The following is a 62,316-nucleotide window of genomic DNA, read 5'->3' as shown; positions in this document are numbered from 1 at the left end:
CAGTGCTCTAATCCAGTGCTGCCCAGAGTGAAGCGGTACCTGTTTCCCTGAGATGGGGCTTTTTTCTGGAAAACCATAACTCTGGTCTTGTCCAGATTGACTGCCAGGGCCCATTTCTGACAGTACTGCTCTAGCAGCGCCAGGTTCTGCTGAAGCCCCTGCTCTGTGGGCGACAGCAGCACCAGGTCGTCTGCGTAGAGCAGGAACTTGATCTCTGTGTCATGGAGAGTTAGGCTGCGGGCGTCAGACTGCTCCAACACTGTGGCCAACTCGATGATGTAGATGTTGAACAGTGTTGGACTCAGACTGCAGACCTGTCTCACTCCCCGCCCCTGAGTGAAGAACTCTGTTCTTGAGTTGCCAATTTGAACTCCGCATTTGTTTTCAGAATACATTGATTTAATGATGTCATAAACTTTACCCCCTACACCACTCTGTAGAAGTTTATAAAATAATCCCTTGTGCCAGATTGAGTCAAATGCCTTTCTAAAGTCTACAAAACAGGCAAATATTTTTCCTTTATTGTTTTGGGTATATTTATTTATGAGGGTGTGTAGAGTGTAAATATGATCGGTTGTGCGGTGTTTTGGTAGGAAGCCAATCTGACTCTTATTCAGGACACTGTGCTTGGTAAGGAAGGCCAGTATCTGGGCGTTGATGATACTGCAGAACACCTTCCCCAGGTTACTGCTCACACAGCTGCCCCAGTAGTTATTGGGGTCTAATTTGTCTCCACTTTTAAAAATCGGGGTGATCAATCCTTGATTCCCGACCTCAGGGAAACACCCGGCTCTCAGCACCAGGTTAAAGAGTTTGAGCAGAGCCTCCTGCAGCTGCGGGCTGCTGTGCTTCAGCATCTCAGGGCTGATGCTGTCGGGGCCGCTGGCTTTCCTGGGTTTGAGGATTTTGAGTTGATGTTTTAGTTCCTGTATTGTAAATGGGTTATCTAAGGGATTTTGGTTATTCTTAATGATTTCTTCCAATTTATTTAGGTTTTTTAATATTTTAACCTGTTCTGGCTTTGGATTGTTTTCAACATTTTGGTAAAGTTTTTCAAAGTGTGTTTTCCAGATTTCTCCATTTTGAATTGGTATTTCATTTTTTGTTTTTGGGGTATTTATTCTGCCCATATAGTGGTCTTTTTTCTTACTGAGGAGTTGCTTGTAGTGCCGCAGGGCCTGGCAGTAGCTGAGGCGAGCCTCCTGGTTGTCGGGCTCTCTGTGTTTAGTGTTGGAGAGATGTCTCAGGTGTTTCCTAGAAGTTTCACACTCCTGGTCACACCACTGTTCTTTTTTTCTTTTAGACGATTTCATATTTTGGTTTTTAATTGTTTTAATGTTTGATTTTAAAGCCAGTCTCTCAAATATTTCATTCAGTGTTTTGGTGGCTGAGTTTATTCCGTTTTGGTTTATTTGATAGTGTGAGGATTGATATCTGTCTAACATGTTTTCAATCTCATCACTATTCAGGGCTCTTGTGTAGTTCTCTGTGCTGGGCTCTGACCATCTCTAACTGGGTGGCAGGGAGACCAGTTTTGTGGGAAGTTTGGCTCTGACTTGTGGCTGCGCTGATCTTTTTAGGTAAAGTGTTATTTGGCTGTGGTCTGATAGTGGAGATTGTTGTCTGACTATAAACGCATTGTTGGCTTGTGGGTCCAGGTCAGTTATGGCATAGTCCACCACACTGCTGCCCAGAGCCGAGCAGTATGTGAATCTCCCCAGAGAGTACCCCCTGGTCCTGCCATTGATGATATATAGACCCAGGCTTTTACATAGGCGCACTACCTGCTTCCTGCTCTTGTTTACCACGCTGTCGTGGCTGTGTCAGTGTGGAGGTGTGTGTGTGGCACAGCGGGGAGTCTCCGAACAGGTGTGTGTTCCCCTCTGTATTGATGTAGTCCATCTCTCTGCCAGTCCTGGCATTGAGATCGCCACACAGCAGTACAGAGCCCAGGGTCTGGAAGTGGCAGATTTCGTTTTGAAGCTCATGAAAGCCTTCCTCATTATAGTAGGGGGAGTCTGCGGGTGGCATATAAATTGCACATAGGTATATATCTGTGTTATTTTGTAGGATGTCTTTTCTGATTTTCATCCACAGGTGTGTGTCTCCTCTCTGTACTGGGCATAGGGCTGCTCGGAGCTCCTCCCTGTACCACACGATAATCCCCCACGAGGCCCTGCCACACCTGACTTTGGGTTTTTTATAGGAGGGCACAATCAGCTCCCTGTATCCATTGTATCCATCCAGTGTATAGACATATCTGCACAGCACCAAGTCTCTACAAGAATGAAAACATCTGAACTATTTACAGTGTTGATCAGTTCAGGGCCTGTGCTCTTCATTCCAAAAGTTGAGGAGCGTAAACCCTGCATATTCCAACTGCTTATTTTAAAGGACATGTTCATATATTTTATTATACTTGTCTCTTCTACATAAGAAAGTTTAATTTGTGGTCTACAACTGATATTATATTACTATTAATAATTATATATGGATATACATAATAATCACTCAAAGATTTTATCTTTGCATCAAAATATCAGAATAATTAAATCACATTTTTTCTTACTCTCCATCTCCACAACCATATATATGTGTGTTGAGGCTCAGTTAACTCAGCAGTGTGGTACAGATGACACTGAGGAGTTGCCTTATCTGGGCCAGCTGGGCAGCATCGGGCCTCCAGGCTCTGGAAGCCGCTGCTGCGTGGCTGTGTGGCTGTGCTGGTCCCCGGCTGTCCGCTCTGCTGTGCTGGACGGGCCCTCTGGGGATGGGGGGGTGGGGAATGGGGCCGCGGGGTCTCAGGGGCTGGGGCTGGGGTGGAGCCGGTGGCTGGGGATGTGGCCGGGGGCTGGGGGGTTTGCTCCTGGTCTCGAGGTGGGGGTGTGTGGGGTTTCGGCCCAGGGTTGTGTCCTTGAGGACCTTTGAGATGATCCTCACACCCGTCTTGTTGAGGTGGACGTGGTCATACAGGTGATGTGGCTGGATGTCTCAGTGGTGTGCCAGGTGGACGTTGGGGAGGAGGGCACATCTTCGGGACACTTCTGCGTTGATGGCCTGGATGATGTGCAGGGGCACGTCTGTGCGGGGCAGCAGTGTGGAGATGGAAATTTTGGCAGTTGGGAATTCCTCTGTGGCTTTCGTTGCTACCTGTCTCAGGGCTGAGGCCACATCGCCCCTGCGGGCACTCAGGTCGTTAGTGCCGGTGTGGATGAGGATGTGTTTGACTTGGCAAAGCCTCCTCTTGGAGAGCAGCTCCAGGGCTCTCTGTGCTGTGGAGCACCAAAGCTTTTTCACTTTTCGCCCAGGGAAGAGGCGCCTCTCAACCAGGAACTTCCCATTGGATTCGCTCAGAATGACCACCTCTGCGTTGACCTGCCACTCCGGGTTTGCGTCGGGAGTGGTGGGGGCAGCGGGTGTGTTTTGGGGGAGTGGCGTTTCAGGGGGTTGTGTATTAGTGGCAGGTCTGGTGATAGTGGGTGTGTCAGGAGTGGTGGGGAGTGTGGGTGGATCAGTGGGTGCGTCAGGGGTTGGAGGTGTTGTGGGGTCAGTGCAGTGCAGTCTCTGTGCTCCAGTGATGTGTAGCTCCTCTCTTAGCTCCTCCAGCTGGCTCTGCAGGCTCCTTAGCTGGCTGTGCTGGGGTGTCCTGGTCAGCTCCTCCCTCGCTCTGCGCAGCTCCGTCCTCAGGGTTTGGCTCTGCTCCTCCAGGTCTCTCACTGCTGCTCTCAGCTCATGGATCTCAGCCTTGTGCTGCATCTTTAGTCTGTGCATCTCATCCCGGAGCTGATCGCACAAGGAGGTCTGGGCCAGGGTGCTCAAGGTCTGCTCCCTGAACTCCGCAAACTCCAGCTCCAGCACTGATAGGCATTCCTTTAGTGTTTTAATGTTGCTGGAGAGTTTTGGGGAGACAGGGGGGCAGTCTGTGGGAGATGGGGCACTGTCTGGCTCCGTGTGGCTGGGGGCAGACTGCAGGGTGGCCGGCTCTGGCTCTTGTTTCTCTACCTCAGTCTGCTGCTTTGAGGTGTGGAAGCCGAGAGCTAATTGGTCCAGGCTGCTCTCGCTGCCCTGCACCATGATGGTCCCGTTGTGGTATACATTAAAAGTGAGCATCACACTGTCTGTGTCTTTCTCTACCAGCACTGAGATCTGCCTGCCTCTGCTAATGCCCCTCTTGTTGTTATTGGGGTATGTCTGGCACAGGGTTTTGTGAAAGGCGGTGTAGAACAGTAGATTGTTCTTGACCCTGTTTTCTCCTTTACCGGTGTAGTCTAGAATGAGGGTCTCAGGAGATGCTCTCATCACAGCTTGTTTGTAGTCCTTCTTAGCCTGTGCAGAGCGAATGTCTTCAGGGTATCGGATTTCAAAAGGCAGCTCTGCAGTCAGACTGCTGTTCGATAGATTTCTATCAGTCTCAGTGGCAGTTGGGCTCTCTCCTACTGTCACTCTATTCAAATCGGAGCTCTGCATTTTCATTGGCTGAGTCAACTACTGAGAATGCTTATTTATTTTATTAATACATATTTTTTTGTTTAATTATTTGTCTCTTACCTCCAATTCTTGTCTTCAGCTTTTCTTTTCTGACTTTTCTTCCTGAACTGTCTCTCTGCTTTCTTCTTTTTGTGTTTCTCTTAAAATTATTATTTTTTGAATACTTTTTCTTCTGAATTTCTATTCCATGTCTTCTGTGTATGTTTATAGTGCTATATATTCATTTGTAAATCACAAATTAAATCCGCTTATGTATAAAAACAAATGTTTTTTAGGAGCTCATATTCCTCTCTCTCTCTCTCTCTCTCTCTCTCTCTCTCTCTCTCTCTCTCTCTCTCTCTCTCTCTTCTCTCTCTCCCTCTCAATTCAATTCATTTGTATTGTCAAAGCAATTGGACATACATACATATACATACATACATACATACATACATACATACATACATACATCTACACGGAAAATAAATAATAGAATTATGAATCACAATAAGATGTAATGAAGTACAGAAAATTAAAATGTAAAAAAATGTGATCTTTAATACATACAAATAAAGAAAATAGGTTTACTATTTCCAGATTCCTTTTTTGAAATACAATGACATGCATAACAAACAAGTATTTACATTATATTTACAGCCGGTGCTCGTGTGTCACTGTGTCCCTCAGGCTGTGGTAGGTGCTGACATATTGGGCAGCCAGGGTGGCTGTGTGTCCCTCCCCCAGGAGGACTGGTGTTTTTCTTTTTTCTCAGTTTTGTCACAGGTTGGGTGGGCATCCATTATGTTGTTACAGAATTTGTCCCTTATTTTGGGCTAAAGCTTTCCGTGGAGGGGAACGTGGATCAGTTTGTACCATTTTTGGGAGAATCTGCCTTGTTGGGGCGGAGCTGTGACCAGGTGAACAGCAGATCGGGCATAGGTGGGCATGTGGGCAGAGGAGTTGGAAGGCCGGTCAAGCAAATAAGCTTGCTAAGGTACGCAGCAGCAGCAAGCATCCCCCACATCCAGCCAGCCAGCCAGTCTGGCTGGCAGTGACTGAGTGGTTGTCAGACGGCAAGCAACGGAATGTACGTGCTCTGTGATGTCATAGCAGTCAGCTGAGAGAGGCTCGTGATGTCATCGCTGAGCTGGCTGGCTGGCTGGCTCTGTGTGTGTGTGTGTATGTCTGTGTGTGTGTGTGTGTGTCTGTTTGTCTGTTTTTCAGTCTGTCTGTCTCTCTCTCTCTCTCTCTCTCTCTCTCTCTCTCTCCCTCTCAATTCAATTCATTTCTATTGTCAAAGCAATTGGACATACATACATTCATACATACATATATATATATATATATATATATATATATATATATATATATATATATATATACATACATACATGCATACATGCTAGAAAGTCATTACTATGTTGTCTTAAAGGCTAACTAAGCAGAACATATATCATTATAGAACAGAGTCCATAGGTCTACACATGGTTTTAGGGAACAGGCACGTAGGTCATACCGTTTGACATTGTTTCCAAGGTTCTCATCGTAAATAACAAACAGAAATCAAACTAGCTTCTGGCCTGACCTTCTAGCTTGACTCTATCTTTCCGCCTTATATACTTGGTGAATAATTGAGGAAGTAGCACCAAGTGACCACATTAGGCTGCCTGAGGGTTTCTGGGGAGTGTAGTTGTCTAGGGTCGGTTTTCTTCCCTAGAGTGCAGACCTTGCAGCAGACCTGGCCTGACATGTCTGCCATGTATGACCCTGCCCCTTGGTTTGTCCCACATCCTCCCCCCCAGCTGCGACCCCATAGGTCGAGCGACAGCCGCAAAAAAGCATGCACCCGGGACAGCCCATCAACATTCCCCATGGCCTTCCCTGGCCTGTGCTGCAGGGTGAAATGAAAATGTTGGAGACTCAAAAACCACCTCATCACACGGGCATTCCTGTCTTTCGAACGATGCATCCAAGTGAGGGGGGCATGGTCAGTGATCAGGGTGAAGTGCCTGCCCAACAAATAGTATCGAAGACTGTCCAAAGCCCACTTCACTGCCAAACATTCTTCTTCAACTACCAAATAATTTATTTCATTGGATTCCAACTTTCTGCTAAGGAACAACACCGGGTGTTCATGATCACCCATTCTTTGGGACAAAACCACTCCGATCCCCACCTCAGAGGCGTCCGTCTGGACTATAAATTCTTTCTGAAAGTCAGGTACCATTAAAACGGGGTTGCGGCAGAGCGCCTCCTGTAGGCTCCGGAAAGCCCGGTTTGCTGTATCACCCCATCTAACCATATTGGGTTCTGTAGCCTTAGTCATATCAGTCAGAGGGGCCGCTAAGGTAGCATAGTTGGGAATAAACCTCCGGTAATACCCAGTTAACCCTAAAAATGCCCTAACCTGCTTTTTATTGACAGGCCTAGGCCAAGAGTTTATGGCTTCAACCTTGGATATTTGGGGTTTCACCATACCCCTCCCTACTGTATAGCCCAAGTATTTGGCCTCTTCCAACCCCAAATTGCATTTGGTTGGATTAGCCATCAGGCCTGCTGCATGTATTGAATCCAATACCGCTTGGAGCTGAGACAAATGTGATTCCCAATCTGGACTGTGAATGACCACATCATCTAAATATGCTGCCGCATACGTCCTGTGTGGTCTAAGTATGTGGTCCATCAACCTTTGAAAGGTGGCAGGAGCACCATGCAGGCCAAAGGGCATCACTGTGTAGTGAAACAGACCATCTGGGGTTGCAAAGGCTGTTTTTTCTTTGGCACCCGGGGTCAAGGGAATCTGCCAGTAGCCCTTGGCTAAGTCAATAGTTGAAATATAGCGAGCATTCCCAATATTCTCTAACAATTCATCTACTTGGGGCATTGGGTATGCATCAAACTTTGAAATTTCATTAACCTTTCTAAAATCATTACAGAATCTCCAGGAGCCATCAGGTTTGGAAACCATGACTATAGGGCTGGACCACTCACTGTGGGATTCTTCAATAACCCCTGCCTCCAGCATTTCCTTAACCTCATTTCTAATAGTGTTCCTGCGAGCTTCTGGTACCCTGTAAGGCCTCATATTTACCTTCTTTCCTGGGAGAGACACAATGTTGTGAGAGACTAAATGGGTACGCCCCGGTATGCCTGAGAAAACTTCCCTATTACGTATTATCAAGTCGTTCACCTCCTTCAACTGGTCAGGTGACAAGGCAGCTGCAATATTCACCTTCGGTGTCCCTAGTGGCTGAGGGGGGTAAGTCAACATCAACACTTCCCTGTCCTTCCAGGCTTTTATTAAGTTGACATGATATATTTGTTCTGGGGGTCGGCGGCCGGGTTGCTGAACCTTATAGTTCACTTCCCGTATTCGCTCTATAATCTCATAAGGTCCCATCCACGTAGCCAGAAATTTACATTCTACAGTGGGAACCAACACCAACACCCTATCACCAGGCTGGAACACCCTCAGTGTAGCCTGACGATTATAGGCGAATTGTTGGTGTTCCTGTGCCTGCCTTAGGTGCTCTCTCACAATGGGAGTGACTGTGGCTATTCTCTCTTGCATAGCATTGATGTGCTCGACTACACTCCGGAAAGGAGTGGACTCGTGTTCCCACGTTTCACGGGCTATGTCTAATATCCCCCTGGGGTGCCTCCCATATAACAGTTCAAAAGGCGAAAAGCCCAGGGAAGCCTGTGGGACTTCCCTAATGGCAGACATCAAGTAGGGCAGCATGAATTCCCAATTTTTCCCATCCTTATCGATTACCTTTCTTAGCATGGACTTCAGGGTCCTATTAAATCTCTCAACCAACCCATCTGTTTGTGGGTGGTAGACTGATGTTCTCAACTGCTTAACCTGCAACAATTTACACAGATCGGTCATAACCTTAGACATAAAGGGTGTGCCCTGATCTGTTAATATCTCCCTCGGTATCCCCACCCTACTACACATCAACATTAGCTCTTTTGCAATACCTTTTGAAGCCATGGTCCGCAGTGGAATGGCTTCTGGGTACCTGGTGGCATAATCCAAAATAACCAGTATATACTGATGCCCTCTGGCTGATTTCGGGAGAGGTCCCACCACATCCATAGCTATCCTAGCAAAGGGGGTCTCTATGATGGGCAAAGGGACCAGTGGGCTTCTGAAGGCTGGTTTAGGAGCATGTAGTTGACATTCAGGACATGAGCTACAATGTTCTGTCACGTCTGCATGTACGCCTGGCCAGTAAAACCTCCTCAGGAGTCTATCCTTGGTTTTGTCCATCCCCAGATGTCCCCCCAGGATATGCCCATGTGCCAGACTGAGAACTGTTCGTCTGAATGGGGTGGGAACTAGCAATTGCTCCACAATGTCCACCCCTATCTTATTTACACGGTACAATAGGTCATTTTTTACCATAAAATAAGGATAAGCTGTTGGCGGGTCTGCAGTAGTCATAGGGGTCCCATTTACTACCTTCACATTTTCTTTAGCATAGTGTAGAGTGAGATCTCGCACCTGTGCGCTGCCAAAATCAGTGGGGAGTCCCTCTAACACTGACACTTCTACATTGTCAGCTTCAGGGGTCTCTATGAATGGATTCTCACCCACCCTGCTAGTGCTGGGTTCCTCACCCTCCATAGGGTCATCTACGTCACTACATTCCACCCCTATGTTTTCAGTTTAATTTTCCCCAACCAAAACCTTCACTGTCGACTCAACTGGAACCAGGTCTAGTTTTAGCTCTAGTTGTGGGATCGAGGCAACTTCTGGCTTACAGTTTTCAGTGTGCATTTCCAATTTACTATGTTTTCTATCTAGTTTTCCAAAATTAGGAAAATATCGTCCCAGTATCACATCATATGGCATGTTGGGTACCACACCGACTTCGTAATCTAGTTTCCCGGCCTCTGTCTGTATGTTTACAAGGGCTGTGGGATAGGGGCGTGTGTCACCATGTGTGCATGTGATACTGAGCTCCTGATGTCTATCCAGCTTGTTGGTCGCTACTAATTTTTCTGTGACCAGTGTAACCATACTGCCAGAGTCGAGTAGAGCAGCCACTTCTTTCTCATCGACTATCACTGTACACATGTGTTTTGGATTAGGTACTCCGCCTATGAAAACATCCGTCCCAACAGGGCAGGCATAAAATACCGGTTTCTCTTTCCCCATATCACACACATTACATTGCATTGGTTCCTCTCTACCTGGGCAGTGGGCCGCAATATGTCCTACTTTGTCACAATTGTAGCAGACAATTGGTTGTGATGGTGACCCCCTATAACCCTTAGTCTCGGCTTTAGGCCCCACCTTTGCCCCCCCCAGTCTTGCTCTTTTCTTCCAGTCCAGCGCGTCATGTTTCCCAGAGTACTTTGGAACCATCTTACCCGGTCCGCTGGTTCGTCATGGCCTGGGGAACGAGTTTTTAACCTCCGGTACATGCTCTGCTGCTCCGGCTGTATAGAACCGCTCTACAATGGCCACCAAGGTGTCAGCGGACAGCACCTCATTCTGGCCAACCCAGCGTCGAACGTCCTTGGGCAAACAGCGTTGGTAGTTGTCAAGGACTATGGCCTCCACCACCTCGGCTGATGAATGGACCTCTGGCTGTAGCCATTTCCTGGCCAGATGGATCAGATCAAACATCTGCGTTCGGATTGGTTGTCCTGGTTGGTAGGCCCACTGCTGAAACCGATGTGCCCTCACTGCGGTGGTCACGCCCAATCGGGTCATTATCTCCGCTTTCAATTTATCATAGTCCTGGGCGTCCTTCAGCTCCAGATCAAAGTACGCTTTCTGTGCATCCCCTGCCAGATAAGGTGCCACAAGCCCTGCCCAGGAATCTTTTGGCCATCCCTCTCTCTGCTGTCCTCTCAAAGGTCATAAGGAAGGCCTCAACATCGTCCTGTTTTGTCATTTTCTGCAGAAAGTGATTGGTGCGGGGAGTGGAATGGGTTGCAGCCCCCTGTGGCCCAATCCTGGTTGCAAGTGCTTCAACACTCTCTTTCAGCTCTTTAGTCACCTTTTCCTGCTCTTCTCTAAACATTTTATTTGTATCATGCTGGACCTGTAGTGCTTCCTGATGCATCCGCATAGCATCCTGGTGAGCCACCTGCTGCACCCTGGTCGCTTCCTGTTGGGCTATTACAGCCTGTAGTTTTTTTTTTTTTGGATAAAAAAATTCACTCAGCCAGTCTGGGTTTCATGAGGTGCTGCCCGCATTCTACACCAAATGTGACAAAACGCCTTGGCTGTACACATGTGCGGGTCTTCTCTGTGATCTTCTTAGGAGTAAAAACCAGTCATGACCCAGGGAGGAGGTTGCAAATACAGGGCTGTGCCTGTATGTTTACTTCAAACAAAACAAATCTGAAAACAAAACCTAACTCACACTGGAGTTGTAACTAATCTTACATAATCATTCTATTTTAAACAAAGTCTGGAATAAATAAGTCTTGGCTTTCTCCTTATGAGCTACCTCTGTTTTCCAGATAACTCACCCTATTGTCTCTCACTTCTCTCTCTCTCAGGCCCGCCTTATATACCTGGTGAATAATTGAGGAAGTAACACCAAGTGACCACATTAGGTGCTAGAATGGCTGCCTGAGGGTTTCTGGGGAGTGTAGTTGCCTAGGGTCGGTATTCTACCCTAGAGTACACACCTTGCAGCAGACCTGGCCTGACATATCTGCCATGTATGACCCTGCCCCTTGGTTTGTCACAATACATACATACATACATATACACGGAAAATAAATAATAGAATTATGAATCACAATAAGATGTAATGAAGTACAGAAAAAGAAAATGTAATAAAATGTGATCTTTAATACATACAAATAAAGAAAATAGGTATACCATTTCCAGATTCCTTTTTTGAAATACAATGACATGCATTACAAACGAGTATTTACATTATATTTACAGCCGGTGCTCGTGTGTCACTGTGTCCCTCAGGCTGTGGTTGGCGCTGACATATTGGGCAGAATGTGTCCCTTATTTTGGGCTAAAGCTTTCTGTGGAGGGGAACGTGGATCATTTTGTACCATTTTTGGGAGGATCTGCCTTGTTGGGGCAGAGCTGTGATCCAGGTGAACAGCAGATCGGGCATAGGTGGGCATGTGGGCAGAGGAGTAGGAAGGCCGGTCAAGCAAATAAGCTTGCTAAGGTACACAGCAGCAGCAAGCAGCCCCCACATCCAGCCAGCCAGCCAGTCTGGCTAGCAGTGACTGAGTGGTTGACAGACGGCAAGCAACGGAATGTTCATGCTCTGTGATGTCATAGCAGTCAGCTGAGAGAGGCTTGTGATGTCATCGCTGAGCTGGCTGGCTGGCTGGCTGGCTGGCTGTGTGTGTGTCTGTGTGTGTGTGTGTGTGTGTGTGTGTGTCTGTTTGTGTTTGTCAGTCTGTCTGTCTGTCTGTCTCTCTCTCTCTCTCTCTCTCTCTCTCTCTCTCTCTCTCTCTCTCCCTCTCAATTCAATTCATTTGTATTGTCAAAGCAATTGGACATACATACATACATACATACATGCTAGAAAATCATTACTATGTTATCTTAAAGGCTAACTAAGCAGAACATATTTCATTATAGAACAGAGTTCATAGATCTACACATGGTTTTAAGGAACAGGCACGTAGGTCATACCGTTTGACATTGTCTCCAAGGTTCTCATCGTAAATAACAAACAGAAATCAAACTACCTTATGGCCTCCTGACCTTCTAGCTTGACCTTATCTTTCTTAAGTATACAAGAGAGAAAAACAGGTTTGAGAAAATCATTTCTAACTTTCCTTCCATACAATAATACATACATACATACATACGGAAAATAAATAATAGAATTATGAATCTCAATATAATGTAATGAAGTACAGAAAAAGAAAATGTAATAAAATGTGATCTTTAATACATTCAAATAAAGAAAATAGGTTTACTATTTCCAGATTCCTTTTTGAAATACAATGACATGCATTACAAACGAGGCTTAGGTGGGCATTTGGGCATAGGAGTAGGAAGGCCGGTCAGGCAAATTAGCTTGCTAAGATACGCAGCAGCAGCAAGCAGCCCCCCTATCCAGCCAGCCAGCCAGTCTGGCTGGCAGTGACTGAGTGGTTGACAGACGGCAAGCAACGGAATGTACGTGCTCTGTGATGTCATAGCAGTCAGCTGAGAGAGGCTCGTGATGTCATGGCTGAGCTGGCTGGCTGTCTGGCTGGCTGGCTCTGTGTGTGTGTGTGTGTGTGTGTGTGTGTGTGTGTGTGTGTGTGTGCGTGTGTCTGTCTGTCTGTCTGTCAATTCATTTCAATTCAATTCAAAGGTGCTTTATTGGCATGATCTATCACAATATTGCCAAAGCAGATACAAATGTTCTATCAATCAAGACAAAACATTGCAATACAAGATTCAGTGGAACAAATATAGTACACATTGAAATAAAATTAAGTAGGATATAAACCATATTTGTTGTTTGTATCAAAATTTGTGTCATGACATCAGAAAAATCACTGTTTTTATTTTGTTTTGCAAATGGAGTGCCACAGGCTGGTGTCTACACACTGTCTCGCAGGCTGTGGCAGGTGGATACATATTGCGCTGCTAAGAAGGCAGTGCGCTCCTCCTCTCCCAGCAGGACGGGGAGTTTGCAGCAATCGGGGATCATGCTGAACTCAGGGATATGCATTTTTAATATTTTAAAGTATGTCTCCCTGATTTTTGTGTATTTAGGGCAGGACAGCAGGAAATGCGCCTGTGTTTCGACCTCCCCTAGGTCACACTGGCTGCACAGCCGCTCTTCTCTGGCAACCCAGAATTTTCTGTAGCGGCCTTTTTCAATGGCGAGGCTGTGGTCACTGAGCCTGTATTTAGTTAGATTTTGTCTCTCTTTTATATTTTGGATTTTTAAGTATTCAGCCAATGTAATGTTTCTATTCAGGGCCCGGTAGCATTCCAATTTGTTTTGTAATTCTAATTCGTGTCTCTAATCTTTTGTGTATTTGCTTTTCAGGTACATGTCAATTTTCCCAATTGTAGTTGTTTTGGTCATTGTGTGTTCGGGCTCTGTGAGCCTCAGAGCCGTGGGGGCGTTTCTGTGTACGTGTAAGATGTTTTTATTAAATTCTAGGTGGAATATTTCCATGGGGCTTTTGTCCCAATTGCTGTTATTGAGGTTCATGAGGGGACCCCACACTTCGCTCCCATATAGCAGGATTGGTTGGATGATGGAGTTTAATATTTTAATCCAAATAGTTATTGGTATTGTTGTTTTCCCAAATTGTGTCTTTATGGCATAAAATGCCCGGCGTGCCTTGTCTTTTAATGCGTTTATAGCCAGGCTGAAGCTCCCTGACGCACTGATGGTCAGGCCAAGGTAGTTGTATCTGGTGCAGTGCTCTAATCCAGTGCTGCCCAGAGTGAAGCGGTACCTGTTTCCCTGAGATGGGGCTTTTTTCTGGAAAACCATAACTCTGGTCTTGTCCAGATTGACTGCCAGGGCCCATTTCTGACAGTACTGCTCTAGCAGCGCCAGGTTCTGCTGAAGCCCCTGCTCTGTGGGCGACAGCAGCACCAGGTCGTCTGCATAGAGCAGGAACTTGATCTCTGTGTCATGGAGAGTTAGGCTGCGGGCGTCAGACTGCTCCAACACTGTGGCCAACTCGATGATGTAGATGTTGAACAGTGTTGGACTCAGACTGCAGCCCTGTCTCACTCCCCGCCCCTGAGTGAAGAACTCTGTTCTTGAGTTGCCAATTTGAACTCCGCATTTGTTTTCAGAATACATTGATTTAATGATGTCATAAACTTTACCCCCTACACCACTCTGTAGAAGTTTATAAAATAATCCCTTGTGCCAGATTGAGTCAAATGCCTTTCTAAAGTCTACAAAACAGGCAAATATTTTTCCTTTATTGTTTTGGGTATATTTATTTATGAGGGTGTGTAGAGTGTAAATATGATCGGTTGTGCTGTGTTTTGGTAGGAAGCCAATCTGACTCTTATTCAGGACACTGTGCTTGGTAAGGAAGGCCAGTATCTGGGCGTTGATGATACTGCAGAACACCTTCCCCAGGTTACTGCTCACACAGCTGCCCCAGTAGTTATTGGGGTCTAATTTGTCTCCACTTTTAAAAATCGGGGTGATCAATCCTTGATTCCCGACCTCAGGGAAACACCCGGCTCTCAGCACCAGGTTAAAGAGTTTGAGCAGAGCCTCCTGCAGCTGCGGGCTGCTGTGCTTCAGCATCTCAGGGCTGATGCTGTCGGGGCCGCTGGCTTTCCTGGGTTTGAGGATTTTGAGTTGATGTTTTAGTTCCTGTATTGTAAATGGGTTATCTAAGGGATTTTGGTTATTCTTAATGATTTCTTCCAATTTATTTAGGTTTTTTAATATTTTAACCTGTTCTGGCTTTGGATTGTTTTCAACATTTTGGTAAAGTTTTTCAAAGTGTGTTTTCCAGATTTCTCCATTTTGAATTGGTATTTCATTTTTTGTTTTTGGGGTATTTATTCTGCCCATATAGTGGTCTTTTTTCTTACTGAGGAGTTGCTTGTAGTGCCGCAGGGCCTGGCAGTAGCTGAGGCGAGCCTCCTGGTTGTCGGGCTCTCTGTGTTTAGTGTTGGAGAGATGTCTCAGGTGTTTCCTAGAAGTTTCACACTCCTGGTCACACCACTGTTCTTTTTTTCTTTTAGACGATTTCATATTTTGGTTTTTAATTGTTTTAATGTTTGATTTTAAAGCCAGTCTCTCAAATATTTCATTCAGTGTTTTGGTGGCTGAGTTTATTCCGTTTTGGTTTATTTGATAGTGTGAGGATTGATATCTGTCTAACATGTTTTCAATCTCATCACTATTCAGGGCTCTTGTGTAGTTCTCTGTGCTGGGCTCTGACCATCTCTAACTGGGTGGCAGGGAGACCAGTTTTGTGGGAAGTTTGGCTCTGACTTGTGGCTGCGCTGATCTTTTTAGGTAAAGTGTTATTTGGCTGTGGTCTGATAGTGGAGATTGTTGTCTGACTATAAACGCATTGTTGGCTTGTGGGTCCAGGTCAGTTATGTCCACCACACTGCTGCCCAGAGCCGAGCAGTATGTGAATCTCCCCAGAGAGTACCCCCTGGTCCTGCCATTGATGATATATAGACCCAGGCTTTTACATAGGCGCACTACCTGCTTCCTGCTCTTGTTTACCACGCTGTCGTGGCTGTGTCAGTGTGGAGGTGTGTGTGTGGCACAGCGGGGAGTCTCCGAACAGGTGTGTGTTCCCCTCTGTATTGATGTAGTCCATCTCTCTGCCAGTCCTGGCATTGAGATCGCCACACAGCAGTACAGAGCCCAGGGTCTGGAAGTGGCAGATTTCGTTTTGAAGCTCATGAAAGCCTTCCTCATTATAGTAGGGGGAGTCTGCGGGTGGCATATAAATTGCACATAGGTATATATCTGTGTTATTTTGTAGGGTGTCTTTTCTGATTTTCATCCACAGGTGTGTGTCTCCTCTCTGTACTGGGCATAGGGCTGCTCGGAGCTCCTCCCTGTACCACACGATAATCCCCCACGAGGCCCTGCCACACCTGACTTTGGGTTTTTTATAGGAGGGCACAATCAGCTCCCTGTATCCATTGTATCCATCCAGTGTATAGACATATCTGCACAGCACCAAGTCTCTACAAGAATGAAAACATCTGAACTATTTACAGTGTTGATCAGTTCAGGGCCTGTGCTCTTCATTCCAAAAGTTGAGGAGCGTAAACCCTGCATATTCCAACTGCTTATTTTAAAGGACATGTTCATATATTTTATTATACTTGTCTCTTCTACATAAGAAAGTTTAATTTGTGGTCTACAACTGATATTATATTACTATTAATAATTATATATGGATATACATAATAATCACTCAAAGATTTTATCTTTGCATCAAAATATCAGAATAATTAAATCACATTTTTTCTTACTCTCCATCTCCACAACCATATATATGTGTGTTGAGGCTCAGTTAACTCAGCAGTGTGGTACAGATGACACTGAGGAGTTGCCTTATCTGGGCCAGCTGGGCAGCATCGGGCCTCCAGGCTCTGGAAGCCGCTGCTGCGTGGCTGTGTGGCTGTGCTGGTCCCCGGCTGTCCGCTCTGCTGTGCTGGACGGGCCCTCTGGGGATGGGGGGGTGGGGAATGGGGCCGCGGGGTCTCAGGGGCTGGGGCTGGGGTGGAGCCGGTGGCTGGGGATGTGGCCGGGGGCTGGGGGGTTTGCTCCTGGTCTCGAGGTGGGGGTGTGTGGGGTTTCGGCCCAGGGTTGTGTCCTTGAGGACCTTTGAGATGATCCTCACACCCGTCTTGTTGAGGTGGACGTGGTCATACAGGTGATGTGGCTGGATGTCTCAGTGGTGTGCCAGGTGGACGTTGGGGAGGAGGGCACATCTTCGGGACACTTCTGCGTTGATGGCCTGGATGATGTGCAGGGGCACGTCTGTGCGGGGCAGCAGTGTGGAGATGGAAATTTTGGCAGTTGGGAATTCCTCTGTGGCTTTCGTTGCTACCTGTCTCAGGGCTGAGGCCACATCGCCCCTGCGGGCACTCAGGTCGTTAGTGCCGGTGTGGATGAGGATGTGTTTGACTTGGCAAAGCCTCCTCTTGGAGAGCAGCTCCAGGGCTCTCTGTGCTGTGGAGCACCAAAGCTTTTTCACTTTTCGCCCAGGGAAGAGGCGCCTCTCAACCAGGAACTTCCCATTGGATTCGCTCAGAATGACCACCTCTGCGTTGACCTGCCACTCCGGGTTTGCGTCGGGAGTGGTGGGGGCAGCGGGTGTGTTTTGGGGGAGTGGCGTTTCAGGGGGTTGTGTATTAGTGGCAGGTCTGGTGATAGTGGGTGTGTCAGGAGTGGTGGGGAGTGTGGGTGGATCAGTGGGTGCGTCAGGGGTTGGAGGTGTTGTGGGGTCAGTGCAGTGCAGTCTCTGTGCTCCAGTGATGTGTAGCTCCTCTCTTAGCTCCTCCAGCTGGCTCTGCAGGCTCCTTAGCTGGCTGTGCTGGGGTGTCCTGGTCAGCTCCTCCCTCGCTCTGCGCAGCTCCGTCCTCAGGGTTTGGCTCTGCTCCTCCAGGTCTCTCACTGCTGCTCTCAGCTCATGGATCTCAGCCTTGTGCTGCATCTTTAGTCTGTGCATCTCATCCCGGAGCTGATCGCACAAGGAGGTCTGGGCCAGGGTGCTCAAGGTCTGCTCCCTGAACTCCGCAAACTCCAGCTCCAGCACTGATAGGCATTCCTTTAGTGTTTTAATGTTGCTGGAGAGTTTTGGGGAGACAGGGGGGCAGTCTGTGGGAGATGGGGCACTGTCTGGCTCCGTGTGGCTGGGGGCAGACTGCAGGGTGGCCGGCTCTGGCTCTTGTTTCTCTACCTCAGTCTGCTGCTTTGAGGTGTGGAAGCCGAGAGCTAATTGGTCCAGGCTGCTCTCGCTGCCCTGCACCATGATGGTCCCGTTGTGGTATACATTAAAAGTGAGCATCACACTGTCTGTGTCTTTCTCTACCAGCACTGAGATCTGCCTGCCTCTGCTAATGCCCCTCTTGTTGTTATTGGGGTATGTCTGGCACAGGGTTTTGTGAAAGGCGGTGTAGAACAGTAGATTGTTCTTGACCCTGTTTTCTCCTTTACCGGTGTAGTCTAGGATGAGGGTCTCAGGAGATGCTCTCATCACAGCTTGTTTGTAGTCCTTCTTAGCCTGTGCAGAGCGAATGTCTTCAGGGTATCGGATTTCAAAAGGCAGCTCTGCAGTCAGACTGCTGTTCGATAGATTTCTATCAGTCTCAGTGGCAGTTGGGCTCTCTCCTACTGTCACTCTATTCAAATCGGAGCTCTGCATTTTCATTGGCTGAGTCAACTACTGAGAATGCTTATTTATTTTATTAATACATATTTTTTTGTTTAATTATTTGTCTCTTACCTCCAATTCTTGTCTTCAGCTTTTCTTTTCTGACTTTTCTTCCTGAACTGTCTCTCTGCTTTCTTCTTTTTGTGTTTCTCTTAAAATTATTATTTTTTGAATACTTTTTCTTCTGAATTTCTATTCCATGTCTTCTGTGTATGTTTATAGTGCTATATATTCATTTGTAAATGACAAATTAAATCCGCTTATGTATAAAAACAAATGTTTTTTAGGAGCTCATATTCCTCTCTCTCTCTCTCTCTCTCTCTCAATTCATTTCATTTGTATTGTCAAAGCAATTGGACATACATAAACATACATACATATACACTCACCTAAAGGATTATTAGGAACACCTGTTCAATTTCTCATTAATGCAATTATCTAATCAACCAATCACATGGCAGTTGCTTCAATGCATTTAGGGGTGTGGTCCTGGTCAAGACAATCTCCTGAACTCCAAACTGAATGTCTGAATGGGAATGAAAGGTGATTTAAGCAATTTTGAGCGTGGCATGGTTGTTGGTGCCAGACGGGCCGGTCTGAGTATTTCACAATCTGCTCAGTTACTGGGATTTTCACGCACAACCATTTCTAGGGTTTACAAAGAATGGTGTGAAAAGGGAAAAACATCCAGTATGCGGCAGTCCTGTGGGCGAAAATGCCTTGTTGATGCTAGAGGTCAGAGGAGAATGGGCCGACTGATTCAAGCTGATAGAAGAGCAACTTTGACTGAAATAACCACTCGCTACAACCGAGGTATGCAGCAAAGCATTTGTGAAGCCACAACACGTACAACCTTGAGGCGGATGGGCTACAACAGCAGAAGACCCCACCGGGTACCACTCATCTCCACTACAAATAGGAAAAAGAGGTGAGACATTCAGATGGTAGAGTCAGAATTTGGCGTAAACAGAATGAGAACATGGATCCATCATGTCTTGTTACCACTGTGCAGGCTGGTGGTGGTGGTGTAATGGTGTGGGGGATGTCTTCTTGGCACACTTTAGGCCCCTTAGTGCCAATTGGGCATCGTTTAAATGCTACGGCCTACCTGAGCATTGTTTCTGACCATGTCCATCCCTTTTTGACCACCATGTACCCATCCTCTGATGGCTACTTCCAGCAGGATAATGCACCATGTCACAAAGGTCGAATCATTTCAAATTGGTTTCTTGAACATGACAATGAGTTCACTGTACTAAACTGGCCCCCACAGTCACCAGATCTCAACCCAATAGAGCATCTTTGGGATGTGGTGGAACGGGAGCTTCGTGCCCTGGATGTGCATCCCACAAATCTCCATCAACTGCAAGATGCTATCCTATCAATATGGGCCAACATTTCTAAAGAATGCTTTCAGCACCTTGTTGAATCAATGCCATGTAGAATTAAAGCAGTTCTGAAGGCGAAAGAGGGTCAAACACAGTATTAGTATGGTGTTCCTAATAATCCTTTAGGTGAGTTCATCGTAGCTCTTAATACTCTCTTTCTGTCTGGAGGAGATATAATTGAAGTATTGTACACGTACCCGGCTACTTTCAACACCCATTGCTGCACTGATATTTTTCCCTCCATTTTTCTTTATCCATTTTTTTTTTGCTGGAAGTTCCGTCAATACCCGTCAGCCTTTAAGAGACATCATGCAGCCAGGCCTCTTGGCTTGCGGCCACACCGTCCTGAACGCGCCCAATCTCATCAGATCTCGGAAGCTAAACGGGGCAAGGGTTCGTCAGTACTTGGATGGGTGACCTCCTGGAGATATCAGGTGCTGCAAGTTATTTCGTCTCCTGGGTAACTTTATCGTAGCTCTAAATACTCTCTTTCTGTCTGGAGGAGATATAATTGAAGAATTGTACACATACCCGGCTACTTTCAACACCCTTTGCTGCACTGATATTTTTCCCTCCATTTTTCTTTTTTCTTTTTTATTTTGCTGGAAGTTCCGTCAATAACCTCCAGCCTTTAAGAGACATCATGCAGCCAGGCCTCTTGGCTTGAGGCCACACCGGCCTGAACGCGCCCGATCTCGTCAGATCTCGGAAGCTAAACGGGGCAGGGCCTGGTCAGTACTTTGATGGGAGACCTCCTGGAAATACCAGGTGCTGCTAGCTTTTTCGTCTCCTGGGTAACTTCATCGTAGCTCTTAATACTCTCTTTCAGTCTGCAGGAGATATAATTGAAGAATTGTACATGTACCCGGCTACTTTCAACACCCTTTGCTGCACTGATATTTTTCCATCCATTTTTCTTTTTTTTTTTTTTGCTGGAAGTTCCGTCAATACCCGCCAACCTTTAAGAGACATCATGCAGCCAGGCCTCTCGGCTTGCGGACACAAAGTCCTGAACGCGCCCGATCTCGTCAGATCTCGGAAGCTAAACGGGGCAGGACCTGGTCAGTACTTGGATGGGAGACCTCCTGGAAATACCTGGTGCTGCAAGATTTTACGTCTCCTGGGTAACTTTATCGTAGCTCTTAGTTCTTTCTTTCTGTCTAGAGGAGATATAATTGAAGAATTGTACACGTACCCAGCTACTGTCAACACCCTTTGCTGCACTGATATTTTTCCATCCATTTTTCTTTTTTTTTTTTTTTTTTTTTTTTTTGCTGGAAGTTCTGTCAATACCCGCCAACCTTTAAGAGACATCATGCAGCCAGGCCTTTCGGCTTGTGGCCACACCGTCCTGAATGCGCCCGATCTCGTCAGATCTCGGAAGCTAAACGGGGCAGGGCCTGGTCAGTACTTGGATGGGAGACCTCCTAGAAATACCAGGTGCTTAAAGCTTTTTACGTCTCCTGGGTAACTTCATCGTAGCTCTTAATACTCTCTTTCTGTCTCCAGGAGATATAATTGAAGAATTGTACACGTACCCGGCTACTTTCAACACCCTTTCCTGCACTGATATTTTTCCCTCCAGTTTTCTATTTTTTTTTTTTTTTTTTTGCTGGAAGTTCCGTCAATACCCGCCAGCCTTTAAGAGACATCATGCAGCCAGGCATCTCGACTTGCGGCCACACCATCCTGAACTCGCCCGATCTCGTCAGATCTTGGAAGCTAAACGGGGCAGGACCTGGTCAGTACATGAATGTGAGACCTCCTGGAAATACCTGGTGCTGCAAGCTTTTACGTCTCCTGGGTAACTTTATCGTAGCTCTTAATACTCTCTATCTGTCTGGAGGAGATATAATTGAAGAATTGTACACGTACCCGGCTACCTTCAACACGCTTTGCTGCACTGATATTTTTCCCTCCATTTTTCTTTTTTCTTTTGTTTCTTGCTGGAAGTTCCATCAATACCCTCCAGCCTTTAAGAGACATCATGCAGCCAGGCCTCTTGGCTTGAGGCCACACCGTCCTGAAGACGCAAGATCTCGTCAGATCTCGGAAGAAAAACTGGGCAGGGCCTGGTCAGTAATTGGATGGTTGACCTCCTGGAAATACCAGGTGCTGAAAGCTTTTTACATCTCCTGGGTAACTTCAGCGTAGCTCTTAATACTCTCATTCAGTCTGGAGGAGATATAATTGAAGAATTGTACATGTACCCGGCTACTTTCAACACCCTGTCCTGCACTGATATTTTTCTTTCCATTTTTCTATTTATTTATTTTTTATTTTTTGCTGGAAGTTCCGTCAATACCCGCCAGCCTTTAAGAGACATCATGCAGCCAGGCCTCTTGGCTTGCGGCCACACCGTCCTGAACACGCCCGATCTCATCAGATCTCGGAAGCTAAGCGGGGCAGGGCCTGGTCAGTACTTGGATGGGTGACCTCCTGGAAATACCAGGTGCTGCAAGCTTTTTACGTCTCCTGGGTAACTTCATCATAGCTCTTAATACTCTCTTCCAGTCTGTAGGAGATATTATTGAAGAATTGTACACGTACCCGGCTACTTTCAAAACCCTTTGCTGCACTGATATTTTTCCCTCCATTTTTCTTTTTTCTTTTTTTTTTTGCTGGAAGTTCCGTCAATACCCGCCAGCCTTAAAGAGACATCATGCAGCCGGGCCTCTCGGCTTTCGGCCACACCGTCCTGAATGCGCATGATATCGTCAGATCTCGGAAGCTAAACGGGGCAGGACCTGGTCAGTACTTGAATGTGAGACCTCCTGGAAATACCAGGTGCTGCAAGCTTTTACGTCTCCTGGGTAACTTTATCGTAGCTCTTAATACTCTCTCTCAGTCTGCAGGAGATATAATTGAAGAATTGTACACGTACCCGGCTACTTTCAACACCCTTTCCTGCACTGATATTTTTCCCTCCATTTTTCTATTTTTTTTTTTTTTTTCTTTTGCTGGAAGTTCCGTCAATACCCGCCAACCTTTAAGAGACATCATGCAGCCAGGCCTTTCGGCTTGTGGCCACACCGTCCTGAATGCGCCCGATCTCGTCAGATCTCGGAAGCTGAACGGGGCAGGGTCTGGTCAGTACTTGGATGGGAGACCTCCTAGAAATACCAGTGCTGCAAGCTTTTTACGTCTCCTGGGTAACTTCATCGTAGCTCTTAATACTCTCTTTCTGTCTCCAGGAGATATAATTGAAGAATTGTACACGTACCCGGCTACTTTCAACACCCTTTGCTGCACTGGTACATTTCCCTGTATTTTTCTTTTTTTTTTTGCTGGCAGTTCCGTCAATACCCGCCAGCCTTTAAGAGACATCATGTAGCCAGGCATCTCGGCTTGCGGCCACACCATCCTGAACGCGCCCGATCTCGTCAGATCTCGGAAGCTAAACGGGGCAGGACCTGGTCAGTACATGAATGTGAGACCTCCTGGAAATACCTAGTGCTGCAAGCTTTTACGTCTCCTGGGTAACTTTATCGTAGCTCTTAATACTCTCTCTCTGTCTGGTGGAGATATAATTGAAGTATTGTACACGTATCCAGCTACTGTCAACACCCTTTGCTGCACTGATATTTTTCCATCCATTTTTATTTTTTATTTTTTTATTTTTATTTTTTGCTGGAAGTTCCGTCAATACCCGCCAACCTTTAAGAGACATCATGCAGCCAGGCCTTTCGGCTTGTGGCCACACCGTCCTGAACGCGCCCGATCTCGTCAGATCTCGGAAGCTAAACGGGGCAGGGCCTGGTCAGTACTTGGATGGGAGACCTCCTAGAAATACCAGGTGCTGCAAGCTTTTTACGTCTCCTGGGTAACTTCATCGTAGCTCTTAATACTCTCTTTCTGTCTCCAGGAGATATAATTGAAGAATTGTACACGTACCCGGCTACTTTCAACACCCTTTCCTGCACTGATATTTTTCCCTCCATTTTTCTATTTTTTTTTTTTTTTTTTTTGCTGGAAGTTCCGTCAATACCCGCCAACCTTTAAGAGACATCATGCAGCCAGGCCTTTCGGCTTGTGGCCACACCGTCCTGAATGCGCCCGATCGCGTAAGATCTCGGAAGCTGAACGGGGCAGGGTCTGGTCAGTACTTGGATGGGAGACCTCCTAGAAATACCAGGTGCTGCAAGCTTTTTACGTCTCCTGGGTAACTTCATCGTAGCTCTTAATACTCTCTTTCAGTCTGTAGGAGATATTATTGAAGAATTGTACACGTACCCGGCTACTTTCAAAACCCTTTGCTGCACTGATATTTTTCCCTCCATTTTTCTTTTTTCTTTTTTTTTTTGCTGGAAGTTCCGTCAATACCCGCCAGCCTTAAAGAGACATCATGCAGCCGGGCCTCTCGGCTTTCGGCCACACCGTCCTGAATGCGCATGATATCGTCAGATCTCGGAAGCTAAACGGGGCAGGACCTGGTCAGTACTTGAATGTGAGACCTCCTGGAAATACCAGGTGCTGCAAGCTTTTACGTCTCCTGGGTAACTTTATCGTAGCTCTTAATTCTCTCTTTCTGTCTGCAGGAGATTTAATTGAAGAATTGTACACGTACCCAGCTACTGTCAACACCCTTTGCTGCACTGATATTTTTCCATCCATTTTTCTTTTTTTTTTTTTTGCTGGAAGTTCCGTCAATACCCACCAACCTTTAAGAGACATCATGCAGCCAGGCCTTTCGGCTTGTGGCCACACCGTCCTGAATGCGCCCGATCTCGTCAGATCTCGGAAGCTAAACGGGGCAGGGCCTGGTCAGTACTTGGATGGGAGACCTCCTAGAAATACCAGGTGCTGCAAGCTTTTTACGTCTCCTGGGTGACTTCATCGTAGCTCTTAATACTCTCTTTCTGTCTCCAGGAGATATAATTGAAGAATTGTACACGTACCCGGCTACTTTCAACACCCTTTGCTGCACTGGTATATTTCCCTCTATTTTTCTTTTTTTTTTTTTGCTGGAAGTTCCGTCAATACCCGCCAGCCTTTAAGAGACATCATGCAGCCAGGCATCTCGGCTTGCGGCCACACCATCCTGAACGCGCCCGATCTCGTCAGATCTCGGAAGCTAAACGGGGCAGGACCTGGTCAGTACATGAATGTGAGACCTCCTGGAAATACCTAGTGCTGCAAGCTTTTACGTCTCCTGGGTAACTTTATCGTAGCTCTTAATACTCTCTCTCTGTCTGGAGGAGATTTAATTGAAGAATTGTACACCTACTAGGCTACTTTCAACACCCTTTGCTGCACTGATATTTTTCCCTCCATTTTTCTTTTTATTTTATTTTTTTGCTGGAAGTTCCGTCAATATCCGCCAGCCTTTAAGAGACATCATGCAGCCAGGCCTCTTGGCTTGTAGTCACACCGTCCTGAATGCGCCCGATCATATCAGATTTCGGAAGCTAAACGGGGCAGGGCCTGGTCAGTACATGGATGTGTGACCTCCTGGAAATACCAGGTGCTGCAAGCTTTTTACGTCTCCTGGGTAACTTCATCGTAGCTCTTAATACTCTCTTTCTGTCTCCAGGAGATATAATTGAAGAATTGTACACGTACCCGGCTACTTTCAACACCCTTTGCTGCACTGGTATATTTCCCTTTATTTTTCTTTTTTTTTTTTGCTGTCAGTTCCGTCAATACCCGCCAGCCTTTAAGAGACATCATGCAGCCAGGCATCTCGGCTTGCGGCCACACCATCCTGAACGCGCCCGATCTTGTCAGATCTCGGAAGCTAAACGGGGCAGGGCCTGGTCAGTACTTGGATGGGAGACCTCCTAGAAATACCAGGTGCTGCAAGCTTTTTACGTCTCCTGGGTAACTTCAACGTAGCTCTTAATACTCTCTTTCTGTCTCCAGGAGATATAATTGAAGAATTGTACACGTACCCGGCTACTTTCAACACCCTTTGCTGCACTGGTATATTTCCCTCTATTTTTCTTTTTTTTTTTTTGCTGGCAGTTCCGTCAATACCCGCCAGCCTTTAAGAGACATCATGCAGCCAGGCATCTCGGCTTGCGGCCACACCATCCTGAACGTGCCCGATCTCGTCAGATCTCGGAAGCTAAACGGGGCAGGACCTGGTCAGTACATGAATGTGAGACCTCCTGGAAGTACCTGGTGCTGCTAGCTTTTACGTCTCCTGGGTAACTTTATCGTAGCTCTTAATACTCTCTATCTGTCTGGAGGAGATATAATTGAAGTATTGTACACGTACCCAGCTACTGTCAACACCCTTTGCTGCACTGATATTTTTCCATCCATTTTTCTTTTTTTTTTTTTTTTTTTTTTTTGCTGGAAGTTCCGTCAATACCCGCCAACCTTTAAGAGACATCATTCAGCCAGGCCTCTCGGCTTGCGGCCACACCGTCCTGAATGCGCCCAATCTCGTCAGATCTCGGAAGCTAAACGGGGCAGGGCCTGGTCAGTACTTGGATGGGAGACCTCCTAGAAATACCAGGTGCTGCAAGCCTTTTACGTCTCCTGGGTAACTTCATCGTAGCTCTTAATACTCTCTTTCTGTCTCCAGGAGATATAATTGAAGAATTGTACACGTACTAGGCTACTTTCAACACCCTTTGCTGCACTGATATTTTTCCCTCCATTTTTCTTTTTATTTTATTTTTTTGCTGGAAGTTCCGTCAATATCCGCCAGCCTTTAAGAGACATCATGCAGCCAGGCCTCTTGGCTTGTAGTCACACCGTCCTGAATGTGCCCGATCATATCAGATTTCGGAAGCTAAACGGGGCAGGGCCTGGTCAGTACATGGATGTGTGACCTCCTGGAAATACCAGGTGCTGCAAGCTTTTTACGTCTCCTGGGTAACTTCATCGTAGCTCTTAATACTCTCTTTCTGTCTCCAGGAGATATAATTGAAGAATTGTACACGTACACGGCTACTTTCAACACCCTTTGCTGCACTGATATTTTTCCCTCCATTTTTCTATTTTTTTTTTTTTTTTTTTTTGCTGGACGTTCCGTCAATACCCGCCAGCCTTTAAGAGACATCATGCAGCCAGGCATCTCGGCTTGCGGCCACACCATCCTGAACGCGCCCGATCTCGTCAGATCTCGGAAGCTAAACGGGGCAGGACCTGGTCAGTACATGAATGTGAGACCTCCTGGAAATACCTAGTGCTGCAAGCTTTTACGTCTCCTGGGTAACTTTATCGTAGCTCTTAATACTCTCTCTCTGTCTGGAGGAGATATAATTGAAGTATTGTACACGTACCCGGCTACTTTTAACACCCTTTGCTGCACTGATATTTTTCCCTCCATTTTTCTTTTTTCATTTTTTTTTGCTGGAAGTTCTGTCAATATCCTCCAGCCATTTAGAGACATCATGCAGCCAGGCCTCTTGGCTTGCGGCCACACCGTCCTGAACGCGCCCGATCTCGTCAGACCTTGGAAACTAAACGGGCCAGGGCCTGGTTAGTACTTGGATGGGTGACCTCCTGGAAATACCAGGTGATGCAAGCTTTTTACGTATCCTGTGTAACTTCATCGTAGCTCTTAATACTCTCTTTCAGTCTGGAGGAGATATAATTGAAGAATTGTACACGTACCCGGCTACTTTCAACACCCTTTGCTGCACTGATATTTTTCCCTCCGTTTTTCTTTTTTTTTTTTTTTTTGCTGGAAGTTCCATCAATACCCTCCAGCCTTTAAGAGACATCATACAGCCAGGCCTCTTGGCTTGCAACCACACCGTCCTGAACGCGCCCCATCTCGTCAGATCTCGGAAGCTAAACGGGGCAGGGCCTGGTCATTACTTGAATGTGGGACCTCCTGGAAATACCTGGTTCTGCAAGCTTTTTACGTCTCCTGGGTAACTATATCGTAGCTCTTAATACTCTCTTTCTGTCTGGAGGAGATATAATTGAAGTATTGTACACGTACCTGGCTACTTTCAACATCCTTTGCTGCACTGATATTTTTCCCTCCGTTTTTCTTTTTTTTTTTTTTGCTGGAAGTTCCGTCAATACCCGCCAACCATTAAGAGACATCATGCAACCAGGCCTCTCGGCTTGTGTCCGCACCGTCCTGAACGCGCTCGATCTCGTCAGATCGCGTAAGCTGAACGGGGCAGGTCCTGGTCAGTACTTGGATGGGTGACCTCCTGGAAATACCAGGTGCTGCAAGCTTTATACGTCTCTTGGGTAACTTCATCGTAGCTCGTAATACTCTCTTTCAGTCTGGAGGAGATATAATTGAAGAATTGTACACATACCCGGCTACTTTCAACACCCTTTGCTGCACTGATATTTTTTCCTCCATTTTTCTTTTTTCTTTTTTTTTTTGCCGGAAGTTCCGTCAATACCCTCCAGCCTTTAAGAGACATCATGCAGCCAGGCTGCTTGGCTTGCGGCCACACCGTCCTGAACGCGGTCGATCTCATCACATCTCGGAAGCTAAACGGTGCAGGGCCTCGTCAGTACTTGGATGGGTGACCTCCTGGAAATACCAGGTGCTGCAAGCTTTTTCGTCTCCTGGGTAACTTCATCGTTGCTTTTAATACTCTATTTCTGTCTGGAGGAGATATAATTGAAGAATTGTACACGTACCCGGCTACTTTCAACACCCTTTGCTGCACTGATATTTTTCCCGCCATTTTTCTTTTTATTTTTTCTTTTTTCTGGAAGTTCCATCAATATCCGCCAGCCTTTAAGAGACATCATGCAACCAGGCATCTCGGCTTGCGGACACACAGACCTGAACGCGCCCGATCTCGTCAGATCTCGGAAACGAAACGGGGCAGGACCTGGTCAGTACTTGGATGGGAGATCTCCTGGAAATACCAGGTGCTGCCAGCTTTTTACGTCTGCTGGGTAACTTTATCGTAGCTCTTAATACTCTCTTTCTGTCTGGAGGAGATATAATTGAAGTATTGTACACTTTGTCTTAGGGACAGTCTGGCTAGCAGTGACTGAGTGGTTGACAGACGACAAGCATCGGAATGTACGTGCTCTGTGATGTCATAGCAGTCAGCTGAGAGAGGCTCGTGATGTCATCGCTGAGCTGTCTGTCTGTCTGTCTGTCTGTCTCTCTCTCTCTCTTTCTCTCTCTCTCTCTCTCTCTCTCTTCCTCTCAATTCAATTCATTTGTATTGTCAAAGCAATTGGACATACATACATATATATATATATATATATATATATATACATACATATATACATCTATACATGCTAGAAAGTCATTACAATGTTATCTTAAAGGCTAACTAAGCAGAACATATATCATTATAGAACAGAGTTCATAGGTCAACACATGGTTTTAGGGAACAGGCACGTAGGTCATACCGTTTGACAATGTCTCCAAGGTTCTCATCGTAAATAACAAACAGAAATCAAACTATCTTCTGGGCTGACCTTCTAGCTTGACCGTATCTTTCTTAAGTATACAAGAGAGAAAAACAGGTGTAAGAAAATAATTTCTAATTTTCCTTCTACACATATATACATACATACATACATATGTAGCGTTATGTTGGGTGTATTTTGATAAGAGCATTTGGGCTCTGAGCTGAAGCACTGATCTAAAGAAGACCTCTCCCCCCCCAAAGTTATCAGATTTCCTTAGCTCATCAGCTTGGAACTGGTTTGCATCAAAGTGACAGTTTTGGGGAGGATGGCACCGAGAAGAGGCCAAATAGTTTGGAATTCTGCTATGAGATGTCTGGAGAAAGGGGCCTGTAGGTGATAAAAACTCTTTGAAGTGGATGAGAGCCGAAATCCCGACATAGAGCTACGAACCCAGGCCAACCGGCATTTCCAAAAGATGGCATGGATTGACATCAGTCATAAATAAAGCCTCCCTCCAATAGGACACTTGGGGCTGAAACCGAAATCCAATCTCAAGAACTCAGGGACCAATCACCTACTGATCTGACAGACTATAAGGAACAGCGGACAGTCTTTCTCTCTCTCTCTCTCTCACCTGAACCAGAATCTCGCTGCCACAGCTCAACCTGTAGCTCTGTTGCCAGAACCGGAATCAGAAACCAACCAAGTCTTTGCCGGCAACAGAAGAGTTAAACTGGGAGAAGGAGATTGAGCGAAGAATTATTTTAAAGGACTTTATTAAATAAATAACTTCACAGACCCACCTGATCAGTGGAGTTTTACAGCTGGACAATTGACTAAGTCGACTGAATACGAAAGTGTCAGTCACTTAAATAGCTATTTGAGTCTTAAGAAACTTGACCCTTGGAATAAACAGGGCCCTGCTTTCCTCAAAGACTTTGTCTTCAAGTAACTACGGTGGAACCCTGCTTACAAAGAAGATTTTGTGCACTACCTTGGAGCCTTCAAACCAGTGGAAAATCTGTTTGGAAAAGACTCTACATTCGCGAAACCCCAACTTCCAGGTGCATCGACTGAGTGGAAGTTCTTGGACAAAGCCGAACCGGACTGCCTTTGTTCCAAACCACACGGACCTCGTGCCGTGTGCTGTTATCTGAGCCCGAAGCCAGAGAGGCCTCTCTGCGACGAAGTTCACATAAGTTTAACAGTTTGGAGTTCATGATTCATGACATTTGAGAAATCAATTAGAAATGTTAATCTGTGATTCATAACTCTAGAATGTGTAATATCATTTAGTTTTCTTAAATATAAATGTGTGTTGCATTCAACTGTTTTGTTGATAATTTTAGAAATAAAATCTGACAACGCCGAGAAATATCTTCTCATTCCTGTTTAACTGTTTAGTCTGAAATTGACACAAGTTAATAGACACCAGATTATAGGTGGCCCTGCCTATCCTTAATCATTGAATAATAATCAGTTAAGGGAAATTGTGGTAACAAGTAATGATAGGATCTTTCTCTCCACCTAAACGTTAATGAGACTGATATATATATAACGAGAAGTTACCTGACATAAATACTAACCTGCGTAGTTATTGAATGTCTGACTAACAATACTAATGAGAGACTCACCTTCGTCTTACTAACCGGTATTGTAGTCAATGTGTTTATAACCTTTTTTGTTTAATGATTTGTGTGTTATCATATGCGATCCCATGGTCTTTGATTTGGTCACGGAAGTGATTTGTCTTTGATTTGTTGATCTAGAGTTGAATTTTAATTAGTTTTTCCCTTTTGTATAATTAGTGTAGTGCTACATTTAGTCTTTGTTTTTGAATAAATTTGACAATTTATATCTTTGGAATTGGTGTCTGCATCCAATTATTACAGAAAATGAGTTCTACAAGATTCCAGGATTCGTGATAAGGTGATACTATAAATTCACTTCTTTCATTGAATTTTATAAGTGTACCTTACGCTACACCTTTGACCACCACGTCTTCCTCCTCCCACTGCTTGACCTCTATTGTGACCTGGATCACCTGCCGGCTCCATGTTATCGCTGTGTTGTTGAGGTGGATAGCACGCATTTCACTCGATACTCGTACCACAATGTGAAATCAATCATCAATAACCAGTTGGCAGTATTGGAAAAGCAATTACAAGGGCCTGCATACATACAGTAATGTCAAATCTGATGTGGAAGAACAATTCCTTTATCCCTCTGTTCTCCACCAGGGTTGTGCTGATCGCCTCGATTGGCAAGTTTGCAGTGTGAGGAGTGGATCCATGTCGTCGTTCCTAGGCACTTCACAGCTGTGTGGGTGGTCAGGAGCACCTGGTAGGGCCCTGTCCACCTGGGCTGTTGGGAGGACTTTCTCTTGTGTGCTTTGATATACACAGTCATCTTGCTGGAAGGGGTGGTAAACCTGCTGGGATGGTTCAGTCTGGGCGGCTTTCATCTGTGAATGGACAGCTTCGAAAGCACGTGTTAGTCCCATACAAAGAGACAACATAGCATCATCCATCAAGTGGATGTCCATTTCCCTTACAGACAATGGAGGAGTGATGGAGAGTCTCATAAGTCATCCCATAATAATCTCACACGGAGAAAGACCTGTTTTTCTCAATTTGCTGACGATTTCATTGTCATTAGGACTATAGGAAGGGGATCTGGACGTTTGAGTCCTGTTTGTTTGCATATATTAGACAGCTTATTCTTTAATATCCCATTTTGTTTCTCCACTGCTCCAGCTGACTGAGCCTGATGGGGCAGTGAAAATGTTGTTTACCTCGCAGGGCTTTGCATAGTTCCTGCACTATTGTCCCAGTGAAGTGAGTGTTCCTATCACTGGAAATTTCCCTGGAATGCGAAATCTACATATAACATCCCTTAACTGTATTTTTGCTACTTTTACTACTTCAGCCTTCCTACGGGATAGGCTTCAACCCATTTAGAACACCTATATATTATTACAAGTATATATTCATATCCACAACATTTAAGCTTTTGAACACAATCTATTTGCATATTGCAGGATTATGAGCTTGACAAATGTGGCAAGTTCTACAATATTGCTAAGCTGTTACTATAAAACCTGGGGCAAACCAATTTAAAAGACTGATGCACACATCCCCCCTTTGCCCGTGTGGCCAACACCATGCGCCACATGGGCAAACCAGGGAAAGAGTGCCTGTGAGGCAACCAATGCATTAGCAAATGTTTGAGCTCTCTTATGGAAGGTGCAGTGGCCAGTTGCAATTTCCTGGAGCTTTTACAGTGCATCTCAAATTAAATTTCATCCAGCCCCAGGTCATAAAAGTCAAACCCTAGTTACGACATACATAACACATACATTTTGTTGCTTCAAAGAGAATACAAAAGTCAGCAAAACATTCTTTTTTACAAATTCAGTTTGTAAACTGTATTGTACATATATTTGTTGCGTTTTGATTTATAAACATTATACATTGTACAAATCTTAAGTGAAGGGCAATGGACTGATTCTGACTTCATGGCTGTCATTCTATTCATTTGAATAATGTGACATCTCCACTAATAGTACATTATAAATTAAACTATCAATAGAAGAATATGTGCTACTGCGGACGTCATCTGAGCAGTTTCACAATATATTGTAGATTCCTATAATCTGGAAAACCTTTAATTATAGTATTTTAACTTATTTCTCCACTGAGTCAAGCATCACTTCAGCGTAGTGGACCTCAGCATTGGTCTGTTCAAGTTGCTGTGAGGCTGTCTTTAAAGCCGCGCCCTCGGCCTACTGTGTCTCAACAAGAACACCAGCATCTTCTCCATATGGGTCAGACATCGGTTCCTTCAGGACACGATTCATAATATGCATATCTGCCATGTGGAATAAATCAGTCTGAAGACACAATGTGTGGTTCACACAACATCAGAGATCGTCCTTATAAAAGGCATCTCTATCACATTAGTTGACATTCGCACAATCTATAAGGTTTCTAGTAAAGGGACAATTCAAAATAATAATAATCTTGATTCCAATTTATCTCATTTATCAAATTATTTCAGTACAGCACTCAGCTGTCGTCAGCAGCATCATATCTCCTGTGTTTATTGAATCAGCTTTACTTCCTAGTGTAGATACTCTTTTTGTGTGGAGTTGTCAAAGTTTCAAAACAATGTGCTTATCTTTGTCCTTTTATCTAACTTAAATACCTGAGAACATTACAATAACTATTACAGCAGCTCCTTCAACACCATAGTTAATAGTAGTTGGGTAAATGATGGCAGTTATTAATCTTTGTTTCTCAATTCATTTTTTACCAATAAACCATAATTTGAAATTATTTCCATACTCCTATTATTCCTATTTTCATTATTATTAGTTTTATGCGGTTGTCATCTAGTATGTGATGTATTCGTCTGTATCAACATCAATATTATTATCATTATTAATACAAGCAGTGTAAATTACCATTCATTACACTCTTGCTCTGTTTGTAATAAGTTATGAACCCTTACACGTACTTACAGTCTCTGCCTTGTCTCTGACTTCTCTCTCTCTCTCTCTCTCTCTCTCTCTCTCTCTCTCTCTCTCTCTCTCATCTCAGGCTGCTTGTCTGCTCAGGCGAACAGGGGGAGCAGAGGAGCACATACGGCCCTTGCCCCCTGCCCCCCTCTTCCTAATTGATAGGGTATTTCTGTTTGTGAAAGGACTATTTCCAAACAGTTTTATAACTTGCCATGACTATGTTTCATTAAATTAGTTATGTTACACCTTTAGTTATACCTGTAGTAACTTCATTATTTTCCCTCATATTCCACTCAATCACCATCAGAGTCTCTCGTGGCAGTACATTTGTCTCACACAGAACAAACTCTCCTTTCTCAACCGCTTTCAATTTTGGATAACATCGCACTGCATCCCAACAGCTGTTCTTTCTCCTATTCCTAATTTCTTACAAGAAAATGCAAGTTATATTTGATCGATTTGTATTATTACTATTTATATACATTTCACTACATTATTGTAGTTAATGAATGTATTTAATCTTTGGAAAATAAGCCTTTTCATTGATCTCAATAATGATGTCCAGGTACTTCAGGAAAGCACATTTTCAAAAAATGTGTCCAGTCAATGATTTCCCCAACTAAGAACCTGCGTGGGCACTAAGACTGTCCTCCTGCGCGGCTCATGTCTTTATTGTGTCACTTCCTCCTATTGAAGTCCAATCTACACCAGTACAGGTTCAGAAGAACTGTTCCCGAATCCAGATTGAACTGATCAATAGTTAATTTCTTACCTACACATTGTATTTAGGGATCTATTACTAGGGATTTAAAAACTCTTCATTGTGGAACTCATAGCTTCCAAATGAGCACATCGTTAATTTCCTGGAGTATCTGGTTATCTATTTATCAATATGTAAGAAACCTTCACCGAATGTTTGTGGTTGCCTCGGATTCCTATTTCTAAATTTGGCTCTAATTCCATTTCTAACATGTTACTTTTAACTTCTGTATTCGTAAGACCTATTTAAATAACTTAATTTTGTATTATTATTTCTGTTTGCAATAGCATTCTGTGTACAGTTAAATGCTGACTTTCTTGTAGGTCTGTTATTACAACATATTTAACTGGCGTTTTTTAGCTATCATTCTGTAACTATTTGTGACTTATGACTCTCTTAGTCATATTCTGGACTATACAGTACATGAAAAAGTCAAAATATGGACATTTACCTTGCGCAAACTGAAAACGTACAAACATACAAAGAGACACATATTAATTTATATCCATAGTAAATTCAGATACCATGGTTTTGGTTGGCATGTCATATTGACCTGCAGTGTCTCAAACTACCCTTATTTATTACTTATCTAGTAATTTTCCTTCAGTATCTTGAGGACTGTCATTTATACTGAAAAACATATATATATATATATTTTTAATTTGTCTTCGGGGCATTCAGATTGAATTATGCCTGTTGTCTTTTCTTTCTTTTCTCTAACAAATGTTTTAAGATAGCTAGCTTTGGTTTCTCATTTCTTAATGCTTTGTATTCCTATTTTGCAGAACCGTTTTTAGGTGCTCAAGTCTATCTGAATCAAAAGTCCCATCTTCTGGAAACCTTAATTTTCTGTCACCTATTGTCCAGTCAAACGCACCGCTTCACTCCATAGTTATCATACATGTACCTTACATGTGTACCTTTAAGTGGCGGGTCGCCCGTCTTACTAGAGCTGTTCCCACACAGTAACACGTTTTCCCATTTTCTATGTATCGTTTTGTACACAACAACCAAGGCGTGCAAGCCCGCAAAATAACAATAAACGACAGGGGAGAAAACATAGCAAAAAACAAGAAAACACAAATAATACTAAATCCTATATAGGAATAACAACAAACATGCTTTTCAATGTTTGCATTTATAGAACTTGTATATAACTTAATGACTTTTCTTCATTTACCATAAACACTATAAACTTCTATGAACTATAAACACGTTATTTTATATTATCACCGGCGTATCAGATATTGAACAATTAATTAGCGCTCCTTTTTTTTTTTTTTTTTTCTAATAGTAGGTCAAACCCACTTAAGCCTGCGGGAACCCAGACAGGAAAACACAGTCCTGTTCCTTCACAAACAAGAAGACACAGTCAAGTCTATGGTAACCCTAAGAAACCATGCTCCTCGGTTATTGGTGTCAATGGATCTCATTATCCTGAAACTTTCATGATCGAAACATGGAATACTGTTTGTCAGTTTCCATAAAACTATGCATTAAGAGTAATGCAACAGTCACTTATCATTTTGAGCAGCTGTATCAATTGATAGTTAGATCTCTGTAATGAAATGAATAGACAGTGATCTCAGATGTAATGTGTGAATTGCATTTTGAAATGGTAATACTTTGATGTAAGTTGTGTCATTTTAGTTCAATGAACAAATGATCTGAGGTTGATGTGTATTGTATCCAAGCAATTGTAAAAAAGTGTTAGAGTTTTGAAAAATGTGCATTTTGATCATCGGGTGTGAGTTTAGTGTCTAGAGTTTTGAAAAATGACATCAAGGTTCTGAAATGAGTGCCAAAGTGATTGTGAAAAAGTGTAATATCAGGGGACAGTGGCTATTAGTGATCTGGCCTTCCGTGGCCTCTGTATTAATGTAACAGGTCACATTGTATGTGTACACTGATACTTGATAGTATAATATAGTACAAGTAAAAAACATACATAGGTATCATAGAAGTATTTTGCAGAAATGATTATGGATAGTTATCAAAATGGAGAGGAAATGCTAAATCCAGTCTCCCCAGGCTGAGCTTCTATTGCTACACCTGCTAAGTGGCTGCTGGCCCCACTATATGGATAGAGCCACACCAAGTACAAGAGTCTCCCCATTGCTATTTATATCTCCCTATCCAGTCTTCTGTAAGTGTCAGGGTGGGGTGCCTATTCCCCTGCATGCTTTGAAACCTATAGCACCTGGGACGCACACTTGGGATCCGGTTCCTCTGCCCCTCACATACACATGAGGAATCCCAGGTGCTCAATACGTCATACTGTCTCTTTCATCTCATGTGTAAACTATGGACAAATACATGACTAAACGTGTTTAGTTGCTTTTCCCAGAATGCTTTGCGCCACGATATGCAAATAACGGGGACTATGATTGGCTCCCTGACATTACCCACACTGCGACTGATGCTACCCATTTCACTACCCAACAAAGACCCATAATATGCGTGTGTCTGTCTGTCTGTCTGTCTGTCTGTCTGTGTGTGAAAGTGTGTGTGTGTCTGTCTGTCTGTCTGTCATGTAACTTGCACATCTGTGAGGGCACCACTAATGCCGAAAGAGATGTACACATATTGTTTATTTTCCATATATATGTATGTATGTATGTATGCATGTCCAATTGCTTTGACAATACAAATGAATTGAATTGAGAGGGAGAGAGAGAGAGAGAGAGACAGACAGACAGACAGACAGAGAGACACACATACACACACACACACACACACACACACACAGAGAGCCAGCCAGCCAGCCAGCCAGCTCAGCGATGACATGACGAGCCTCTCTCAGCTTACTGCTATGACAGCACAGAGCACGTACATTCCGTTTAACAAATCGTTAAACAAAAAAGGTTATAAACACATTGACTACAATACCGGTTAGTAAGACGAAGGTGAGTCTCTCGTTAGTATTATTAGTCAGACATTAAATAACTACGCAGGTTAGTTTTTATGTCGGGTAACTTCTCGTTATATATATATCAGTCTCATTTACGTTTAGGTGCCGAGAAAGATCCTATTTGTTACCACAATTTCCCTTAACTGATTATTATTCAATGATTAAGGATAGGCAGGGCCACCAATAATCTAATGTCTATTAACTTGTGTCAATTTCAGACTAAACAGTTAAACAGGAATGAGAAGATATTTCTCGGGGTTGACAGATTTTATTTCTAAAATTATCAACAAAACAGTTTAATGCAACACACATTTATATTTAAGAAAACTAAATGATATTACACATTCTAGAGTTATGAATCACAGATTAACATTTCTAATTGATTTCTCAAATGTCATGAATCACAAACTCCAAACTGTTAAACTTATGTGAACTTCGTCGCAGAGAGGCCTCTCTGCCTTCGGGCTCAGATAACAGCACTCGGCACGAGGTCTGTGTGGTTTGGAACAAAGGCAGTCTGGTTCGGCTTTGTCCAAGAACTTCCACTCAGTCGATGCACCTGTAAGTTGGGGTTTCGGGAATGTAGAGTCTTTTCCAAACAGATTTTCCACTGGTTTGAATGCTCCAAGGTTGTGCACAAAATCTTCTTTGTAAGCAGGGTTCCACCGTAGTTACTTGAAGACAAAGTCTTTGAGGAAAGCAGGGCCCTGTTTATTCCAAGGGTCAAGTTTCTTAAGACTCAAATAGCTATTTAAGTGACTGACACTTTCGTATTCAGTCGACTTAGTCAATTGTCCAGCTGTAAAACTCCACTGATCAGGTGGGTCTGTAAAGTTATTTATTTAATAAAGTCCTTTAAAAGAATTCTTCGTACGGCTCAATCTCCTTCTCCCAGTTTAACTCTTCTGTTGCCGGCAAAGACTTGGTTGGTTTCTGATTCCGGTTCTGGCAACAGAGCTACAGGTTGAGCTGTGGCAGCGAGTTTCTGGTTCAGGTGAGAGAAAGAGAGAGAGAAAGACTGTCCGCTGTTCCTTAAAGTCTGTCAGATCAGTAGGTGATTGGTCCCTGAGTTCTTGAGATTGGATTTCGGTTTCAGCCCCCAGTGTCCTATTGGAGGGGGGCTTGATTTATGACTGATGTCAATCCATGCCATCTTTTGGAAATGCCGGTTGGCCCGGGTTCGTAGCTCTATGTCGGGATTTCGGCTCTCATCCACTTCAAAGAGTTTTTATCACCTACAGGCCCCTTTCTCCAGACATCTCATAGCAGAATTCCAAACTATTTGGCCTCTTCTCGGTGCCATCCTCCCCAAAACTGTCACTTTGATGCAAACCAGTTCCAAGCTGATGAGCTAAGGAAATCTGATAACTTTGGGGGGGGGAGAGGTCTTCTTTAGATCCGTGCTTCAGCTCAGAGCCCAAATGCTCTTATCCAAATACACCCAACATAACGCTACATATGTATGTATGTATGTATATATGTGTAGAAGGAAAATTAGAAATTATTTTCTTACACCTGTTTTTCTCTCTTGTATACTTAAGAAAGATACGGTCAAACTAGAAGATCAGCCCAGAAGATAGTTTGATTTCTGTTTGTTATTTACGATGAGAACCTTGGAGACAATGTCAAACGGTATGACCTACGAGCCTGTTCCCTAAAACCATGTGTTGACCTATGAACTCTGTTCTATAATGATATATGTTCTGCTTAGTTAGCCTTTAAGATAACATAGTAATGACTTTCTAGCATGTATGGATGTTTGTATGTATGTATATATATATATATATATATATATATATATATATATATATATACACTCAGCTAAAGGATTATTAGGAACACCATACTAATACTGTGTTTGACCCCCTTTCGCCTTCAGAACTGCCTTAATTCTACGTGGCATTGATTCAACAAGGTGCTGAAAGCATTCTTTAGAAATGTTGGCCCATATTGATAGGATAGCATCTTGCAGTTGATGGAGATTTGTGGGATGCACATCCAGGGCACGAAGTTCCCGTTCCACCACATCCCAAAGATGCTCTATTGGGTTGAGATCTGGTGACTGTGGGGGCCAGTTTAGTACAGTGAACTCATTGTCATGTTCAAGAAACCAATTTGAAATGATTCGACCTTTGTGACATGGTGCATTATCCTGCTGGAAGTAGCCATCAGAGGATGGGTACATGGTGGTCATAAAGGGATGGACATGGTCAGAAACAATGCTCAGGTAGGCTGTGGCATTTAAACAATGCCCAGTTGGCACTAAGGGGCCTAAAGTGTGCCAAGAAAACATCCCCCACACCATTACACCACCACCACCAGCCTGCACAGTGGTAACAAGGCATGATGGATCCATGTTCTCATTCTGTTTACGCCAAATTCTGACTCTACCATCTGAATGTCTCAACAGAAATCGAGACTCATCAGACCAGGCAACATTTTTCCAGTCTTCAACTGTCCAATTTTGGTGAGCTTGTGCAAATTGTAGCCTCTTTTTCCTATTTGTAGTGGAGATGAGTGGTACCCGGTGGGGTCTTCTGCTGTTGTAGCCCATCCGCCTCAAGGTTGTACGTGTTGTGGCTTCACAAATGCTTTGCTGCATACCTCGGTTGTAACGAGTGGTTATTTCAGTCAAAGTTGCTCTTCTATCAGGTTGAATCAGTCGGCCCATTCTCCTCTGACCTCTAGCATCAACAAGGCATTTTCGCCCACAGGACTGCCGCATTCTGGATGTTTTTCCCTTTTCATACCATTCTTTGTAAACCCTAGAAATGGTTGTGCGTGAAAATCCCAGTAACTGAGCAGATTGTGAAATACTCAGACCGGCCCGTCTGGCACCAACAACCATGCCACGCTCAAAATTGCTTAAATCACCTTTCTTTCCCATTCAGACATTCAGTTTGGAGTTCAGGAGATTGTCTTGACCAGGACCACACCCCTAAATGCATTGAAGCAACTGCCATGTGATTGGTTGGTTAGATAATTGCATTCATGAAAAATTGAACAGGTGTTCCTAATAATCCTTTAGGTGAGTGTATATATATATATATATATATATGTATGTATGTATGTATGTATGTATGTCCAATTGCTTTGACAATACAAATGAATTGAATTGAGAGGAAGAGAGAGAGAGAGAGAGAGAGAGAGAGAGAGAGACAGACAGACAGACAGACAGCTCAGCGATGACATCACGAGCCTCTCTCAGCTGACTGCTATGACATCACAGAGCACGTACATTCCGTTGCTTGCCGTCTGTCAACCACTCAGTCACTGCTAGCCAGACTGGCTGGCTGGCTGGATGGGGGGGCTGCTTGCTGCTGCTGCGTACCTTAGCAAGCTTATTTGCTTGACCGGCCTTCCTACTCCTCTGCCCACATGCCCACCTATGCCCGATCTGCTGTTCACCTGGATCACAGCTCCGCCCCAACAAGGCAGATCTTCCCAAAAATGGTACAAACTGATCCACGTTCCCCTCCACGGAAAGCTTTAGCCCAAAATAAGGGACACATTCTGTAACAACATAATGGATGCCCACCCAACCTGTGACAAAACTTAGAAAAAAGAAAAACGGTCAGTCCTCCTGGGGGAGGGACACACAGCCACCCTGGCTGCCCAATATGTCAGCGCCTACCACAGCCTGAGGGACACAGTGACACACGAGCACCGGCTGTAAATATAATGTAAATACTCATTTGTAATGCATGTCATTGTATTTCAAAAAAGGAATCTGGAAATAGTAAACCAATTTTCTTTATTTGTATGTATTTAAGATCACATTTTATTACATTTTCTTTTTCTGTACTTGATAACATCTTATTGTGATTCAAAATTCTATTATTTATTTTCCGTATGTATGTATGTATGTATGTATGTATGTATGTATGTATGTATGGAAGGAAAGTTAGAAATTCTTTTCTCACACCTGTTTTTCTCTCTTGTATACTTAAGAAAGATTAGGTCAAGCTAGAAGGTCAGGCCAGAAGGTAGTTTGAATTTTGTTTGTTATTCACGATGAGAACCTTGGAGACAATGTCAAACGGTATGATGGCAGCATCACTTACAATTTTGACAGCCGGAAGTCCCGCCCTCCCTACGTACCATAGACCGGAAGGCCCACCTCACCTTCCGGTTACCCCCACCTTTGAACCGGAACTTCTCTCTCCTTCCCATCACCCCCAGGGTTACCCTTTTACCCTCCCTTGTCAGCCATCTTGGATGATATCGGCCATATTGGATGTCAGCCATTTGTAAGGTCATAGGTCATCTGGTAAGATGGGAGCCATTTTGTTACCATTTGTAAGGTCATAGGTCATTTGGTAAGATGGTAGCCATTTTGCTAGGGTGACATCCATCATGGTGAGGGTCCGAGTGTACCTCACCCTGCTTGTGTGGAGGTGTAATGTTTTATAGCATAAACTGTGTTTTTAAGGTTATATTGTCTTATGATACTGTTTTAGTAAATTAAAAAATACAAGTTTTAAATACACACATATATATTGGACTTGGTCATGATAGGGATGGTGTTTCCAAAAGAACTCTGGAGAACTTTTTGAACAGCTGTAAAAGCAGGTACACCAGGACGTGGATCTTTATACAGCATTCTCTTGAGCATGTTGGGGAGGGCATCCACTGTTTTCACAATATCCTCAACCAGCAATGTCACATTAGGATTACCAGTGTCATCACAAATCACCAAACTTGTGAGCTATTAGAGTGAGGATGGCATCTTCAAGCAGAGATTCCTCAAACATACGTATACATAAACCCACGGCAGCAGGAGTTTTCTTTCTCTGGAAAAAATATATATAATGTCTTATTGCAAAACAAATTTGTAAAACATCTTATAAGGCTTGTTATTTATAACCTTCTCAATTAATTGTATCACTTACTCATCTACACTTTCCAACAAGTCACTTAACCATCTCAAAGGTAGAGTGCATGTTTCTAAGCTATGCAAAAGAGATTTCACTTCTTTCTCAGTCTGTCTGGTGATGCATAGCCCACATAGGGCACGTGCAACACATAACACAACATTTAGAAAGTGGGTGACACTTATTTTGTTACATATAAGAGCGACACTACTCCAGACACTCCCTTGCTCGTGATCTAAAGTTAGACAGAGATGCTGTGCTTGGCTGGGGTCACCTATCAGACAGGCCTCACACTTATCAACTAATTCACGGCCAATACAATGTTGTAACACTAGCGCAATAATGCCCTTTATGGTGTGTGTCATCACTAGTGTTACATGATCATCATAGTTTTTACAATTATATCTCGGAACTTCCCTGTCTGAATCAAAACTCTTGTGGGTTCTAGCAAGGCAAGAACAGAAGCATGCAATGTTCAATCTTGTTCGGGGTCTTAAAGAGTTGACAGAGGAATCCATATCACTGGTGTCTGGTACTCCACTATTCTAATGAAGAGAAAAGAAAATAACACTTAAAACTGTAATGTGTGTCGGTCAGTAAAGAAGTACACAACTATACACAGTTGTAGGACCTCTATATTTACCTCTCTTTCCATTGATGGTCCAACTCCATCATCAGTGTCTGAGGTTTTATCCTCCCTGCCATGTTCATGGTCCTTGTCATCATCTTCAGACTCATCACCAGTGTTGACACCTTCGTCTTCATCAGACATTGGGAGAGCATCCCTGGGGCTCGGAGGAGGAGCGCTGACACTATTCTTTTGATAAACATACAAAGAAGAAAACATGCATTTAAATTCACTTTGCATTGAAATTTATATATACACACATACGGCCTAACAGCATGTAAACACCGGCATACGTTTAAAATTAATAATAATATTCTAAACACGTTTTTAAAGTAAAATAAAGTGTTACCTCTTTTGGGTCCCTGTCTTCCGACCATCTTAATTTTGTGTTAGGTGCCCCCGCATCTTCATCAGCAGCGTGGTCGCTATGGGGTGTCTTCTTAGCTGGTGTAGCCATAGTGCGCTATGGGGGTTTCCACCAGTTACCGCAGACCTGTTCTGTCCCGAACGGGTGACATGTTTTCTGTGTTTACCAGCATGCTCTTTATACTGTAAATGGTGGCCGGCGGCTCTACAGAGGAGGCGGGGTGTGGGTGGGGTTGGGGGCGTGTGTGGGGACACGTGGGTAAATGGGGGGCAGTGGCTCTACAGAGGAGGAGGAGTGTGGGCGGAGTTGGGTGCGTGTATGGGTGCCACGTGGGTACAGTCATTTGTACCCATTAGGCTCGTGTCCATAACAAATATGTGATAACAATTTATCTCTCCAAATGGTCACCTCACCCAGTGTGTACACGTTGTTTTGAACGTGAGACCATGACCATAGCACGCATAGATACAGATGTCTGTTGGAGATCAACTTTATCGGAGTGAAATAGACACCCCAACATACCGCCCCAACTGAATTCTGTAATAAGAACAACATTTTTGGCGGTTTCCTGGTATGTTATGTGGAATACAATTTTGTGTGATTCTTAGAAAAATTATGAAATACCATTTTGCCCCCCCATAAATAAGCCGCTCCAAGCAGTTAATTTTACACATCCAATATAATATATGAAGGGACACACTCTTCATAATGGCATCTGACTGGGGTCCATTTGATGAGGAAGAGCTAGTAAATGCGTTGTCATGTATTGATGGTAAGAATGTTTTTTATAGTAATAGAGTTGGGTTTAAAAGTGTTAGTATATCATGCATAGTTCATGGTTTGTATAATTTAAGGTGAGAGAGAACCGAGATATTACAGCACAGAATAACAGAGCCGAGACTGTCGGGCCGAGCACCCCGCAGGGGACCACGGAGAGTGGAACTCGCAACCCCCAACGCCTACGTCCCGAACAGCGCCTTCCAAACCGCAGGAGACACGTGTTCTGAAGGTGGGCCAAAGCAATGTGTTTAATGGCCAGTTTTATTCAGATTTCATGGTATGCCATAGAACAAGTTGTTACATATTATGAATTAATTACATCTTCTAAAACATAATATCGTGTACATTTATGTGACCAATGTTTGTTTTTTGATTTGACAGTTGTTTAACCCACATAACTACACACTCCCCCACCCACCCCAAGTCACAGAGCAAACTTTGAATGGAGGTGTGTAACATTCACCGTTTTTACCAATGTTATTAATAATAATAATAATAATAATAATAATAATAATAATATTATATTTTGTATTTGTTCGAAATGTAGTGAAAAGTCACTGTATAAAGTGTAATTGACATGTTTGTTTTATTATAGCTAAAAATGCGGCACAGCCTGCATTGCCCTGCTTGAGAGGCGTGTCAAGTGGAAAACAGCTGAAGAGATCCGATCGTGCTGATAAAGGGAGGTCCGTTCTACAGCGGGGGAGACAGCCACCAGTCACACAAAGGGGAAACACAGCGCCCAGAAAAGCCCTGAGTAAGACAAACCGGGTGGCACACGACACCACCGATGTGGGGGTGCAATGTGTGAAAGTGAACCGACCGAGCTCCGCTACTGTAAAAAGAGGTAAACGGGGTAAAAGCACAGTTAAAGCCACCACTAGTGGGGATACTGAGATGAAATGTGATCAATCACCCTGTGTTGACATACAGACCCCTGGTGATTGTAGGGCCCTGGTGTTTAGCAAGATATGCAGTCAGCTTGTGGAGGCGTTAAACACCGCTCAGTGCAAAATACATGTTTTGACAAATTTGTTAAAACAAATAGGGAATTGACCCGTTTCTGATGAGAGTTTGATGAATCTGTAATTCACACTGTGAATCAATCAGTCTCTGCAAGATCGAGAAGGGTTGTTACAAAAAACAACCAATTCTGAAAACAACAATTGACAAACAATGAAAAAGGAGAAGCACAAAAACTGTCAGTCTGCTTGTGTAATTAGGGGGGTAATGCGAAATAAAATTAATGCTGCGAAAAGAATGCTGCGTAGGCTTAAATTTAGAACAAATGTGTCACAATTAGCACGGTCACAGACACTGTTGCACACTCTCCAGACGGGAGGCCATCCGGTAAACTTGGAAATTCAGGAATATATAGATCAGGATGTATCTAAGGAACTAGCATCGGTAGCTAATAACAATGATAATCAGTTCGGGGGTGGTGATGCTGCAATGTTAGAGATGAATAATGAAAATGATGAACAAATGGCTGAGGGTGGCGTTGGCGGGGACCCTCCTCGGGGGTTTTTGGAGATTATTCGTCGCTATGACCGAGAAATTAATAGGTTTCGGGCTATGGAGTTTTATGAAGAATTTAGGTTTGTGAACCTGGATCTGGTACAATCTTATATGAATGCTGTCCGTATTGTGCATGGAGCTGTGCAAGGATTGCTAAATGAAATATCACACAATGTGGGTCCTAATGATTTTGTACAGCTGAGACCGAGCTCGGGGTCATTAAATAATCCTTTCTAATCGAGGAGGCGAAATGTGGGGGAGCTGGACGCTGCAGATTTCTTAGAGAGCATAGCTAATTTACTACAAAGTCACAACAAAATTCTATCACATGTGAGTTTGCGAATAACGGTCACTGTGATTAGAAATATGCAAGGTGGTGGTGGTGTGCGGAGGCGCTTAAAAGGTATATTATTTAGTAAAATAATAGACATAAACCAAGGTAACAATTTATGTTTTGCTGCCAGTGTGTACCGCCTGTGGAAGGGTAAAGAATGCACAGATTCCGAAATGTTATATGGTGCCAAACGAATGCATAGCCAGCTGGGGTTTTCAATTCAGAAAAAAAAATGTTTATCAGATATTCAGGCATTTGAAAGACTATTGGGGGTCATTATCAAAGTATTGTACCATGAAAACGGATGGGAATATTTTACTACGGGGCCTACACCTATAAATTCTAAGTATCCATTGCTCTTATCCTGTATCAAGTGTTGCTCATTGCTTCGCTGTCCTCGTCCTGTACCCTCAGTGTTTTCAGAGCCCGTTCTTGATCTTGTAGAAATATATTGCAGAAGAGCAGAACTACAATCACACTTTTTCAATGCTATTGCTGTTTTCTACCTCCCTGGTGAGGTACCAATGCGGGAAGTTTGTGAGAGTATTTCTAAAATGTGTATGATCCAATACACACAGTTATTTAAAAAGCTGACGTCTTGTACATGCTCACCAGAACCAAGCCTAATTAAATAACACATTTAATATTAAATAAGTACATGTGCAGTAGCCACTTGGACAATTACAGATCCCCAGGTCAAAACACAACAGAAAGACATGGAAGATCGTATTTTCAAATCACACCTGTGGCCCCCCTAACTGTAATTTGGTATTAGTGGGTCAAAGGATTTATTTAGTTCAAGTCATAATAAGATTATATTTTGAAAGGAAACACTACAGGATGTAATATTTAAAATGACTGTGAGTACCTTTCATTAACATTGTTTTAAAGGCTGGGACCAATATGGTGGAATATCTCCAACACACGGACATTGAGAGACTCGACCCCTTTGTGCTGCTGCTCAGAGACCAACTCTCAGTTGTCTCTGAGTAGGCTATGGATCAACTTCCTTTCCTAATATGAAGGAGACAATGGATACAAAACCTATAGGCAACTATGAAAAACAGGTGATTATTGTTATTCTTCTCATTATAAACTACTTAATACATCTCTCGCATAAAGTACAACAGGATAGTGGTGACGTCATTCAGGATTGGATTGCCATTGGTCAAAAGCCCTCTGAGAGAAATTGTGTGGCGACACTCCACACTCTTAGAAGAAATTGTTCTGCACAGAACCATAAAGGGTTCCTCGAGTAATCGCTCTGGTGGATCCCTTTATGGTTCTATGTAGAACCCCTTCAAAGGGGTTACATGAAGAACCCCCAAACATAGCGTTCTATACAGAACCATTCATTTTAAAATGTTTTATATAGAACCCATTCAAAAGGGGGACACGTGCTATACCTGAATTTGTTTTCCAAATACAATCTTTAAAAAATGTATGAGTTCATATATACAAACACACATACACAACGTAGAAATCGCACTACTAGTGAACTAACTTCATTTACATTATATGCCACAACTCCTCAATTTGGAACACAAAAACAAGACATCTGATGTAAAAGTGTAAACTAATTACGAACAGCACTTTTGATTTTTATCTTCAATTCAGGGGCTACTTATTCGAACAGTAAACTGTATTCTCTCTTCAGAGTGACTGGAATGTTTTTGCCTACATTCAACTTAAATATGAAAGTTTCCAAAAACGGCATAGTTTTCTTTAAGGCTATTCAATGCCAAACACAAAATTCTCTCTGCTTTCAGTGCTTGTCCTTCAGCACAATTACACAGGTTCATGATGTTCTCATTTCAATACATTGTTTTCTTATTTAAACTATTTGACTTTGAGCTTACATTGAGAATAAAATCACGTTTGCAAGTAAAACCTGGCCAAGAAAGGAAGCAGCACTACAATAAAACAATACACAGAATACAAAGCAGTTCCTTCAAAAGTGAAAGTGATAAAGAGTGATGTCTGTCAGTAAATTACGTTGAGATCTATTGCATAATCTACAACACCTTATACATCAAACCCAATTTACTAATATTATTGTTATGCATTAATTTGTCACATCTGCCTTTGTTGGTTAGGATAACAGTACAGGATCATCAATATGTACTGAAACGAAACCTGTCCTAGTAAGGTCGTGTCCTAACTGGATTTGACAGAGGAGCATGTAGCTGCCACCACCTTTGGTTTACCGGACGGTCCGGTCGAATAACCCTGGAAGCTAAAATTAGTGATGTTAAAGGGAGAGTGAAAAGCCAAGAGGAAGTATATAACCAAGTCTTTTTAATAACCAATTTAATACGCTGGGTACACAATGTGCAATTTAGGCAAATAGAATAACAATCACAGTATCACTAAACAATCCATAAAAAGTCAATATCCATTAAACAGTTAAGTTAATTTCTCCCTCAAATACATACGACCAATTATTATAATAAAACCGCAATTGACCTTCATTAAAGAAATACTAAAATAAACCATACAATAAACACCAATGTAAGTGAAAAGAAACCACAGTATAAACATCAGATAAACCATACAATAAACACACCAATATAAGTTACCACAATTACAACAGCAATTTCAACTATAAAAGCACACAATACAAACTCTTCAATGTAAAGCCAAAATTCACAACAAGCCAAAAAAAAAAAAAAAAACGGGTTAATTGCTGTTTTAGATCAATTGATTGGAATATAGCTAATAGGATCAGCAAAATCCAATCAATCAATCACTCACTTGGCCCTGTTACACAGACTGATTAATAGCAGTATGTTTAAGTCTAACCATAAATTCATAAATTAAAGCAAAGACATTGTTACTATGGGCAAGGACTTGTATAAAACCAAGTTTAAACAATGAAAACATGTAATCAAATACACATAATCCCACAAACAAACACATATAGATTTAAAATAGAGTCAGAGAGCTCCCGTCAACTGAACAGCTCCCCAGTGGCTCCAGAGGTTCAGCTCCAGGCTGGATCTAAACATTTAACTGTATATAGAGTGCATATAGAGTGCATAAGGCATCACAAATTATAAATAAATTATATATTCTATTATGAGAATAATGTTAAAGTAATACACAATATACACTAAATAATAAAAATAAAGTAATAATAAAGTAAATAAATAGTAATGGTGTCGTCTAAGACCCAGAAGGACAAGGGTTTGTTTGTTAAAAATCATATTATGGACAAATTCTATAAAGTCAAATTAAAGGGAAATGAAAGGCTGACATCCACAGGAGCAGCACTCTGGTGCAGCCCTGACAGCCTGATGTAAAATCCAGGCAGGAGAATGTAAACAGAATAGTGATATATTATAGTCTTATTTTCAGAAAATGTTTGGGGCCAGCATAAAATACCTGAAATAAATTAGACCTTGGATTTAAGATGAGTGAAGTAGTCAAAGGGTACGAATTTGAAGGATACTATAGAAATATAAAATGACAAGCATTGAAGAAGTGAGCTAAATTAACATTGAACCATTTAAAGGAGAAAATAAAAATAAAATACTATTTTACAACCCAGAAATACAAAATAAAATGTTGAAAATTGAATTTGAGCTAATTTCTGAAATGGGAATCTGAGGAAACAGTAAAATATGGTGAAGATATGAATACATAGATGTAGAACCGTCTCGGAAATCAGTGGAGAAATCGTGGAGATAAAGCAAATAGAACTTTAATCGAGCCGCTCGGAAGCCCCACGTCAGGAATAATTCCTTCAGTGAGAACTTAATGTTTACCAACATGAGTGCAGCTTTATAGGAAAATGACGTAACATCTTATGGCCGTTCATCCAATCAGAAGATACAGGTCCGGGTCCGTTTTATGATCTGTCCTCCCGTGAAGAGGTGATGGATCCAAAGCAGATGTCCGTCTTTGATGTGCACTAGGAAGATGCGATCCCACGGTCGTCATTTACCTAGTGTCAATCGCTCGTTAACAGAAACAATTCCTGCCTATCTGGAGAAACGATTAAGTCATAAACAAATTCTCAGCAGACATCTGTAGGCTATTTCGGCACTGGGTGATCTTTCATTTCTGACAGGAGTTTCTAACAAATCAACCTTGTTGACCCTTTACTTGTGCTGCTAAATCTAATCTGCTCAGTCTGTATACAAACTACTTCTAATGCTAGTATTAATATAAAACATTATATAATTATCACAAAACACTTTCTTCAACTTCCTATACAGAGTCTTCAATAGATAACCAGATACTCCAGGAAATTAAAGGGTCGTTTGGTAGCTGTGAGTTCCACAATGAAGAGTTTTTGAAATTCCCAGATATAAGATCCCTAAATACAATGTGTAGGTAAGAAATTAACTATTGATCAGTTCAACCTAGTTTCGGGAACAGTTCTTCTGAACATGTACCGGTGTAGATTGGACTTCAATAGGAGGAAGTTGACACAATAAGGACATATGAGCCGCGCAGGTGGACAGTCTTAGTGCCCACGCAAACTCTTCATTGGGGAAATCATTGACTGGACACATTTTTTGAAACTTTGTTTTCCTGAGGTACCTGGGAATCATTATTGAAATCAATTAAAAGGCTTATTTTCTAAAAGATATTTTGTTAAGTAAATATTTTAGTTAAAATAATGGAGTGAAATGTGTGTATAAATAGTAATAATACATGTCAATAAATATAACTTGAATTTTCTTGTAAGAAATTAGGAAAAGGAGAAAGAACAGCTTTTAGGATACAGAGCAATTTAGTGGGTCTGAGCGATGTTGAGGAAGGTTTGAGGAAGTTGACGAGGGGTTTAAGAGTTGATGAGGCTTGGGAAGCTGGAAAAAGGGAGTTTGATATGTGTGAAAGACATGTGCTGCCACTTTCAGCATGAGAGTTGTGAAGGTGGTTGAATGGAATATGAGGGAAAATAAGGAAGTTACTGAAGGTATAACTTAATGTAAAATAAATAAATCATTGAATGAGATATAGTTTAAAGTCTAAAGTCATGATATTGTATGGAAATAGTCCTTTCACTAACAGAAATACCCTATCAATTAGGAAGGGATTCACCCCCCAGGAAGGAGGGGGGGGTCAGTGAAAGTGTCTGTGAGCTCAGCTGGGAAATTGAGAATAGTTACATTACTAATGCTAATAATATTGATGTTGATAGTCTTTGGCAAGATGGGCAAGATGGGCACTGCCTGTGGTATCTGTTCCAACAGAGCTCTCGATTGCTTAATTGAACCTTAATCAGAGCATTTTCATTATTTTTAACTGTAGAGGGTTTAAGTTAAGCATAGAATTGTATGAATAACATATTAAAGAACCAACTATTTTTTACACAATTTGAAAAGTACAATCTAAGCCGGTTGTTCATTCAATGGAGTCATTGAGTGTCCGGTTGAACAGAAAGCAGCAGGTCGGGGCCTAACCGATGAGCCGCTGCCCTCTGCTCAAACCTGCAGCTCGCCAGGCAGGCGAGTAGATCCAACACAATTCATATTAAAGATGCGACTCGGGTCCGAGACCGGCAGCAGCCAATGAGAGTCGAGCACATCCACGAAAACAAGTTACATTATTTTGAGTTTTTGATTTTGACTTTCATAAGTATTGATTCAAATACCTCAAATAACAATAGTTGTTTTGGGGCATCATGATGCAAAAGACCTAAATTCCGTGAAATCCTGCCTGTCGTTAAATGTGAGCAGCCCACCATTTTAAATATCGTCTGGGATTTAAAGAATCGCGTTAGCGTGGGTCTAGCTTTAATTTCAACACTTGTCAAGACACTTTTGGACTTTTGCACTTTTTTTACACAACATGAAATGAAAGCTTTTACTTTGCAGAACAATCTGAAGCAGAGTGACCATGATTTCACTTTGCTGTAAAATCATGGTTGCTCTGCGTCAGATTGTTGTGCAGAGTAAAAGTGTGGAAGTGGAAACAGTGTAGCTCATTGCCAGAGCCAGGGATCGGACCTGGGGCTTCATACCTTCAGTCTGACGCGCTCCCGACTGAGCTACTCGGGCAACTCCGGAAAGACTCGGAAGAGCGCTATTAACTGTGCGCTGTTTCTGCTGTCACTCATCTCCTGCAACAGGCCCGTAGCCAGCCTAGTGGAAGGGGGGTTCTTTTTTCAAAAAGTGGACCTTTTTGCAGTTTTTCCCCTCATTTTGTATTCAATTATGAGGTTTAAATACTTCATTTTGGTTACTTTTTATGCACTAATTTGTGCTGGATTAGCTTGTCTGCTGGTATCTTAACGAGGACGCTTTTTGATGCACCGAAAATATTTACTACAATGTTGTCAAATTGCTTACCAAGATCATGTACCACCTTTTTCAGTCCAAACACACGCATGCACGCACGCAGACACACAGACACATGCGCACACACACACACACACACGTGAATGGAGCGCCGACACATCACACATATTCAGGGTAAAAATCTTCTGAATCGGTCACTGTAGCTAGCTAGTCCCACTGGATGGATAATGGTCAGAATTTACTGTGTTCTTCCTTGACCCATGCTACACCCCTCCACTGAGTTTCGTGAAAATCGGTCTTGTAGTTTTTGTGTAATCTGACAGACACAGACACACACGAGTAAAAACATTAGCTACCTTCTGCGTGGAGTTGACGACTGTTTGCTAGCACGTAGTTAGCGTTATCTATCTCAACTGTTAGATTAGGTAGTAAATATAACAACCTTACCCTGTTTGGCAGTGTTTTTGAACATATGTTCAATATTCTGCGACAATGACGCTGCTGCCTGCTTTCTCTCCCGTCTCTCCTGCTCTTTTCACCCCATACTCACTATCCAGCTTGATGTCGTTTGCATAACGTCAGTTGCTGCGCACAGGGCCAATTTGGTGCCCTAGGCAAGATTTTAAGTGGTGCCCCCTGCATCGCAGGGTCATTGTGTTCATACACTCACAGACTGCATAGCTTTATGTCTTTGAGATCTTCTTTATTTTAGAAACAAAACCCCCACACAAACAGTATAAAAACAGTATTAAAGAAACAAGTGACATAAAATGAATTATAAATACAGTATTATAAAAGTATTGCACGAAAAAACGATATTACAGACACCTTAGTGCAATATGCATAATGTAGCAATGTTCTACAGCAGGGGTAGTCAATTATGTTGTGTCAGGGTCCACATTTCTTGGTCAAGGTATAATCAAGGTCCAGACATGGACTAAATCTGTGAATTAGTCATTTACCCCGTTGCTTATATTTAGTACATTCATTTCACAAAGTACAAAAATCAACTGGTTAAATAAATGTATATATTTGTATTAAAACGGTTTCAGACCACTTACATTTTAATTTGTTAAAGATTATTGTAGTCATATAGATAAACATAATAGAAACTTTCAAGCATTTTGTGTCTTATTAGATTAAAGTCTGTAGCATTTCCCTTTGTCCCACTGTGCACTGCACAAAATTAGTGTTGAAAAATGAGGGCGAAGACGATTGAGTAATTCAGGGTGCGGGTTCTGGGGAAGATTTTAACAACTGGAGACAAGTCAAAAAACAGCTCAAAATCTCCATGAAATCAGGCAGATTTGGACTCAAACATATCTTTGCTTCACAACCACACATCAGCAGCGGAAAATCCCATATCAAGCAACATTATATATGCAAACTGGACGCGGTGCCGGTGGGTGTGATGGAAACGTGTCGCTGCTGAAACGCGTCTGCACTGAAATCCGCTGCGTCCGCCGCTGCCGGACGAGTTTCTAGGTGAACACAAGCTATGGCACCGTGACCCCCGGTCGTGTGCGCACTTTTATATTTTAGAGGCGAGGTTGACAATGTCCAATTTGAGCTGCTTATGTATAGAAATCAGCAAAACCCAATAGCTGTGTTTGTGTTGTTTTTGACAGTACAAAGTGCCGCTGTTGCCCAGTGCAACTCACTGACTGACTCCCTAACAGCAGCTCTATACAGGACATCCCATATTAACACTCACATCCTATTGGCTAATAACCAGGAATTGCTGTGACTTGGTTCCACACAATAACAAGCACTGAGTGCAACAAACCTCCGTACAAATGTTCACTCTTTCGGGCGCCCCTAGCATTTGCCTGTTCCGATAGGGCCGGCCTTGGCTTCGCATGTAATACTCCTGTAAAGGATCATTTTAATGAAGACAAAAAAACGGACTTTGGCTACAGGCATGTGCAATGCCGTGTTTATGTGAGAGCTGTGACGCGCTGTAGCAGCAACTACATGTTTTCTACATCTCATCTCTAATGTGAGACAATAAATACATGCATGTGCAAATAGTGCTACATGTTCAATGAATCGCCAACATTGGAATCGGCAGGGACATGTATCTATGTATTTAATATTGGTTTAGTTATTTATTCCTGTAGTGTAAAATAAAAACCGCAAGAGTAGAAAAAGCATTTTTGCACGACCACGGTGTATTTCTGCGCTCGATCATTGTAGCAGTGAATGACGTCATACAAGCCCGCTGTGTCAATCACAGCCAGTGGGCGGTGTCCAGTGCGCTTATTGGCCGACATTATACTTCAGCGTTTAGTGTCACCGTCTCACAAACACTGAAACCCCAGAGGAGATGAGATGTAGTAAACATGTAGTTGCTGCTACAGCGCGTCACAGCTCTCACATAAACACGGCATTGCAGGAGATGAGTGACGGCAGAAACAGCGCACAGTTAATAGCGCCCTTCCGCGCCGATGCTCCGTTGCCGGAGTAGCTCAGCTGGAGAGCAGCAGGGTGACGATCCGGAGGATCCGGGTTCGAGGTCTGGCCCGGCAATGTGTGACTTGACATCCAGCCAATGTTTTTTTATTTGCAGGACGATGTCAAGCAGCGACCATGATTGCACTGCGCTGTATAAGTCATGCTCGCACTGTCCCGGGCCTTTGCTTTTGTATGCAGGATAATCCATGCCAGAATTAAAAATGAATACACAGAGAAAATCATCAATGAATCAATACATGTTGAAATAAATAAATGAATACATCAATAAATAAATAGACATTTAGACAATAGACATAGGTCAATATGCAGCGGCTCGTTTGGAAAACCGAGCTCAACATCCTTCCCCAACAAATAGGCCACGACTTGCCGCAGCCCTGTAGACGGGGCGTCCATTTTCCACATGAATTTACTAGCTAAGAGTTGTATTGTTGTGCAGAAGCTATTTTTGACTTTGTTCTGAATCGCACTGTCTGTTACACGTGGCTCGAAGCCCAATGTTTGCGCTACAATGTTAACGTTCATATTTCACACTTTCTATTTTTGTCTTTTTTTTAGCCCAAGTGTCCAGGCTTTTCGCGCATGTAGACGATGTGCAAAAAGAAGCGCACTTTCCCGCTCCAGCGCCGCGCTGTTATGTCATGCTGTAAATATAGTAGTACTGTGATGAGCCAGTCGGCTCTGTCACTGATTGAATTGGCTCTTATTAACCCTAATTGGACTGAGCATTGCGACCAATCACGGGATGTCATACCGGGAGCAGATGGGGATATAAGCAGTGCTCAGAAGACACAAGAGAGACTCTTTCTACGGCTAGCATTGCTTGTGTTGGTTTGTGTGCAGATAATAGGGGGCTGCTTGTTTATACATGTGCAGTGTGCAGTGTGCAGTGTGCAGTGTGCAGTGTGCAGTGTGCAGTGTGCAGTGTGCAGTGTGCAGTGTGCAGTGTGCAGTGTGCAGTGTGCGCCAAATGCTGGGGAGCTGTTCAGTTGACGGGAGCTCTCTGACTCTATTTTAAATCTATATGTGTTTGTTTGTGGGATTATGTGTATTTGATTACATGTTTTCATTGGGCAAGGACTTGTATAAAACCAAGTTTAAACATAGTAACAGTTTCTTTGCTCTAATTTATTAATTTATGGTTAGACTTAAACATACTGCTATTAATCAGTCTGTGTAACGGGGCCAAGTGAGTGATTGATTGATTGGATTTTGCTGATCCTATTAGCTATATTCCAATCAATTGATCTAAAACAACAATTAACCCGTTTTTTGTTTTTTTTTGGCTTTACATTGAAGAGTTTGTATTTTGCTTTTATAGTTGAAATTGCTGTTGTAATTGTGGTAACGTATATTGGTGTGTTTATTGTATGGTTTATCTGATGTTTATATTGTGGTTTCTTTTCACTTACATTGGTGTTTATTGTATGGTTTATTTTAGTATTTCTTTAATGAAGGTCAATTGCGGTTTTATTATATTAATTGGTCGTATGTATTTGAGGGAGAAATTAACTTAACTGTTTAATGGATATTGACTTTTTATGGATTGTTTAGTGATACTGTGATTGTTATTCTATTTGCCTAAATTGCACATTGTGTACCCAGCGTATTAAATTGGTTATTAAAAAGACTTGGTTATATACTTCCTCTTGGCTTTTCACTCTCCCTTTAACATCACTAATTTTAGCTTCCAGGGTTATTCGACCGGACCGTCCGGTAAACCAAAGGTGGTGGCAGCTACACGCTCCTCTGTCAAATCCAGTTAGGACACGACCTTACTAGGACAGGTTTCGTTACAGTACATTTTGATGATCCTGTACTGTTATCCTAACCAACAAAGGCAGATGTGACAAATGAATGCATAACAATAATATTAGTAAATTGGGTTTGATGTATAAGGTGTTGTAGATTATGCAATAGAGGGCGGTGACGTGCACTAGGAGACTATACTATTTTGTGCATATGGCTCTCCTAATATTTTCGGTCAGCTTATTACCCAAAATATCAAATACTCTTCAGGATTGCATTCCACAAATGAAGCCAATCCGTTTTTAGTGTTTCTCTGAACACATCCAAGCTTACCTAGGCGCTACATATTCTTTTCAATTACCCGTAATTCTGATTTGTATTTTGGCTTGTTAATAGAAGTTATTGAAGTTGGACTCCTAATTCAAAATAACCAATATGTATCTCAACGTAATTTACTGACAGACATCACTCTTTATCACTTTCACTTTTGAAGGAACTGCTTTGTATTCTGTGTATTGTTTTATTGTAGTGCTGCTTCCTTTCTTGGCCAGGTTTTACTTGCAAAAGTGATTTTATTCTCAATGTAAGCTCAAAGTCAAATAGTTTAAATAAGAAAACAATGTATTGAAATGAGAACATCATGAACCTGTGTAATTGTGCTGAAGGACAAGCACTGAAAGCAGAGAGAATTTTGTGTTTGGCATTGAATAGCCTTAAAGAAAACTATGCCGTTTTTGGAAACTTTCATATTTAAGTTGAATGTAGGCAAAAACATTCCAGTCACTCTGAAGAGAGAATACAGTTTACTGTGCGAATAAGTAGCCCCTGAATTGAAGATAAAAATCAAAAGTGCTGTTCGTAATTAGTTTACACTTTTACATCAGATGTCTTGTTTTTGCTTTCCAAATTGAGGAGTTGTGGCATATAATGTAAATGAAGTTACTTCACTAGTAGTGTGATTTCTACGTTGTGTATGTGTGTTTGTATATATGAACTCATACATTTTTTAAAGATTGTATTTGGAAAACAAATTCAGGTATAGCACGTGTCCCCCTTTTGAATGGGTTCTATATATAACATTTTAAAACGAATGGTTCTGTATAGAACGCTATGTTTGGGGGTTCTTCATGTAACCCCTTTGAAGGGGTTCTACATAGAACCATAAAGGGATCCACCAGAGCGATTACTCGAGGAACCCTTTATGGTTCTGTGCAGAACAATTTCTTCTAAGAGTGTGGAGTGTCGCCACACAATTTCTCTCAGAGGGCTTTTGACCAATGGCAATCCAATCCTGAATGACGTCACCACTATCCTGTTGTACTTTATGCGAGAGATGTATTAAGTAGTTTATAATGAGAAGAATAACAATAATCGCCTGTTTTTCATAGTTGCCTATAGGTTTTGTATCCATTGTCTCCTTCATATTAGGAAAGGAAGTTGATCCATAGCCTACTCAGAGACAACTGAGAGTTGGTCTCTGAGCAGCAGCACAAAGGGGTCGAGTCTCTCAATGTCCGTGTGTTGGAGATATTCCACCATATTGGTCCCAGCCTTTAAAACAATGTTAAAGAAGATGTTAAAGATATTGTAGAAATATATTGCAGAAGAGCAGAACTACAATCACACTTTTTCAATGCTATTGCTGTTTTCTACCTCCCTGGTGAGGTACCAGTGCGGGAAGTTTGAGAGAGTATTTCTAAAATGTGTATGATCCAATACACACAGTTATTTAAAAAGCTGACGTCTTGTACATGCTCACCAGAACCAAGCCTAATTAAATAACACATTTAATATTAAATAAGTACATGTGCAGTAGCCACTTGGACAATTACAGATCCCCAGGTCAAAACACAACAGAAAGACATGGAAGATTGTATTTTCAAATCACATCTGTGGCCCCCCTAACTGTAATTTGGTATTAGTGGGTCAAAGGATTTATTTGGTTCAAGTGATAATAAGATCATATTTTGAAAACAAGCACTACAGGATGTCATATTTAAAATGACTGTGAGTACCTTTCTTTAGTGACGGTTCTGAGGGGGGCAGGGATTAGTTGAGTGTGCTAATTGGAGCTGTGAAGTGTGCAGAGAAAATACAAATGTTTTCTTTTAATATGAAAACAAAGAACTTTTTTTTAACACCGACCTGGGATTGTGTTTCTTTCCAAGTTTCCTTATTGTTTCTGAGAAGAGACTGTTCACTTGCAAAGTGAACTGGACCCGTGTGACTCGCAGGTAAGGAGAGCCCGTGTTGAACTAAGATGGCTACAGTGAGTTTTCCTGGACAAAGCTCGGGCAAAGGATAGCGCAGAGTGCACCTGCACCTGAGATTGTGTTGAGAAGCTTTGTGATAAGAGCAGGTAAAGAGGGAAAAGAAACACAAGTATTTTCTTTGTTTGAAGAACACATTTTGTTTTAACTGAAACGGGACTACAACTTTTGAAAGGGAAATAGTTGCTAGTGCACTGTATTTTTATTGAGTTTATTAGAAGAAAAAAAGCTTATATTTTGGACAGAACGAACTCGTTTGGCATGCAACTAGCAGCAAACGATGAGAAGCAAACAAAACAGTTAGCAAGTTAGCAAGTTACAGGCTGTCCTAGGTCCGGGGGTGCTTATGGTTGTTTATGGGTTCCCTTACCTTAGCCAGTGTCATGTACGGGTGTCCGTACCTTACTGGAGTGTTTGTTTTTATTATAATATATATACATAATATATAATAATGTAATATTTCAGATAAATCGTCACAGTGAGTGACACCAGCATTATTGGTTTTTTGAGAAATAAAAAAACAGAATGTAGAGAAGAAAATGTTGGAAGGAAGTTGGGAGAAAGACTGGTCTCCGAAGGAGCACCGGGACTGGTGGAAGCAACAACAACCAGATAAGACAGAGAAAGGAATTGTGATATTGTGTCAGGTTGGTGAGAATCAAGAAAAGAAAATAACAGAAATGGAAGATCATCATAAACAGTAATGTGAATTGAGAGAAGAAGTTGTGATAGAATTAATAGAACTACAAGGCAAATTAGAAGGGCAAGAAAAGTGGTCAGAAAAGGTGAAGGTGTAGGTGCGCGATGTGCTGCCGTGTTAGGAGCGCGTCGCGACACAGATCACTCCAAGGACGACAGGCCCGATTGGGATGATTTAGATCGCAAAGCATGGGAATATGAAAAAGGAGGTTTTGCTAGCGCTCCTCCCCCATATAATCCGGAATATAAATCAATCACTGATTTTGGTTATAATAATACATTGTATCCAGATCTGACCGCTCTGAAAACGGTCCCAGCTGCACCCATGCAAGTCAAAACTAGACAGAGTAAAGAGGAAGGTCAATCAATAGTCTATACGACTAAAACCCATGTCCCCTTCTCCCCAGGAGAAAAAGAAATGATATGGGCGTCCCTCCCAAAATTAAAACCAAACCAGGGTAACACAACTTTTTGGGATATTCTAGATGAAAAGATGGTTATTCACCTCCTTCACCCGCACGATGTACACATCATCGTGAAGGCTAAATGTCCGCCCAACATTTGGCTACAGTTACTACGAGAATATCAGACCGGGGAGTGGGCTAATGTAGCCTCTACAGATGAGGAGGAAATAACAGAACTTTTTCACAATGGATCAAGAAAACTGAGATAGTGAAATAATGAAATAATCGAGTGGGATTATTTGACATTTTATTCTAACTAATCATAAGCTTAAATAATAAGTTATAAGGGCTGTTTGAGACACTGCAGGGTCAATAAAACATGCCACAGATCGGATATCTGAATTATCTTTAGATATCAATGTGTATGTGCTTTGTGTGTTTATGTATATGTATAGTTTGAAGGTGATATAAGGTAAATGTCTATGTTTTGGCAATCATTTTAGAATTATATTTAAAAATGTAACAACAGATTTATCATATTCATGAGGATCTTTGGCTCTATACAGAGTGCCTCAAGCATCAGAAATCAGAAAGAAAGACTATTATAAGAAAAGTAATCCAAAATATACATTGAATAAACAGATGGATAATAATAGTAATACATAAATAGTCATGGTGTCTCCACAAGAAGAACCAGAATTTGTTTGTTAAACATCATGTTATGGACAAGCTCTGTCAAAAGTCAAATTCAAGGAAACGAAAGGCTAGAAGAGAGCCTGGTGCAGCCCTGACAGCCTGTGAAAGCAGGAGAATGTAAACAGTCTGGTGACATGTTACAGTCTTTCAGAAAATGTTTGGTTATTGGTGCCTAGCATATAATACCTGAAATGAAAGTCAAAGTAGACCATGGTTTTAAGATGAGTGATGTAGGAAAAGGGTAAGATACCGCAGAAGTATAAGATTACAACTATAGAATAAGTAAGCTCAAGTAATATAAAATGCTTTACAGGAGAAAAGTAAGAATGGAAAGGAAGAGTAAAAGAGAAGGTGTCCTAGGATTATGGGAATCATTATTGAGATCAATGGCCTATTGGCTAATATTTTGTTAGGTACATATATGACTTCAATAAACGAATAATGGAGTGACATCTGTATAAATATAAATAAAACATTGATAAAAAAACCTGAATACATTTCTTGTAAGAAATTAAGAATAGGAGAAAGAATAGCTGTTAGAATGCAGAGCAATGTTGACCAAAGTTGAAGAGGGTTTGAGTAAGTTGACGAGGGTCTGAGTAAGTTGATAAGGCTTGGGAAGCAGGAAAAGGCGAGTTTGATGTGTGTGAGACAAATGTGCTGCCACTTTTAGCACAGAGAGCTTCTGATGGTGATTGAATGAAACGTGGGAAAATACGGACGTTACTGAAGATATAACTTGATGTAGAATAAATGAATAAATAATTGAATGAGATATGAGTTAGTTTAAAGTCTAATGTCATGAAACTTTGACTGTATGGAAATAGTTCTTTCACAAACAGTAATACCCTATCAATTAGGAAGGAAGTCCATAAATAAACCAGTGTAAGGGATTGAGATTAGGGAACTGCCTTATGAGTAAATGCAAGTGTTCTACTACAAACGGTGCAACAGTGTCTATAAACTAATGTCCTGGGATATAAGGAATGGTTACATTACTAGACGCAACACCACTTTTGCAACAGGGCCTAACCATCCTCACTGCTCCCTGGACAAGTCGGTGGCTCCCCCTGTCCAGTCCACGGTCCCTGTCACCCCCTGTGTCTGGACCGGACGGACCCCCACTTCTACCATGTCTGGATATCGGAACTGGAATGTCGCCTCATCCTCAGTGATAATGTCCTGCTGGTCTATACGGGAGAGTCTAGCCAGTGGGCAGCGCTGGGGCACATCTACAGGGTAGGGGAAAAGATTTAACACTGGCAACGGGACCCTACCCTGGCATACCCACGTGATGGTCCGTGCCACCTGCCGCTCTCGCTCCTCATCCCAAGCCTCGATCAGGACACAGTATTCCGCTATGTGGGGGAACTCTGGCACCTGTGCCCACAGCACCATCTCACTGCAGGGCGGAATCTGGACAGTGGACTGCCGGGTCAGCCTCGTTAACGTTAATGTTAACCCTCTTCTCGCTTTCTCTGTTTGCCGGTTTCCCTGTTTGCCGGTTTCCAGCTGCCCTGCCCACTGCATGGAGGAATACCCAAGCAACACAGCGCCCAGGTTAGTAGGTCCAGTATGTAAACAGACACTGTAATGTTCAATGTCTTTCCTCGATCGCTTATAATCCAAGGAGGGGAGAGGGGTGGGCACAGCAGGAAATCACTCGCAGCTTGGCGTCTTAAACTTCTCTACGTTTCCACACTCCATGGAAATCAGCGAAACCAAAGGTGCACTCACTGTAGCCTCCAGAGGAATCCATCTCTCTCTGCTTCTGTCCTAGTGATGGGAATTCCGGCTGGTTTCAGTGAGCCAGACCATTTGGCTCAATTCAGCAATAAGAGCCGGCTCTTTCGGCTCCCAAATGGCTCTTCATTTAGTACCACTTCTGGCTTTTATAATTCAGGCAAATTTAGCAATGTTTGGACCTATGATTGGTATGTGTGCACATACATCACTTATTCAATGTAATTATACTTAATCTTATAATTTCCAGAATACCATAATTTACATGTTTTGTATTAAAAAAAAAAACGTAAATCATGTGAAAACATCAAACACTATTACACATGTGT

General features: G+C 42.8%; 5 non-coding genes and 21 pseudogenes across 5 annotated transcripts; all 26 read left to right on the top strand.

The window, feature by feature from the left end:
• Positions 1-20,030: 20,030 nt before the first annotated feature.
• LOC136740216 (uncharacterized) lies at positions 20,031-20,149 on the top strand (annotated as a pseudogene).
• A 215-nt stretch (positions 20,150-20,364) lies between these two features.
• On the top strand, positions 20,365-20,483 carry LOC136740027 (uncharacterized; annotated as a pseudogene).
• Positions 20,484-20,694: 211 nt separating this feature from the next.
• Positions 20,695-20,813, top strand: LOC136740152 (uncharacterized; annotated as a pseudogene).
• A 223-nt stretch (positions 20,814-21,036) lies between these two features.
• On the top strand, positions 21,037-21,155 carry LOC136740048 (uncharacterized; annotated as a pseudogene).
• Positions 21,156-21,374: 219 nt separating this feature from the next.
• LOC136740158 (uncharacterized) lies at positions 21,375-21,493 on the top strand (annotated as a pseudogene).
• Positions 21,494-21,708: 215 nt separating this feature from the next.
• Positions 21,709-21,827, top strand: LOC136740231 (uncharacterized; annotated as a pseudogene).
• Positions 21,828-22,048: 221 nt separating this feature from the next.
• LOC136739970 (5S ribosomal RNA) lies at positions 22,049-22,167 on the top strand. Its single transcript, XR_010813042.1, has one exon. It is a non-coding gene; the product is annotated as a 5S ribosomal RNA (ribosomal RNA).
• A 216-nt stretch (positions 22,168-22,383) lies between these two features.
• On the top strand, positions 22,384-22,502 carry LOC136740225 (uncharacterized; annotated as a pseudogene).
• A 220-nt stretch (positions 22,503-22,722) lies between these two features.
• Positions 22,723-22,840, top strand: LOC136740119 (uncharacterized; annotated as a pseudogene).
• A 209-nt stretch (positions 22,841-23,049) lies between these two features.
• LOC136740103 (uncharacterized) lies at positions 23,050-23,168 on the top strand (annotated as a pseudogene).
• A 224-nt stretch (positions 23,169-23,392) lies between these two features.
• Positions 23,393-23,511, top strand: LOC136740093 (5S ribosomal RNA). The gene has a single exon (XR_010813059.1). It is a non-coding gene; the product is annotated as a 5S ribosomal RNA (ribosomal RNA).
• Positions 23,512-23,731: 220 nt separating this feature from the next.
• LOC136740079 (uncharacterized) lies at positions 23,732-23,850 on the top strand (annotated as a pseudogene).
• Positions 23,851-24,066: 216 nt separating this feature from the next.
• On the top strand, positions 24,067-24,185 carry LOC136740224 (uncharacterized; annotated as a pseudogene).
• Positions 24,186-24,396: 211 nt separating this feature from the next.
• On the top strand, positions 24,397-24,515 carry LOC136740069 (5S ribosomal RNA). Its single transcript, XR_010813056.1, has one exon. It is a non-coding gene; the product is annotated as a 5S ribosomal RNA (ribosomal RNA).
• A 211-nt stretch (positions 24,516-24,726) lies between these two features.
• Positions 24,727-24,845, top strand: LOC136740101 (uncharacterized; annotated as a pseudogene).
• Positions 24,846-25,060: 215 nt separating this feature from the next.
• Positions 25,061-25,179, top strand: LOC136740118 (uncharacterized; annotated as a pseudogene).
• A 210-nt stretch (positions 25,180-25,389) lies between these two features.
• Positions 25,390-25,508, top strand: LOC136740249 (5S ribosomal RNA). The gene has a single exon (XR_010813087.1). It is a non-coding gene; the product is annotated as a 5S ribosomal RNA (ribosomal RNA).
• A 211-nt stretch (positions 25,509-25,719) lies between these two features.
• LOC136740135 (uncharacterized) lies at positions 25,720-25,838 on the top strand (annotated as a pseudogene).
• A 221-nt stretch (positions 25,839-26,059) lies between these two features.
• On the top strand, positions 26,060-26,178 carry LOC136740257 (5S ribosomal RNA). Its single transcript, XR_010813095.1, has one exon. It is a non-coding gene; the product is annotated as a 5S ribosomal RNA (ribosomal RNA).
• Positions 26,179-26,394: 216 nt separating this feature from the next.
• On the top strand, positions 26,395-26,513 carry LOC136740148 (uncharacterized; annotated as a pseudogene).
• A 221-nt stretch (positions 26,514-26,734) lies between these two features.
• LOC136740100 (uncharacterized) lies at positions 26,735-26,853 on the top strand (annotated as a pseudogene).
• A 214-nt stretch (positions 26,854-27,067) lies between these two features.
• LOC136740041 (uncharacterized) lies at positions 27,068-27,186 on the top strand (annotated as a pseudogene).
• A 215-nt stretch (positions 27,187-27,401) lies between these two features.
• Positions 27,402-27,520, top strand: LOC136740220 (uncharacterized; annotated as a pseudogene).
• Positions 27,521-27,732: 212 nt separating this feature from the next.
• LOC136740190 (uncharacterized) lies at positions 27,733-27,851 on the top strand (annotated as a pseudogene).
• Positions 27,852-28,067: 216 nt separating this feature from the next.
• Positions 28,068-28,186, top strand: LOC136740171 (uncharacterized; annotated as a pseudogene).
• A 215-nt stretch (positions 28,187-28,401) lies between these two features.
• LOC136740207 (uncharacterized) lies at positions 28,402-28,520 on the top strand (annotated as a pseudogene).
• Positions 28,521-62,316: the final 33,796 nt, after the last annotated feature.

The sequence above is a fragment of the Amia ocellicauda genome, unplaced genomic scaffold, assembly GCF_036373705.1.
Source record: "Amia ocellicauda isolate fAmiCal2 unplaced genomic scaffold, fAmiCal2.hap1 HAP1_SCAFFOLD_63, whole genome shotgun sequence".
Lineage (NCBI taxonomy): Eukaryota > Metazoa > Chordata > Actinopteri > Amiiformes > Amiidae > Amia > Amia ocellicauda.
The sequence above is the reverse complement of the archived record's forward strand: the minus strand, read 5'-3'. Positions and strand labels throughout refer to the sequence as shown.